Consider the following 54,079-nt stretch of genomic DNA (forward strand, 5'->3'; position numbering starts at 1 on the left):
CTCTGAGCTGTCAACACAGAGCCTGACGCGGGGCTCGAACTCATGAACTGCGAGATCATGACCTGAACCAAAGTCGCACACTCAACCGACTGAGCCACCCAGGTGCTCCAAGGAGCAGTTTTTAAATTTTCAGGAAGCTGAGAGTATACTTGAAAATTGTAGCGATTCCAGCAACTCTGCCTGATTCATCCTGCCCTGAGTACACTTGTTCACTGTAATATTAGTCCCAACTATGCTGTTGGAGCTGCGAATTGGATGATTTTATATAAAGCCTGAAAAACAAACTCCACGACTGCCAAATTCAAGTGAAAATCACAGCTGTGTCGACATGACAAGTTAGAGTTCGAAAAATATCACTTGATGCACTTTTCCAAGGCTTGTCTGTGTTAGGAGAAGCAGGAGTCTAAAAGGCTGGCCTCGCTGTTCCTAGATCTCTCTGAACAAACCATTGAACCACGCTGCACCAAATCAGTAGATGTCACCTGAAGAGAGACCAAGAAAAAGGCTGATTTGCATGGATTCAAACCGGACAAAAAAAGTCACACCCTGCAATCCAGTGCAGTTATCTGTCACAAATGTACTAATAACAATAACCATATAAATTTTCGCTATTCCAATATATACTGCTAATGATACTATGAATTCAAATTTAATTTCATTAAGAAAGTAAATCTCAGGGGCGCCTGGGCGGCTGGCTCAGTCCATTGAGTAGCTGACTCTCTGAGCTGATAACGTGGAGCCTGCTTGGGATTCTCTCTCCCTGTATCTCTGCCCCTCCGCTGCTCACTCTCTCTGTCTCTCTCAGAATAAATAAATACACTTAAAAAAAAAAAAAGAAAAGAAATCTCAGTCGTGTCAATTCTAAGATTTTTTTCTTTCTAATGACAATTATTGAAACTAATACTTTCATGTTCATCAGTGCAGTCCTGTGTTTAATATTGTGCCCCTGGTTCATTGGGCTGTGTTTTTTAAAGATTTTATTTTTAAGCAATCTTGACACCCAACGTGGGGCTCAAGCTTAAAGCCACAAGAGTCACATACTCCACTGACGAAGCCAGTCAGGTGCCCCAATTGTGCTTATCTTTTAACTTTTTTTAACGTTTATTTATTATTAAGAGACAGAGAGAGACAGAGCATGAGCATGGGAGAGACAGAGACGGGGGAGACACAGAATCTGAAGCAGGCTCGAGTCTCTGAGCTGTCAGCACAGAGCCTGATGAGGGCTCGAACCCACAAACCGCGAGATCATGACCTGAGCTGAAGTCGGACGCTTAGCCGACGGAGCCACCCAGGCGCCCCATTGTGCTTATCTTTTAATTGAAATATAATTGACATACCATGTAATGTTAGTTTCAAGTGTACAACATCTTGATTCGACAATTCTATGTGTTACTCAAGGCTCATCACAAATGTCACCGTATAACGTTATTAAAATATTATTGACTGTATTCCCTATGCCGTACTTTTCACCTCTGTGACCTATTTCTTTGATAAGTGGAAGTTTGTGCCCCTTAATCCCCCTCACCTTATTTGCCCATCACCAGTTTGTTCTCTGTAAACTCTGCGAGTCTGTTTGTTTGTGTCGTGTTTGTTTTTTATGATTACTTCTCATCTTCATAGCAGTTAGTGCTGAACAACAGCTGTGCTCATCTACACTGTAGAATGCATCAACCAACAATTCAAATTACTCCTTCAACTCTATTTGAGCTTGAGAATTACGACTTCCATACTTCAAGAAGTTCCCCTGGTAATATAGCTGCTTTATCAAGAAACACAACTGGTTAAGAGGAAAAAAACAGACAGAGAGATCCCCTTTGGAAACTACTGGAATTCAAATGGTGCCCTCCTCACCCCTGACTCACTAAATATGAGAGTAAAGAAAAGTATATATGCTTAGGGCTTTAAAAAAAAAAAAAGGTCTCATTCTCGTCTGTTTTTTCCCCTTTCTTTCATTAACACAATGTTCATTTTGCACATAAGACCTTAGATTGATTTACAAAAACACCCTGTGTAATGAATTCTCACCTACCAGGGATCTTAGATACCCATCTGGAGGAAAGAGTGCATAAGTCAGTAGGCCCCAATGGCTGGCACTCATGTGCAATCATCTGCCACTTGCCTTAAAGTGTTCACTACCAAATTCTTGTACTTTAAAATACATATTACTTCTTTTTTTTCCAATTTATGTAAACTAAAAAAGACCCCCAAACAATTCACTCATTTCTCCCACCCCAAATCTGCTTCTGGCATCCACAAATCTGTCCTCTGTATCTATGAGCTAAGTTTTTCTTTTTAAATGTTTATTTTGAGAGAGACAGCAAGTGAGCAAGGAAGGGGCAGAGAGAGAGGGAGAGAGAGAGAGAGAATCCCAAACAGGTTCCACACTGATAGCACAGAGACTGATGCAGGGCTCAAACCCACGAACAATGAGATCATGACCTGAGCCGAAACCAAGAGTCAGATGCTTAACTGACTGAGCCACACAAATATATACATACATATATATATATATATATATATATATATATATGTATATATTACTAAATATATATTTTACTATATATGTATATTACTATGTGCATGTATATTTCAATTCCACATATAAGAGAAATCATGCGGTATTTGTCTTCTGCTCTTTGACTTATTTCAGTTAGCACAGTGGAGGTCTATCCATGTTGCAAATGGCAAGATTTCCTTCTTTTTCAATGGTTGAATAATATTCCATTGTGTGTATGTGTATATACACACATACATGTATATATGCATGTATATATATACGTGTGTATACATGTATGTACAAGTGTATACATATATGTACATATGTATGTATATACATGTGTATATATGTGTATCTATTCCATTGAATATATATCACAATTTCTTCATCCATTCATCCAGCAGTGAACACTTAGGTTGTTTCCGTATCTTGTCTATTTTAAATAATGCTGCAATGAACGTGGGGCTGCATATATTTTTTCAAATTAGTGTTTTTGTTTTCCCAGAAGTGGAATTACTAGATCATATGGTCATTCTATCTTTAATTTTTTGAGGAACCTCTATACTGTTTTCCATAGTGGCTGCAATTTACATTCTTTTTTTTTTTTTTTAATGTTTACTCACCTTTGAGAGAGAGACAAAATGCGAGTGGGTCAGGGGCAGAGAGAGAGGGAGACACAGAATCTGAAGTAGGCTCCAGGCTCTGAGCTGTCAGCAAAGAGCCCAACGCGGGGCTCGAACTCACAAACCGTGAGATCATGACCTGAGCCGAAGTTGGTCGCTCAACTGACTGAGCCACCCAGGCGCCCCTGCAATTTACATTCTGACTCACAGTGCACGAAGGTGCCCTTTGCTCCACATCCTGGCCAACACTTGTTATTTCTAGGCTTTTTGATAATAGCCATTCTAACAGGTATGAAATGATATCTAATTGTGGTTTTGATTTCCATTGATGTATAATATCTTTTCATGTACCCGTTGGCCATCTGTATGCTTTCTTTGGAAAAACATCTATTCAGATCTGCCAATTTTTAAAACAGATTATGTGCTTTTGCTGTTGAGTTGTATGAATTCTTTTTATATATTTGGATATTAATCCCTTATCAGGTACATGGTTTGCAAATATTTTCTCCCATTCAGTAGGTTGCCTTTTCATTTTGTTGATGGTTTCCTTTGCTGTGCAGAGGCTTTTGAGTTTAATGTCATCACACTTGTTTATTTTTGCTTTTGCTGCTTTTCCTTTTGGTGTCATATCCTCCTGTCTTCTTATGTGATCTTCTCTAGGACCATAGGTGACTATAGTCACCCTACCTCTGCCTTACCCTTAACAGGATCAGGAGATTTCCCTCAACACCCCTACAACCCCCAAATATGTATCTGTGGCCTTCACATAGTGGCCCAGAGGATCACTTCTCATAGAGAGGTATTAATTTACCTACCTTCTTTCTTTTCTTAATAAACTGTTATGCCTCAGGTATCACCAGTTGGGGAGGGTAGCTTAGGGCACCTGGTATCTCATGGGGGGGGCATTCAGTCTCCTAGTAGCAGAGTCTAGTATGGGTCCAAGGGAGGTGATGAAAAGGTGAAGAGAGCACAGGCTTCCCCTAGAAGAATGCGGCAGGAACAATCCCATCTTGTGGCTTGCCACAGGCTTCATAGAGCAACCCAATATGCACTGTATCATACCACCTGCTACACCTGCTTGCATCACAGCCAGACTCACATGTGGTGCCTTCTTCTCCTATGGGGCTGGATAGTTTTCCCATGCCTAGAAACTCAAAAAATGATCCCTGTATCAGCCACCCCACCAGCCCCATCCCGGCTTTGGGAATGTCTGAAGTATTTCGTAAGCCGATACAATCTGGATGAATACAACAGATCCAAAAATTGCATGCTTGGAGTTATTCATAAGGCTTTCTGGTCCTCTTTTTGAAAACTATTTCCTATACATACTCATCTATAATGTATGAGATTCATTTAAAAATAATCCCGTGGTAGTAGGAAAGGGGAAGGGGCAGAGATCAAGCCTGATTGACTATCAGTTGATACTTATTCTACATAGATCATGGGAACATGCAGTTTCTCTGTGTTATTTTTCAACTTCCCCATGTTTGACATTTCCGTGAGGTTTGTGAAATGTGATCAGCCTTGGAGAGAAAACGCAAATCCAGGTCCTTTGAGATTTGTTGAAAGATGTTTGAGCGGAGAGGGGCATGGCCATACTTATGTTTTCCATGAATCACATTATAAGGGATGAAGATGAATTTGGCATTGGCAGGGGGTGGGGCTGAAAACCTGGGAAAAGGTAGACAATGATGGGACATTTGTAGAGAATCAATGGGGAAATAATTTGTATGTAAACCAAGACAAGGCTGATGGGGATTGGAAACTGGGGGTGCATTCCTGAAGCCATAGGAAGTGGAGTCTTATTAACTGGATACATTAGGGAGAAGGATGCAGTCTACTCAGATGACTTCTGAATTCTGGGTGGGTATTTGGTGACACCACCCAATATAGGAAGCCAAGGAAGAAAAGAAGGGTATTTTTGGTTTGTAGGAAAGACAAGTTCAACTTGGAACACTTTGAGTTTGAACCTTTGAGTGTACCATAGGCAGTTAGATCTGTGATCACAACCTGCTTGGTTACCGTGTCTAAGGGCTGGTCCTCACCATCACAGGGTCATGATCTCATTTTTACAAGACTCAAGAGTTGAGGTAAACTCACCAGAGATTGATTTACAAACAAGCATGCCAATCACCTTTCATGATTGAGAACTATAAATTGTCAGGATAAACCACCAACATGAATTTAGAAAGCAGAAGGTGTTCTTATGGGATGGGGATCCCAGGACAGGTATATTTTCACTGGGTAGTGGGGACATAAAGACCTCAGGAGCCCCAGGTCAGGCATAGTAGTATAACGTTACGTGAGGGTTCCAGAGAAAGAAACGTGGCTGACTTTGCAATTTTAAGCCTTCTGTAGCCTAGAGGCTGGGGATGTCCCTATGCTCCTCGGAAGACACAGATGACAGAAAACCATACAGAAGGATGAGTTGAGGCTGAAGGCAGAACAGAGCAAAGGCAGGGATGTGGCCAGGCTCTCGCCCTTCAGTTCTCCCAGAGGCACTGGCGAGAGAGATGAGAAATGGCCCCAAGAGTCTTGCTGCTGTGGCTGCTAGGACTCAGGACGTTTCCAGCAAAGCTGGGAGCCAGCAGAGGAAAGCTGGGAGCTTCGGGGATCTCACTGCGGACTGAAGCTGCAATACAGCCATCAAAGGCACGGATGGCTGTCTTTTCCAAAGCTGGAAACATGTGGATGGATGGAATCCCCTCTGTTTTATGTTTTCCTGTCTCTCCTTGTCCACGTCTGCTCCCCGCCCCCACGCGTCTGAGTGCTGGCGGAGGAGACGTAATGGACAAGGTGTAGACAAGGCAGAAGGAAGGAGTTGTTTCCGTGGGCCGGTGCGCTGTGGGTGGTGCTCCTGGCGTGCAGGATGCCACAACAGCAGCCGTGACCCGTGGGGCCCTCTCTATGTGCCAGGCACCTGCCAGCGCCGCGGCATCTGGTCCCCATGACAACCTGTGAGGAGGATGTTGCACATGCGAATTTTATCAGTCAGGATGCCAGGGCTGGTGGGGGGGGGGGGGGGGGTAGCGAGTGCTGTTCCCACGGCCCCTGCGAAGGGGCACGGCAGCTTTATCTAACGAAGAAGTTTGTGGCCTTGACACAATGCTGCCTTTTGGGGTCCCCGAGACTGAACAGCTTGGATGACTAGCTACGGAATAAGGCTAATAGCTGATAAAGACTAGTCCTCATTCACTGACCCCTTCCACGAGGCAGGCACCGGGGCTCAGTGTTTAGTCGTTGATGCGTATTATTTCACGGATTCTGCACTGAACCTCTGAATTACGAATCCTTGTGTAGATGAAGGAAGTGAAGGTCAGAGAGTGAGGGGCCGGGCCATACTCATACCCAGAAGATGTTACCTCTTCCAAACCTGCTCACAACCTGAAGAGCCAGGGTTCAGGGTTCAGACCTGGCTGCCCCCTCCCAACCCTGCTGGAGCCGCACTGCGCCTGGTGTCCACATGGGACTGACCATCTCCCAATGTCAATGACGTTCTGAAAAGACCCTGAAGACGTGGGGGTGCCCTGCTCCCCACACCGTGTTTGAGAATCACGGTTGTAGCGTGCATGCAGTCGGAAGCACTTAATCCGTTCGTGGATTCTTATTTGCTCAAGATCATGCACCTCGTGTAACTCGAATACCTATGTATCTCGTCCATATGGTGTATTCATTTACAGGAAGCTAATTCTGTCAAGGCTGGACGAAACACTCTTGGCCGCAGCCCTATTCTGGCTTGTGCTAACAGAGCAGCGCCATCTACTGGTGACTGCCTTGAACTACATCAGAAAACCCTCGGGGTGTTGCTATGGCCTTCCGCCAGAGGGACAGTCAGGGTGCATGGCAGATTTTGGTCAGGGGAAGGGAAGAGAGGTCTCGGGACACAGGAAGGGCGTGGGGTACGTGGGTGTCAGTGTGAGGCTGCAGAGCGTCTGCCTTAGCCATTGCACTGGGATTCCCAGGGTGATGTGGTCTGACTTTTCATTGAATTTGACATGGGGGAAAGCACCCCCAGCAGTGTAGCTAAGAACGGAAGTACCCCGCAGGTGGCATTTATTACGGTTTGGTCTCTTATATGTATGTCCTGACTTTGGGCTAATTTTTGTATATGATGTGAGGTAAGGGTCAAGTTTCGTTTTTACAGATGAGCTCTTCCAGTACTATTTGTGAAAAATATCTTTTCTCTATAGGATTGCCTTGACACCCCTGTCAAAACTCACTTGTCCATAGAGTTATGAGTATATTGTGAACTCGGTGTTCTGTTCATTGAGCTCTATCTTTCTGGACGATTGCTGTTCTACACTGAGCCTTGAAACTAGGTAGTGAGGGGGTGCCTGGGTGGCTCAGTCAGTTAAGCGACTCTTGATTTCGGCTCAGGTCATGATCTCACGGCTCATGAATTCAAGCCCCCGCATCGGGCTCTACTGTGACAGTGCAAAGCCTGCTTGGGATTCTCTCTCTCCCTCTCTTTCTGTTCTTCCCTGCTTGTGCTCTCTCTCTCTCAAGAGAAATGAACTTAAAAAGAAATTTTTTTAAAGAAACTAGGCGGTGAAAGTCCTGCAATTCTGTTCTTTTTCAAGATCATTTGGCTGTCCTAAGTCTTCTGCATTTCTGTATAAGTGTTGGAATCACCTTAGTAATTTCTTTAAAAAGTCCTGCTATGCCACGTCGTCTGGGCGGCTCAGTCGGTTGGGCATCTGGCTCTAGGTTTCAGCTCAGGTCATGATCTAACGGTTTGTGAGTTTGAGTCCTGAGTGGGGCTGTGTGCTGACAGTGCTCGGAATTCTCTCTCTCTCCCCCTCTCTCTCTGCCCCTCCCCTGATCTCTCTCAAAATAAATACACTTTAAAAAAAGTTCTGCTATGACTTTAGTGGAAATTCGCGAATCTATACATCACTTACATTGTGTGGACAGCAATACGGAGTCCTCAAATCTGTGAGCATGGTGTAGTTCTGCATTTATGTGTATTCTTTAATTTCTTCTGCAGTTTTCAGGGTACAGGCCTCGCATAGCTTTTGTCAAATTCATCCCTAAGTACTAATCTTTCTACAAAGATACACAAATGGCCAAAAGCACATGAAAAGATGCTCAACAGCCTTAGTCATTAGGGAATTGCAACTTAAAATGACTACTTCACACCCACTAGGAGGACCATAGTTTAAAAAAAGAAAATAAGTATTGGAGAGGATGCGGAAAAATTAGAACCATCCTATGTTACTAGCGAGAATATACAACGGTGCAGCCTCCATGTGAACCCGTCTGAGGGCTCCTCAATAAGTCAAATGTAGAGTGACCATGTGATCCAGGAATTTCACTCCTAGATATGCACCCCCCAATTTGGAATCAGGTGTTCAAACAGAACTGGTACATGAACGTTCATAACAGCCCTTTTCATAAGAGCCAAAATGTAGAAACAACACAAATGTCCATCAACATGTGAATGGATAAACAAAGTGGTGTAGACACACCATGGAATATTATTCACCCCTGAAAAGGAACAGAGGACTGACACGTGTAACAATGTGGAGGAACCTCCAGAACATGATGCTACGTTAAGAAACCAGACATAAAAGGTCACCACTTGTATGATTCCATTTTTATAAAATATCCAGAAGAGGCATATACACAGAGACATACAGCATATTTTTGGTTGTCAAGGGCTAGGGTAGGGAGGGAACGGGGACTGATAGCTTAACGGGTATGGTGTTTCCATTTTGGGGTGACGAAAATGTTCTGGAACTTGATACTGGTGACAGTTGTACAACATTGTGAACGTACTTCATGCCACTGAATTGTATATTTTAAAATGGTTACGATGGTAAATGTGACATGCGCTGTTGATATTATATGTATTTTGTCCACATGCGTTTGTAATTTTTTACATATTATTTGTATTTTGCCAGAATTAACTAATCAATGGATCATAAATGTAGGGATTTGTTTACAGTCTCTCAATCTGTTCTGCTTATTTATGCACTTATCGTTTCATCAATACCACACTGTCTTTATTACTGTGGTTTAAAATAAGTTTTGAGGGGGGCGCCTGGATGGCTCGGTCAGTTAAGCGTCCGACTTCAGCTCAGGTCATGATCTCACAGTTCCTGGGTTCGAGCCCCATGCTGGGTTCTGTGCTGACTAGTCAGAGCCCGGAGCCTGCTTTGAGTTCTGTGTCTGCCTCGCTCCCTGCATGCTCACGCTCTGTCGCTCTCTCTCTCCCTCAAAAATGAATTATCATTAAAAAAAAAATAAAATCAGTTCTGAGGAGTGATCATGATCAGAGCCAAAATCAAGAGTTGGCCACTTAACCGACCGAGTCACCCAGGCGCCCCAGGTTCTTTTCTCAATTTCATGTTTTGAGTTTTTGTTGCTAGTATATAGAAATACAATTGCTCTCTTAATATTGATCTTGTGTCCTGTGGCCTTGCCAAATGTTTATGGATCTGGTAGCTTTTTTCTCTGCATGCATTTCTTGGGATTTTCTCCATATAGGATCATCCGTGAATAAAGATAGCTTTATTTTGTCCTTTCCAATCAGAATGGTTTTATTCTGGTGGGATGGGGAGATTATTCCACTGGCCAGAACCTCCAGTTTATGTGGAGTTGAGATGGCAAAAGTGGACATCCTGCACTTTCCCATATGAGGGAAAACCTTCATTGTTTTTTAAGTTTATTTATTTATTTTGAGAGAGAGAGAGAGAGAGAGAGACCAGGGGAGGGGCACAGAGAGAGATTGGGAGAGAGAATCCCATGCAGTCTCCAAGCTGTCAGCGCGGAGCCTGACTTGGGGCTTGATCTCACCGACCTGGAGTGAGACCTGATTCTAAACCAAGAGTTGGATGCTTAACTGACCGAGCCACGCAGGCACCCCAAAACCTTCATTCACAGATACCGTCCAGAGAGGCCCGGCAACACCTCAGTCTCGGAAGGCTGCGAGCCGGGAACAGCTCCCAGGAGGGGACGGTGGGTACAACGTGCACTCCAAGGACAGGGAAGGAGGTGAGGAGCTTCTGATTGCCCGGCTCAAGCTCGCGGGTCAAACAGGGACCACATCCTCACCATGACCTCCTCCAAAGACGGCCACGGGGATGATGGGGAGCTTAGAGGGACAAAGCACCCAGCATGGCACCTGTTGCCGGGCAGGCTCTTGCCACCTGTCACCGGCCAGTTGCCTTCACTTGGTTTCCTCTCCTCATAGTGACAAGGCTGCTACAGTTGAGACCTGAGGACAAATGTTGAATAGCCAAGAACCCGCTGAATGCTCAGTGGCTCCCACTCAAGCTCAGGGAGCTTGAAGGCTCCCTACTGATGACCCATGAATACATGTGGCCAGACTGGGGCTAGGCAGCGGTCGTCAGAAGAGCTGGACTCAGGGCACCACCCTTAACCAGAGAGGAAGCTGCCTGCCTTGCTAGGTGGCAGGGAAGGGTGGTCCTCCCTCACCAGTGTGCCTGGGCCCCTGAGCCCCGGTCTGACCCTCCCATCTTGGTTGTGACAGGCTACCTGATCCCTCGTCGGAGTTCAGGACCATCAGGCACTGAACAGGACCATCTGGACAAAGCAGAGGGAAGCTCAGGGTGCTGGCAGGGACTGGGGTCCATCCCTCTTGTGGTGGCAGGTGTTGGAAGGGTCGCTCTTGTCACAGTGCTCCGGCGGGTGGAGCACACCCAGGCTGTGCTCCTCAGCGTGACCGTGACTTTGCATCCTCAGGACACCTCCGCCCTGGGGACGGTGGGCCTCCCTTCTTCACCTCGGCCACTGCGGTCCTCCCCGGGCCCCCTTCACCAGCCCTCTCTCTGCCTGACTGCCCATCCTTAGCCCTGCAGCCTCGGACCCCGTGACAGGCTTCCCTGGGGAAGCACTGAAGGGACAGCTCGGGTCTAAGATGGGGAGAAGGGGTGCTGGCTTTCAGTCCCCGTGATTCATCGTTTCCAAAGCTGGGAGGCCACCTGGACGGCAGGGAGCCAAGGGGGACTTCGCTCTGCTGTTGTAGAGGGGCCTCCAGGTGACCCAAATTCGGTGCAGAGAACCCATTTCCCCCCACCTCCCCCATCTCCCCATCAAGACTGACCGCAGGAAGTGCTTTCTGACACCAGGCTGTAAAATGAAGAAAAGACTCGGGTACTGGGTACTCGGTTATGCAAACAAAGGCTGTGAATGGGACAAACTGCCCCCAGTCAGGCCTGCGCTCCTGCCTTCTCCTCCAGGGGCACTGGCCCAGGCAAGTCGGGCCTCTGAGCATCTTCTGAGCAGGCCTGCATCCCTGCCACGGCCCCACCCCCCTTGCAGCCCTCCCAAGTGGGTCCCCTTCCCCCCGCTCCGGGCCCTCCAAGGGGGGCTTCCGGGCTATTGCCCCACACCACGAGAGGAGGCCTCTGGTCTTATTTTATTTTATTGAACTCAAGGAGTCTTGTTTGGTTTTGTTTTGAACTTAGAGTGACAAGATTTGACAATACCAGAAGCAAGAACATTTCTCAGCAGACAATGCTGACCAGTACAATCACACGCAGGAAAGTGACGCTCATCTTATTCAGCTCGTGTCTCTGATTTTGTAGAAGCTTCGCTGCCTGGAAAACAGACTGCAAATAAATAAAGTGCACTGAGAGCCCATCAGGCAGCCAGGGCCCACGGGGGGACAGGGGAGAGGTGGGGGAGGAAGCACGCTAACTACTCAAGGCCAAAATGGTCACAAAAGCAGAGGCAGGAACACATGCTGAAGATGTGCGGACCCTCCCCAGTCCCCGGGCCTCGCGCTGAGACTTCCTGCGCCCTCGGGACAGGGGACCCACGGGGGCGGGGCGTCCCTGCAGAGGAGGGGTCTCGGGCCAGGGGCCCTGAGGCTCCCCCCACACTTCTCCCTGTTGGGAAGAGGTGTCATAGGCCCCGGGCAGCTCCAGCTGAGCCACAAGGCTGGAGCCGGGGAGAAGGTCACCCCGAGGGTGAGACCTGGGCTTGAACGGGGCACATCTGTGGATCAGCCCCGAGGAGGCCCCTCGTCCTCTCCTCTCAGGCAGCCCGTGTGGCTCTCGCAGGCTGTCCCCACAGATCTGTGGATGGAGTCAGCAGGCTGGCAGGCTCCCACAAGTGGTTCCGGGTGGAAGGGGATTGGGTGCAGGAGGGGCCACAGGACCGGGGCTCCCAGGACGCTCGGTACAAGGAAGGAAGCCAGTACACCCTGTCTGCGGGGAAACTGCAGGGGATACATGGTGGCCTCGTCTGGCCTCAGTCCCCAGGGCCAGGCAGGCAGAGCCCTTCACCCAGGACCGGGCTTCCAGCTGGACGGCAGAGGAGGGCAGGTGGTGTGACCCTGGGCCACTCTGTCCCTGGGGCTGACCAGACCACTTCGGTTTTCAGTCCCAGGAACTCGGAGCACTGGGGGCCGAGAGCAGCCAGCGGCAGAGCGGCTGTGGGACCGGGGTCTTTCCTGGCTCCCCCAGGGCCGAGCCTGGCCATCCTGGTACAGGGGGAGCAGCACACCCGGGGCCTCCAGGACCATCCAAGCCCATCTAGAGGAGGTTTTCTCGCGTGATCCTGGGCTCGGGGGGCCAAGCCTGGGGACAGAGAGATGGGGTTATGTGTGGGTCCCGGCCCCATCCCCCACACCGGCTTTATCCCTTCACCCTCCTGGTTCCATCACGTTCCCAGGAGCCACGCTACCCCCCACCCCCACTCTGTCACCCAGACTGAGAGGCTTCTGCCGCTCGACTGCTGAGGAGTCCTTGGTCACGCCTGGGGTGGGGCGGCAGGGGAGGCCAGGCTGTGTAGATGAAGGCCTCGGCTCCACAAGGGGTTCTGGGACTGTCTCCCGTGTCCATCTCAGCCCCGACTGTCTTCCCTGTGACCTGCCACCCCCCCCCCCAAGGAAAGCCAGTTCCCCACACTCCCTACCCTGGGCCTCTCTCTCCCCCTAGGTGCCCCGAGGGCCTTGAGGTCCCCTCCCCCACCCCAACATGCCCTGCCAGGTTTTCTGGAAGACGGGACAGATTCAGCCCCACCACTTCTTATGTGTGTGACAAGGGCAAATCTCTTCCTGTCTCAGAGCCCGCTTTTCCAATCATGGGGTGGGGAGAACAGAACGCCCTCAAAGTGTTGCTAGGAGGTCTAGTGTGGAGGTGACAGGGTCTCGTCCTTCCCCACGCCAGAACTGGACCGCTGGGTACCCCACCCCTCCGTGCCTCTGCCTGGAAGGCCCTTCCTGTCCTCCTGGGCCAGGCCCTTTGCCCAGCAGCTCCCGGGGGCAGCTCTAGGGCCAGGGGCGCCCCTGGGCAGGGATTTGAGTCTCTTGACAAGGCCAGAGAAGGGGCGGGTCACCACCTACAAACACTGGTTCCTGAAAGACAGAAAGAGATGGAGACTTGACAGTGCCTCCTCACCCAGAACACCCCCTCCCCTTTCCCCAAGTGCTGCCTCCTCTACAAGCCCCTCGTCCACCTGCTCTCCCCACCCCAGCCTGAGAGCTGCCCTCTGCTCAAGGAGATCCCCATTGCCCCTGGGTGCACAGGGGCTGCTGGAGGCGGCATTCCGTGCCACCTGGCCGGCAGAGGTAGGGGCCGGAGGGAGCGTGGAGCGTGGCTGCGATGGCGGAAGAGCAAGGCTGTGGGGGCAGGGATAGGGCGGAGCAGCCTTCCCACTCGTCCAGGTCTCCAAACGTCCAAACGTCCGGCCCCAGGATGCCCTCAGAGGGGGAGGGGAGCGGGAACAGGCCGAGAGCGGCCCCCCAGCCCCCAACACAGGACAGGAGGCAGTTCTGCCAAGGGCTGGGCGGGAGCTGTGGAGACCCCAGGGGCCTGAGAAGGGGACCGACCAGGGGTTTGGCCAAGAACACAACCACCCTTCCTGTCTGGCCCCACAAGGGGTGAAAGATGGCAGCATCTTTTCCTTCTAGAGCCTTCCCCGGCGCCTCTCCCAGCCCATTCCCTGGGGTTCCTGTGGCAGCATAGAGGCCTCAGGGGACAGCGGGGCGGGGATGGGCCGACCCTCCGAGATGCCCAGGCCGCCGCCGCCCCTCACCCGTCTGGGAATGAGACCCAGGGAGTCCTGGGCACCTGCGGCCCCCTCTCCCCGCCCCGCCCCGCCCCGCCCCACCCCTCCCTGGGCAGCTCAGGGGCTGGCTCCCTCGGGTCCAGGGCACAGTTCCTGCCGGCCACCACGATGTCATGGCAAGCGCTCCCGCCGGCCCGAAGCCCCAGCCTCTGGCCTCCTACCTTGTTGGTCAGGGCCAGTCAAGTCCCTGCTGCAGAATTTGTCCTTTCTGCTTCCCCCACCCCGGCCAACGTGAGGCGACAGGTCGGCCGCAGTCAAATGGTGTTTTCTTTCTCGAGCCCGACGGAAAGGACCCGTCTGGTGAGTTTCTGTGCAATGGGTCACCGGTCGCGACGCGTGTGGGCGGGTCGCGGCCGGGGCCCGGCTAGGTGGCTCGGTGGCCCGCGTCCTCCCGCGGAGGTCTAGGGTCCGGGGGCCCCGGCCGCCCCGCCTCCTGCCCCCGCCGCGTGCCGGCGGCCGTCCTCCATGCCGGCGCCCCTGTCCGTCTGGGCCGCGCGCGCCGGTCCCTCTGGTCGGGGCTGCGGCGGCGTGCGCTCACTCGATCCGCACCTGCAGGCGGACGTTGAGCATCACCGAGGCCACCACGTAGAAGTAGGGGAAGTTCATGCGCAGCCGCCAGGCCAGGTCGAAGAAGGTGATCAGGGTGCGCGTGAGCCCCTTGCAGAAGGCGCCGTACGAGCCGCGGGCCGCTGCCGAGCGCGACAGCCGCAGCGCCAGGCCTGACAGGGCCGCCGCCGCCGCCGCCGCCGACAGAGCCGCGGACGCCGCCATGGGCCTGGGCCCGCGCAGGCCCCGCCGACCGACACGAGTGCGAGCGGCCGGGCAGGTGGACGCGAGGCCTGCAGCGCCCCGCCCCGCGCCGCCCTCTGTCACCTCTTCCCTTGCTGGCCCCGGGATGCCCCACCGCCGCCACCTCCGCCACCGCCCCTTCTGAGCAGCTCGCAGAGAGCTCCGCCCACAGAAAGCTCCGCCCCTCGCCGGCTGCCGCAGAGGCCGCCGCCAGTATAACCCCGCCCCCCTCTTGGCCACACCCCTCCCGGGCGCTACAGAGCGGCCGCCGCTGTCATAGACCCGCCTACGGGACCGCCCCGCCTGCAAGCCCCTCCTCCTCCTGGGCTCCCAAGGGCAGAGCCCGAGGGCGTGAGTGGTTTGGAAGGTGGTGCTGCCCAGGGATTGCTTTTGCCGAGTATCCTTGAGGGGAGAGGAGGGGAGGGCCGGAAGGTCTGGACCGCTATACTGATTCTGTATTGAAGGCCCACTGGGAAGGCTCCCCCGGTTTACCTTATCCCCTGCCCCACCATCTCCTCCGAAAACCCCGCAGGGCGACCTGTTGGATCTTTCTTTAATTCACATTTCTCTGCTAACTCAGCAGAGTTTCCCCAAGCCACAGGCGCATTTTTCCTCTCTGGTATATTTGCTGCTCATGTGTATTTCTTTATTGAATTGCCCTGTTGTCCTTGTTTTTAAATTTTTTAAAAAAATTATTTATTTTGAGATAGAGAGAGAGAGCATGAGTGGGGTAGGGGCAGAGAGAGAGAGGGAGAGAGAATTCCAAGCAGACTCTGCACTGACACAGCACAGAGATGGAAGTGGGGCTAGAACTCTTGAGCTGTGAGATCATGGCTTGAGCCTAAATCAATCAGATGCTTAGCTGACTGAACCACCCAGGCGCCCCCCTCCCCCCACATTCTCATTCTTATACCTGTAGGGAAAGAAAACTTTCCCTCTACACTCTTAGTTTCTATATGTATACACCTCCTAGGTATATGAAATAAATCGACAATAGGCAGATTAACAGCAGAAAAGGTATACACCTTTATTAATTTTTAATATTACCTGTCCAGGGACATCACAGGTAAAAAAAAATGTGAACACCCAGAAAGCAGTGTGATTTGAGAGGTTATATACCATCTTAATCGGGGAAGGGGATTGGAGATGTAGGCAATTTAGGGGAGACTAAGTGATTTTTTTAGGAAACATGAGTGAGTTCTTAGTAGAACGGACTGGAGATTGGATAGTTTGTGAAAGATTTTGGATGTGGTGTGGATTTCTAGGTTTCCCCCTTGTGGTAAGAATCAGTTTCCCTGGTTGATGAAATTTCTTAGGAGGGGTTTTATGAGAATTGAGTTCCTTTTGGAGGATTTGTCTTTAGGCCCATAAGGGGATGTTAACCTAAAAAATAAAATTGTCAGGGGCACCTGGTGGCTTAGTTGGTTAAGTGTCCAACTTCAGCTCAGTTCATGATCTCGTGGTTTGTGAGTTCAAGCCCAATGACAGGCTCTGTGCTAATAGCTCAGAGCCTGGAGCCTGCTTCAGATTCTGTGTCTCCGTCTCTGTCTCTGCCCCTCCCCTGCTCGCACACTCTCTCTCTGCCTCTTTCTCAAAAATAAGTAAACGTTTAAAAAAATTTTAATAAAAAATAAAATTATCAGTAATTCACCAGCAAAAACATGTTTATTTGGGAATAGGAGAGAATTACAACCCAGGACAATCAAGCAATGGCTTAATGGTAGGCAAGTCGAGAGAACAAGAGAGGAAGTTTCTTTTATAGAGTAAAGGGGGAGGCTGGGATGGCTGTTATAAACAAAAAGTACGTTAGAGTACATTGGGAGTTTCCAGTATAGTAGATTTTCATTGGCTTGGTTGTGACTGTCTTTCATTGGGTGGGCTTTTGTTGGGGAGGGAGGGAAGGAGAAACATCTTTCTTTTTCCTGCTGGGGTAGTAATAGCTAATGTAGTATCTATTTGAAAGATATGTCTCTTCCTCTCAGTGTCTGCAATATACAAGGAATGGTAGGTAGGACATAAGGGGTCCCCTTCTGGTCTCCCATGAGGTTTCCTTTTATTAATTTTCACAGAGATTTCAGAGAAAGCCTCTCCCTGCATTTGCTATGTTTCAAGTGCTTTTAGCTCAAAATAATATGCCTAAGTGGCATATTTTGGCATGGTGTGCCCCGAAGTCCTTCAAATCACATGGTGATTTCTAACCACTCCTCTTAATCTATTGTTTGCCCTGGATACTGTACAGGATCGTCTCAGGTTTTCAGTTGCCCTTGTTCATGGCATTTTTTTTTTAATTTTTTTTTCAACGTTTTTTATTTATTTTTGGGACAGAGAGAGACAGAGCATGAACGGGGGAGGGGCAGAGAGAGAGGGAGACACAGAATCGGAAACAGGCTCCAGGCTCCGAGCCATCAGCCCAGAGCCTGACGCGGGGCTCGAACTCACAGACCGCGAGATCGTGACCTGGCTGAAGTCGGACGCTTAACCGACTGCGCCACCCAGGCGCCCCTGTTCATGGCATTTTTTAATGGTGTGCTTAGAAGCACTTCTGTGGTTTCACCCTAATCTTTATTCCAAGGCAAATCCAACTCAAACTTGATCAGTTATTAAAGGCGATTTAATAAATTGTGGAAATAGTCATGCTTGCTTATACACATAACTTTTATTTTTATTTTCTAATTTTTAAGTTTATTTATGTAATTTGAGAGAGAGAGAAAGAGGGTGGGAGAGGGGCAGAGAGAGAGAGAAAGAGAGAGAGAGAATCCCAAATTCGGGACTGAACCTATGAACTGTGAGGTCATGACCTGAAACCAAGAGTCAGATGCTTAACCTACTGAGTCATGCAGGTGCCCCTATACACATAACTTTTCAAAAAAGCTGTCTGGGGGCGCCTAGGTGACTCACTCTGTTGATTGTTCACTCTTGATTTTGGCTCAGGTCATGATCCCACAACTGGTAAGATTGAACCCCAAGTCGGGCTCTGCACTGAGAGTGCAGAGCCTGCTTTGGATTCTCTCTCTCCCTCTCTCTCTGTCTGCTCCTCCCCCACTCATGAGTGCACATGCTCTTTCTCTCTCTCTCTCTCTCTTTCAAAATAAATAAATAAACATTAAAAAAAAAGCTGTCTGCAAGAAGTAGATTCACAATGACCCCATCCCAGTTTCACAAGGAGAGCTGGCTTGAGTATTTAGGCTCTCTCAAAATGCCTGTTCACCACCACACTTGAACATCTCTGTGGCATCTCTATAATGGCGTAAGGAACTCAGCAAATCCATATATACTGATCTGGCAATTCCTACCTACATAGTAAAGGGAAACAAGGCAAGCCTGAAGCATCAAAGAAACTGAAGGAGGTGGTAGGGAATAGGACTAATGGGTGGTTCACTTTACCACCCAAACACAAATTTTATCTCTGTTAATACATCCTTCAAAATAGGAAAGAAAGACATTCTCAGATGGAAAAAAATTAAGAGAAATTTTGATCAGCAGATATATCCTTAAAGAATGGCTCAGGGAAGTTTCCTAAATGGAAAGGAAAAGATCACCTGAGGAAGATGGCACTTTAGGAAGGAAAAAGAGTCATTGGAATGGGTAAAAAGAAGAGAAAATATAATAGACTATCTTCTTCTTGAGATTTCAAAATTATTTTGATGGTTGAAGCAAAAATTAGAATTTCATCTCATATGGAGGAAATACTTGACATTTATATTTAAAAGTGAAAAGGTTAGGGGTGCCGGGGTTGCCCAGTTGGTTAAGTGTCTGACTCTTGATTTTGGTTCAGGTCGTGATCTCACGGTTTGTGACTTTGAGCCCCGCATTGGGCTCCACGTTGACACTGTGGACCTGCTTGGGATTTTCTCTCTCCTTTCTCTTCCCCCCCCACTCTCTCAAAATAAACAAATATACTTTTAAAAAATTATAAAAGTGAAAAGGTTAAATAGACCTAAATGGAAGTACGATTTCTATACCTCCCTGGAAGTGCTTTAAATTGTCAATGTCAGTACGCTATGATTAGTTATCATGTATACAGCATACCATTTTCTCACTGTTGCTTCTTACCTTATTTTCTCCCTCTCATTCCTGGAAAAATAATGCTCTTATCCACATTTCCAAATCCATTGCAAAAGGAGGAAACCTTTCTGCCTTCTGGATCTGTTCATGGTGTCAGAGACCCCTTGGTCTTACCTGTAACCAATTTGTTCTTAGTCCCAAATGCCACTTCCAATTATACCTACAAGTTTATGGGTGTTACTTATCAAGTTATGCTATTATAGCCCAGTGTCCCCATACCTTGTCTCCATCTTTCTTCAGTCATAACTATATTAGCTCAGTTAAATCCCTCCATCTTTGCAAATTGTGTAATCTTCACCACCTTCCATGTTCTTTTCCTTATCTAAGTGTGTCCTGTCTCCCTGAGCCCAAGGGAAATACAAATCAGCTAATTTTTCTTTGCAAGATTTGTAGAAAGGACTGTTTTAGGATGGGATGGCTTCTTAGAGGATGTTATCCCAAATCTTCTGATTCCTGGCTTGAAAGTGTCAATCAGAAAATTCTGGCTAATGGATCTGTCAATAACCAGACCCCAGCCAGAGTAGTCTGAGTTCCACCTGGTTTCATTTTTGTCTGTAGTGGATGGCATTTCCCATGGACCTAACTGTTCAGGTAACTGGTGAATTGGAGGTCAGTGTTTATTGGGATGTTTGGCTGTCCCTGTCAACATCCATAACAAATCAGAAGCTTTCATTGGTCCATCCCATTAAACCTCTACAGTTGCCTTACATGGGAACTTCCAGATGTATGTGACTCTGGGTTTGCCTCCATAAGGAGAGCCTTTCTTCCTTGGGTCAGAGTAAGTGCCAATGAACACATGATCAGAAATCTCTCCATAACATTAGGAGAGGTAGCTGACTCCACAGCCAATGCAGTGGCAGCTCAGAAACAATCATTTGACTCCCTGGCTAAAATAGTTTGGTGTAATCACGCAGCCCTTGATCATCTACTTGCTGAACAAGAAAGTGCTTGCGTGATAGTCAAAACCACGTACTACACTCTGGGGAAGTAGAAACGCAATTGCACAAAATGAGAGAACAAGCACATTGGCTACAATGAATTTAACCTAACGATCCATGGTCCTTTGATCTCTTTAGCTGATTACCTTCAGGTTGCGGTTCCGAGTTTAGAACCATTGCTCAAATGGGATTTGTCATATTACTTTCAACTCTGCTTTGTATAATTATTTTTAAGCTTTCTATATGAACCTGATAAACCTTTGTAGAAACAACATGTGGAACAGGGTGATACTAGCCCAATGCTTTGAGATGATCTCCAATGCTTACAACCCTGATAAGATATACACTCTAGATGTGAATGCTGAGAGTTCTCCTTCCTACCCTTCCTTGTTACTAAATGTGATCTTAACGGTTTCCAACCTGTGTACTTTTCCTCCAATGTGAGATATGGCAACCATGAAGGGTCCTTCCTGGCACTGAGGGACAAAAGCAGTAAATGTGGAAAACCTGACTCTTGATCAGTGATGTTTTAGAGGAAAATGATCAAAAGGGGGAAAATGTGAAAATTAATAAAGGAAACCTCATTTAAAATGGAGTGGGAAAGCCCTAAAGGGAGAGCTCTCACACACTACCACTTGTCAACAACATCTGCAGACCCCAACGGGAAGAAACTTACTTTCCTACCCCAGCAGGAGGAAGGAAGATTTCCTCCTCGCTCAGCAACAACTCAGCCAGTGAGAAACTGCCCCAACTCAGCCAATGAGAGGCCATCACAACCTTGGACTCTCACTCTCCTCCAATGACTTTCCTTCGAAACCACACATCCCAAATTCCCCTCCCCTGTAACTCTTGGTTGATAGCACAGAGCTGGTAGCACGGAGCCTGCTTGGGATTCTCTCTCTCCCTCTCTCTCTGCTTCTCTGTCTCTCTCTCAAAATAAAGTTAAAAAAAGATTTTAAAAAAAGTGGCTCCTGGGACCATAGTGCATAGTGAGTGCCTTGGCACAGTTGGCTCCCTTCCAAGAAGAGCAAGACACAGCCTGTTTTGATACAAATATAGACGTGCAAGTTCAGCTTTCCCACAGTATCTGTGGTATCGTTTAACATTGAACAGAAAGCCGTTGCTTAGAGCTGAACACTCACTGATCTCTCTGTGGAGTGAGTATAGTGGTGAGGTGGTGGTGTTGGTAGGGTGGCGGTGGGGGTGGTGGTGTGTGGAGGGCGCCTAGCGACAAAGGAAGAGAAAAGAAGGCCGTGAGGAGTGGGGATTACACATCTGGGAGCAAGGTCCTCGGGGCAAGTTGCTGTGTCACCTTCCAAGACAGGCATCAGGCCCTCCCTACAGAAGCCCACAGAGACCCTCTACTCTCGGAGAGGTGCAAAAAGGGATCACACTGGAAGTGATTTCCGGCTGGCCACCACATTTCCGCTCTCACCTCTGATAGGAGGAGCCATGAAGTCCCGCCCATCAGCTCACGGCTTCTCAGTGGCTTCCACTGAGCCCGCTGTGTTCCCATTGGCTGGATGGTGAGCCCGCTAAAGCCCCTCGTGTGGCAGGCTGAACGAAGGCTCTCATAGGCATTTGTCTGGACGTCGGGTGGTGCTGAGGGGTGGCCGTGGCGTCTGAGCGGCTCTGTGGGAGGCAGAGAAGCAAGCTTGGTGTTGTGTCTGAGGGGCACAGGCTGCCCTAACAACAGGACCATGCTTCGCTTCATTTCCAAGGCTCTTGCCTTCTTCCGTCGGAGGGTGGACTCCTCGGAGGCCGAGAAGGAGCAGCATGTGAAGCTCTTGGAAGGTACTCGATTCGTCTCCTCCTTCCCAGGGGCCTGCACCTAAGGGTGCTCCCCTTTCCTGGCTCAGAAGGGCGCCGCATGCCCCTGGCAATGCCTCCCTGTGAGGACAGGCATCCTAGAGTCCCTGCATGCCCAGAACTCTCCTGTCCTAGGGGATAGTGGTGTAGACAGAGAAGGCCCCTGGGGAGCTGTGCCCGGCCCTTGCATTTCCCCAAGTGCTGTTGGAATTTACATGGTGTAAATGTGGAAATGTGCACCAGATTCCTTTTCATCTTTTCAGTAGTAGTGGATCTCCCTGACTTGAGATTGCATTTCATCTTGTTTCCCAAACACGCGTGTATCTGAAGCCAGGTGGTCAAGTCCTATGTCTGTCGCTGGTCCGCGGCCAGGGGCCACATGTAACTCGCTCCCCTCTGTGTCCTGAACTCCCGCCCCAGGGTCGGGCCCTGAGTGGATGACTCAGGGGACCCCGGTGCAGACGTCCCTTGTGTCGCGGGGCACCCGTGAAACCCGAGAGGGCGTGCCGGGGTGGCCGGCGTCCCTGCCCCGCAGTGCCGAGTTCATCCGCCGCAGTTCATCCGCCGAGCTGAGCGCTTGTGTGTGCCAAGCGCTGGGCTCGGGGCCTTAAGGGGCATTCGTGCCATTCGATCCTCGGAAAGCCCTCACGGGGGAAGTCAGAGTATTGTCCCGTTCGCTTTACAGCCGGGTCAGGGAGACGCGAGCAGGCGAGAGAGGGGGCCCCGGCTGGTCTCCCCCAGGCCCGGAGGCCCAGCAGCCACCCCCTGACGTGTGTGCCCGGGCTCGGAGGCACTTCCTTCCACGGGGTGAGTGTGTGTTTGGTCAGCGTCATCCTCCCAGCTGGGACCCGGCCTTCCTGGTGCCCGGAGGAGTCTCAGCTGAGTCGGCCACAGAAGCCTGCGGCTTAGCTTTAGCGGGAAGCTCTCACTGCCACGTGCGTTAACTGTGTTTTTGCCGAAGGGACAATGCAGAACTTCTGACATATTCTCATGAGCCTAAGTGGCAGTTGCCCTCTTGTCCCGTCCCCTTCTTGTGTTTTATCTTATATATATATATTTTATTTTTAACTAATCTCCAACCCAGGGCTCAAACTCACAACCCAGAGATCGAGATTCTTATGCTCTACCGACTGAGCCAGGCAGGTGCCCCTTCTTTGTGTTTTATGATTTCACTTGATAAATTTGACCCATTTAAAAAAAAAAAAAAAAAAGGTTTCCAGGATTTTCTTGGCTTCTGAAACCATCATCTATTTTTTCAAGTTTATTTATTTTGAGAGAGAAGAGAGAGCACAAGCAGGGGAGGGGCAGAGAGAACGAGAGAGAGAGAGATCCCAGGCAGGCTCCTCGCTGCCAGCACAGAGCCCAACTGGAAGGCACAAACCGTGAGATTATGATGTGAGCTGAAACCAAGAGTGGGGTGCTTAAAAAACTGAGCCACCCATGTGCCCCCCTGAAACCATAATCTATTATAATCAATATTTCTCCCAGCCTCACTTTAGAGGGCACCTAATGTGTTGTGGTTCATAGTGTGGGCTCTGCAGGCTTAGTCTCTAGGTTCAGATCCAAAATTATGGCTTACTAGGTGTGTTTGTTCAGAAAAAAATAAACCTGAGCGTTTGGGATGCACATTTGGACTAGATTTAAACCCCCAGATCTCTTTATGTGTTTTGTCTGGTGAGATGTTTGAATAATCTCTAGATGCTGCTGCTGCTGCTATCGCTGATAATGATAAAATTCTATAACAATAATGGCCGTTTAAAGACTCTCTAGACGCAGAAGCCATGATAACAACGAACACGTAAGCTCTAACCTATGGGAGACATTCACAGTGCTAAGCACTTGACATGTACGTGTCAATTAATAATTACAACAACCCTTCCCTCCCCCCCCCGCTTTATTGAGACATAATTTCCACATCACACTCTTAAGTTTAAGGTGTACATGATGCCTTGTTATATGTGTATATTGTGAAATGTTTGCACAATAAGGTTCATGAACACATCCATCACCTTACATAGTTATCCTTTGTGCCTGTGTGTGTGTGTGTGTGTGTGTGCATGTGGTGAGGACATTTAAGATCTCTTCTCTTGGGCAGACATTAAGATTGCCCTGGCTTTACAGATGAAAACAAATTCAGAGAGGTTAAGAAATGTGCCCAGGGTTACACAGATGGTAAAGGGAAGAACTGTGTTCACAGCCAAAGAGTCTGGTTCCAGACCCAGTGCCCTCTATGGCAAAGCTCCACTGCCAAGTGCATTGGGCTGCTGTGCCTTACAGAGAAATGGTGGAACCAACCTTTTAACATGAGCATTCTGCCTCCCAAACACTTAATCACTGTGCCCCTCTGCATCTCAAACTAAGTCCAGCTTATTTCTGTAGCTAGATCATTGTCTACCATATCTTCCCCTGGAAGGCTTTATTTCTCATGGGTACTTACTTTGGAGACTGATTAATGAAACGTTTTGTTTACCCCTCTCTTAGGTGACACCACATTAAAAACTGTACAGGGAGCTGTGACAAAGGTCTGTAAGGACCACGGCTTGATTGATGACTTGATCTACTTCAGTAGTGATGTTGTGACTGACAGTGTGTTTCTGAACATGGGACAAAAAGTCACTGCCATTGTGGAAGAAGATAAAACATATGGATGGAAAGCGATCAAAGTAAGATTAGTATGAGTTTGGGGGCCATCTTTATTCCTGGGGGGCTTTCAACCTTGCTTCTGTTTATTCAGCCTCTCTAAAGTGACCTGGCATGGCAGAGGTACAGTGGAATTTGAATTCCAATTCACTGTGTTGTGCGGTACACTTGTTCCTATCTTTGTAGTGCTTTCTATTTATAAAAGTAGAAATTGTATATCTATTCTTCAGCACTAAAACTATTTAACAATAATAATTATTAGAGTCTAGATTATTATACTGCAACTTCCTTTTCTCCCCCAAGTAAAGGATTTTTGACTTTGCTGAAATGTAATTGCTAGGTGAACAGACATGCACTTTATTTTCTTAAGTTTATTTATTTATTTTGAGAGAGAGAGAGAGAGAGAGAGAGAGAGAGAGAATTCTAAGCACTAAGCAGGCTCCATGGTCAGGGCAGAGCCCAACTTGGGGCTTGATCCCATGACTCTGGGATCATGACTTGAGCTAAAATCAAGAGTTTGACACTCAACTGATTGAGCCACCCGGGCACCCCAAGAGTCTCCATTTTTAAGGACATAGTTCGATGACATTTTTAGTAAATTGTACAGAGTCATGCAATCATCACCTCAATGTAGACATTTACCATTTTAATAGATACTGTCAAATTATGCTTCAGCTTTATTGTACCAATTGGCACTGTCAACAGCAGGCTGTGAAAATGCCTGTTTGCCAATATTGACAAGGTTGGAAATATTTCAGTCTTCGAAATCTTTTCCAATCTTTAAAAAAAGGCAGTCTCATAATTTTATTTTGCATTTCTTTAAGTGTTGGGGAGAGTACAACAATGTTTTTTTTTTTTTCTTAGAGCTATTTCTAGTAGGAGCATCAGAGCTGTTTGTACGTTATGGAAATTAGAGCTTTGTTAGAAAATTTATCTTATGAACGTTTTGCCAGTATTTCCTCCAAGACTTTTTTAAAAATTTTTTAATCTGTTGTTTATTTCTGAGAGACAGAGCACGAGTGGGGGAGGGGCAGAGAGAGAGGGAGACACAGAGTCCAAAGCAGGCTCCAGGCCCTGAGCTGTCAGCACAGAGCCCAACGAAGGGCTTGAACTCACGAACTGGGAGATCATGACCTGAGCCAAAGTCAGATGCTTAACAGACTAAGCCACCCAGGCAGCTCTGTTTGTCTTTTTAGAGCTTCCTCCTTCCCCCATTATCTTCCCAACTTTATCTCATGCTCTTTCCCTCTGGGGGCACTGATCTGGAATCTTTTAGTTTTCTTCCTTGTTCTTCTACATTGAGATGTGTTGTCTCTCCTCCCTTGTCATTTCCCTGCCCCTGTCCTCAACCCTACACACATTTGCCAGGTAAAAATCTTTCTCTTTTCTCACAGCCTATATCAAATCCCACTCTCTCCAGGAAGTTGTCCTATATTCTTCTTTTTAAGTTTTTAAAATTTATTAAAATTTTTTTAAGTTTATTGATTGATTTATTTTTGAGAGAGAGAGAGAGACAGAGTGAGCAGGGGAGGGGGAGAGAGAGAGGGAGAGAGAGAATCTGAAGCGGCTCCACACTGTCAGCATGGAGCCCAGTGTGGGGCTCAAACTCACAAACCGTGAGATCATGACCTGAGCCAAAACCAGTAGTCAGATACTTAACCTACTAAGCCACCCAGGTGCCCCTAAAATTTATTTAAATAATCTCTACATGCATGTGGGGCTCGAACTCACAATTCCAAGATCATGACTGAGCTAGACAGGCACCCTGTTGTCCTATATTCTTTCAGTTTGAAATTCCCTCCCTGCTGGGAATTCGCAGCAGCCAGCATTTGCACTTGGTTTTACCATTTGTCACAACTTGCACTGAATTAGTGATTTTTGTCTTTTACTCCCCTTTGATTGTGACTTGCTGGAGGGCAGGAACAGTGTATCTTTTACCCTCAAATCTAGTACCATCAGTGCATTAAACCTGGTTGGTACACAAATTGTGTTTTTAGACACATTTTAAAAATATATGACATGGGGCTCCTGGGTAGCTCAGTCGGTTAGGCCTTTGACTTCGGCTCAGGTCATGATCTCGCGGTTCGTGAGTTCGAGCCCCAGGTTGGGCTCTGTGCTGACAGCTCAGAGCCTGGAGTCTGCTTCAGATTCTGTTTGTCTGTTTCTCTTTCTCTCTGCCCCTCCCGCACTCGTGCTCTGCCTCTCTCAAGAATAAGTAAACATTAAAAAAATATATGACAGAACAACACAAAGAGTGAGCCCTCATTTAAACAATGAACTTAAGGGGTGCCTGGGTGGCTCAGTTGGTTAAGTGTCCAACTTTGGCTCAGGTCATGGTATCATGGTTCGTGGGTTCAAGCCCCGTGTCAGGCTCTGTGCTGACATCTTGGAGCCTGGAGCCTGCTTATGATTCTGTGTCTCCCTCTCTCTCTGTCCCTCCCCCGCTCGCGCTGTCTCACTCTGTCTCTCAAAGGTGAATAAATGTTAAAAAAATTTAAACAATGGTCTTTAATTAAATATACCGTGTCGATATTGGGTTATCAATTGAACCAATGTACCAATCAAACAAATGCAAGATTCTAGTAATAGGGCAAACTAAGAATGGAGGAGAGGAATGTATGGAAATTTCTGCTCAATTTTTGTAAACTTCTCTAAAAAATAAAGTAATGAAAGATATAAAGCTCACTCATTATTTTATCATCATCTCATGTCTATCACATGTTTGTCAGGTGAAATCTATTCACCACTGTTTGTTATAGTTGTTTAAACCACTTCTTGAATGACAATGATTAAAGTGTGTTTCTGTTTTTTAAATTTGTGTTATGTTTGCAGTAATTGTTTCTTTATTTTGCAGGTGGTTGCTCTCTGTGATAGTTGCCATGGCAATGGAATGTCCAACTCCTACGCTAGAGTTTCATTTGCCTCTATTACCTCTGCAGAGGAAGGGGCTGACTACATTGATCATACAACTTACTTCTCACTAGATGTTGTTTGTGAAGGTACAATTTACATCTTTTAAAATTTAATATTAGGTTTTATCTATTTTTTCATTTTATAGATTGGATTTGCAGATGGTTATAGGCATCATTTCCAGCGTCAAATTTCAAACACGCTACTTGGCAAGAGGATTTTCACATTAGAACTACTTCTCTAGCATCCTTGGCTCCAATCAGAGGCTCTTTAATGCTTGAGATCGACCTTTGGAGTTGAAGATAACATGCAACAAGGGACAGATACCTAATGTTCTTAAGAATTCATGCTACCATTTGTTACCATTTCATTTATTAGATGCAACAGCTAGTATTTTTGTAATTTTTCCATTCATATAGGCATAAAATTTATAATCTAACAGAAAAACATTAAGGGATGCTCTTTTTTAAAAAATATTTTAAATGCTTTAAAATAAATTTGGAGATAGCCTTGTACCTTTCCGTTGGCTTGCAAACTGGCCCCTGTACATGGAGGGCAAGGAGAGATCAAAGAAACAGGCAAACCCCTCCCAATTGGTAGGTGGCCAGTGTAATAAGCAAGGGAACTTACATACAAGGCTTGTCTTGGGTGGACACCAAGTGAATAGATCTCTGCACCCACCTTCCAGAATCTTAAAAATTTACATAGATACCTTAATTGCGTTCAGTTACATACACTGTCCAGGCGGTCTCAGCAAAACCTTGATCTCTAAATGCTATGTCCTCCAGCTGTGGGGGTGGTGGGCAGAACATAACATTCCAAAGACAGGGGAGGGGGGTGATGAAGAGCCTCCAGCCACCTGGGGTCCAGCTCATGGGTCAACTGGTGGTCATGTCCTCTTGATAACCTCCTTTAGCATTTTCCGTGTGTGTGTGTGTGTGTGTGTGTGTGTGTACTTTTGTTGAATTCTATTTGGCAATTATCAGGTATAACAATTTGTTGTTTTTTAAAAATTTTTGTAATGTTTATTCATTTTTGAGAGACAGAGAGAGAGAGCGTGAGCGGGGAAGGGGCAGAGAGAGTGGGAGACACAGCATTTGAAGCAGGCTCCAGGCTCCGAGCTGTCAGCACAGAGCCTGAAGCAGGGCCCGAACCTACGAACCGTGAGATCATGACCTGAACCGAAGTCAGGCGCTTAACTGACTGAGCGCCCCAACATTTTGCTGTTTTATGCCTAAAGCTGTAATTTGTTAATTTGTTTAAGTTATTTGAGTTTAACTCAGCACATGATAGAGTGCTTGGTATCGGCAAGACCAAGATAAGTAAGACTTTATTAAACCACGCCTACAGAGAGCTCACAGTCTAACTGGGAGAGATAGACATGTGGATACATTAAAAGAACATGATGAGGGGCGCCTGGGTGGCTCATTGGTTGAGTGTCAGACTTCAGCTCAGGTCATGATCTCACAATTCGTGGGTTCAAGCCCCTCGTCTGGCTCTGTGCTGACAGCTCGGAGCCTGGAGTCTGCTTCGGATTCTGTGTCTCCCTCTCTCTGCCCCTCCCCACTCACACTCTGTCTCTCTCTTGCTCTCAAAAATAAATAAAACATTAAAAAAAAAAAAGAACATGATGAAAACAACACTACTGAGCAGAGGAGAGAAAATGACTGCTACAGGGAGACTTGGGGAAGGCTGCCTGGGTGAGATGCTTTCCCAGCTGGGCTCCACAGCCCTGCAACCCCCTGCCAGGCTGGGTTTTGAAAGATGAATAGAAGTAAAAATTTTGTACCTGTTTAAGCCCAACCAGATGCTGTTTAGCTTGAACACAAAAGGGGAAGTTAGTTCAGCCACACTGCATCTTTCCATTTGATTTTTCTTGGATTAAAAAGCCAGGACTTGACCTTAGTTGGTAACCATGGAAGTCCCCAAAGATGGTTATCTGGTGGCAGCTAGGATTTTAAGACATGTTTAGTTAGAAATACCCAATTCTAAGAGAAAAGGCCCCTGTGATTGCTAAGCTCCAAAGTCAACTTCCTGGTTCATATAACCATGCCAACTGGAAGTCACTGCCAACAGTAGTAGCCCTTGCTAGCAGAATTCTTCTCAATATGGGAAACACTTGAACATGTTTGTAATGCCAAAGGGATTGATTGAAGGTGCAGGAGAGAGCAGGAAGGACTGATGGAACCAGGGCCCTGAGGCATAAATAGAAGCCGGGACCCAAATCACGGGTGAAGGGATTTACTGCTACAAAATAAATCAAGTGAATCAGAATAATAGACTTCTCCAGGGTAAGAAAGGGGGTAGATTAAAAAGACCTGAGCACCTAATCAGTCATGGTTAGAATTGTCAAAACAGCTGCTGTTGATGTGATTATGAAACCCAATGAAAATGGCAAAAGACAATTCCAATTTAAAAGCATAATGGGAATCTAAAAAAAGGAAAAATTGAGTGAAAGTTTTTGGTCCCACACAATGGGAAATCAGTGTGTATTCTCTTCTTGATGTTCATGCAACAGAGTAAATATTTGAACGTCTGGCTCTGTTCCAGGTCCTATTTTCCTAATATTTGCATTCTAAGGAGCTAGATCGCAGGCAATCGGCAAGTAACCTCCATCCCCCAAAAAAGAGAGAGAGTTCCAGGTTGTTCTTTACCGTCTAGGACTTGAACTAGGTGCTGTAATAGTACAACAGGAGGGTACGGTGTGGTAGGGTTTGCTATAGACAGCAATTTAGGGAAGGAAGTGATACTTGAGACCTGAAGAAGGAGCCAGCTGGGGAAAATATTTGGAGTCAGGGAATAGGGGCCTGCGATGGGAACTGAAGGGAGGAGAGGGTGGCGGGAGGGTGGCGGGAGGGTGGTGAGTATGTGTGGTATGACTCGAATGTGAAATGGTTTGAGATGAGGTTGTAAGTGCCAGTAGGATCCAAATGGGATAGAACCTGGTCCCGTGTGAAGGGCATAATTTACACTAGATTTACTCCTGTCGAGAGAACCTTTTGGGATAACCTTGATGCGGTCAGTTCTAATCAGATGGGATAGGTGACAGAAAGAGTGGTAAGCAGGTTGAGGAGTGAGTGGGAAGTGAATATCTGGAGACCGTTGTGGGACAGGAGCGTGGAAGAGAGCAGCTGAGAGTGCGTGTTCTTCTTGGCACAGCCTGAATGTGTTTATGTGTCAGTGAGAGGTCCTCTAATGGGTGCTTCGGGGCCCAAGATCCCATTTGTTTGGACTTGCCTCACAGGATGGTGGTGATCAGTCCCCATTATGCACACAAGATTTGAGGGTTTAGGTCCATGAGTGTTACTCATGGGAAATAGTTAATGTCAGTATTGGGTCCATGATTGTATTTTGTATGTGAATAAACAATAAATCTTAACCATTTTGGTGAAGGATACTAAAATGGAATTGAGCCTTCAAGACCCTCAGGGCAGGGGGGGGGGCCTACCAAGTGCATAATGTTGCGATTTCATTCCCCTTTATTTTTCAGGTTATGTGTTAATATGGTCCTATATCATCCTACATATCCTTATGTAACCAGTGCGACCTGAGTTAGAAACCTGAGGTCACAAATAAGGTTATTTCTTTATTTTTCAGAATATATTGGCTTGAGTGCCCACTTGAAAGATTAAAAAAAAATTCTGTGTAACCTTCTTATCCCTTTTTGGACTTTCCCTCATGCCTTGAGGTGTCCAACTGTACAATGTCTTACTCAGGTCAGAGGTAGCTTCCTGTTTCAATATGCCACTATAGTGACCAATAGTCACTAAAAAACCCTGTCCTTCAGCTTCTGACATTCTTATGCTTGAATTTAGGAGACTGGAGTGGGCAGGGAGATGGAATATTTATTTCCCTAGATACCTCATTTCCAGGCTGTACTTTGGCAATGACTTTATACATCTACCAAAGGCCTTGTAGGGCAACTCTCTCCTTCAGCTATAGCTATAGGGGGTGACCATATCCTCTGTTGTCCAATCTGAGTCATTAAAAATTTTTTTTTAATGTTTATTTATTTTGAGAGAGGGAGAGTGTGTGCAAACAGGGAAAGGGCAGAGAGCGAGAGAGAGAGAGAGAGAGAGAGAGAAAGAGAGAATCCCAAGCAGGCTTCATTCTGCCAGCACACAGCCTGATTCAGGACTCGAACTCATGAACCACGACACCATGACCTGAGCCAAAACCAAGAGTCACCAACTGACTCTTAACCAACTGAGCCACCCAGGGACCCCCAATCTGAGTCATTTTTTGAGACTAAAATGGGGTGTTACAATTAATTAAAATTAAATCAGCTTTTGAGTTATTTATCTATGACTAACAAATTGGTTTTAAGTTTGGACATTTAAAATAGTATTAATACATCTTTCAAAAACAAAATTAGTTCTAAAAAAGAACGTCTCAGAGTCCATCAACAGAAACATTTGAATGTTTCATCAAATTGTGATCCAGTGGCAAATTTGTAGGTTTTCTTAATTTCCTTCCATCCTGCTATGGATAGAAATATCTCCAATACAAAATAAGAGCTGCATATGAAGATTTTTGCCACACTCTGAAATGTTCTTAAATATAATCATCTGATTTCAAATTTGTACAGCAGTTGAGCTCTGATGGTTCAATTTGCTCACTCTTCCATTTTTGAGGGGAGGGAATTTTTGACCTCTCTCCCTGCAAATTTCATGTGGGTAAATGTAATTCTCCAAAACCTTCCAAACCTGAATTTTGGCACTATGTTGGTTGAATTTTTTTATTAAAGGCTTCCAACTGATTTTAAACAGACTGTAACCAAACTTAAAAGGACTCGTTTCCAAAAAAAAAAAAAAAATCACTACCATAGTAAGACAGTTGGGCTGATTTCACAGTCCTTCAGAGGCTCAAATCTGATTGATCTGTATAAGAAACAGAAGAAAGTAGTAAGAAAAAAGAGAAAAGTCACCATTCTGAGTCATTATCTTTTTTTGTTTGTTACTAAGTAAACTCTACCCCCAAGGTGGGGCTTGAACTCATGACCCCAAGATCAAGAGACATGTGCTCTGCTGACTGAGCCAGCCAGGGACCTGCTGAGTCGTTATCTTTTTGTATTCAGTATTAACTTTGTCCCAGAGGTTTGTAGTTCTGTTATTTTGAATATGTAAATACACACAGGTCTACACACGTACACACATGTCTTCTAAATTTTGATTACTACAGCTTTGGTTTCAGTTGGTTGAATATCATGGATGTTTGGATGCGGGTATGAATTATGCTTGCACCACAACCAATTCCAATTACATTTCTGTTCCATCAGTTTTTTATTTTTATTTAAAATTTTTTTTTAATGTTTACTTATTATTGAGAGACAGAGACAGAGCACAAGTGTGGGAGGGGCAGAGAGAGGAGACACAGAATCTGAAGCAGGCTCCAGGCTCCGAGCTGTCAGCACAGAGCCCGACGTGGGGCTTGAACTCACAAGCCGTAAGATCATGACCTGAGCCGAAGTCAGACACTTAACTGACTGAGCCACCCAGGCACCCCCCATCAATTTTTTAATTTTCCAAGAACAGTATGTTTACTATGATACTTTGTTCCAAATTTGTAATTATGTTAGCACTGCAAAAACAAGGGCCCCTGGGTGGTCAGTCCCTTAAGCCTCTGACTCTTGATTTCGGCTCAGATCATGATCTCAGGGTCGTGAGACTGAGCCCCATGTTGGGCTCAGCGTGGAGCTTGGTGTGTGTAGCCTACTTGGGATTCTTTCTCTCTCCCTTTCTCTCTCCCTCTCTCTGTCCCTACCTGACTTGTGCTCTCTTTCTCTCAAAATAAATTAATCTAAAAAAAACACTGCAAAAACAAAAGAGTATATTCCCAGTGTAAGGCTTTTTTTATGTTTCAAGTTTTTATTTAAATTTTAGTTAGTTAAAATATGGTGTAATATTAGTTTCAGGAGTAGAATTTAGTGATTCATCACTTACATATAACACCCAGTGCTCATCACAAGTGCCCTCCTTAATGCCCACTACCCTTCCAGCAACTCTCAGTTTGTTCTCTAAGAATCTGTTTTATGGTTTTCCTCTCTTTCTCCTCCTATGTTAATCTGTTTGGTTTCTTAAATTCCACGTATGACTGAAATCATACGCTGTCTTTCTCTGACTGACTTATTTCACTTAGCATAATACACACTAGCTTCATCCATGTTGTTGCAAATGGCAAGATTTCATTCTTTTTGATGGCTGAGGAATATTCCCTTGTACATATACCACATCTTTATGCATTCATCAGTTGGTGGGCATTTGGATTCTTTCCATTACTTGGCTATTGTTGATAATGCTACCCCAGTGTAGGACTTTTATACTGAATTTGTAACAGCATTTGTACTAATATTAGCTATTTTGCCTCTGCCAGAGAGAACTTTCACAACTTTTGCCGAAGCTCTTCAGGCAAAGATCAAGTTAGGCTTAGTACTTGTCTCAGAGGGGAGAACACACACCATGGTGGAACCATGGCATGTCTCAGTTACAGGGTATCGGGAAGAAGCTGTTATAGGCTTTGAGATTTAGTTGGGTGATCTGGGGGAGGGTGTAAGGAAGCGAGGGTTAACCCTAAATTGGATGCTGTCAGTGATTGGTTATTTTGTGGGTGGCACAGTAGCCTTGCTTTTTTTCATGCTTAGACAAAATTATGAAATGGCTTTGTTCTATTTCATTTTGTCATAGTCTCAGGGTGACTTTATCTGAGGTTGTATCCTATGAGATTGTTTACGTCTAACAGGAAAGCAAAATGGCCTGGCTGTGTCAGACCACACTTAATAGTTATGATATTGAATTCTAATTATCATAGTATAATATTATAATATTATTACAGTTATAATACTGAGGTCTAGCTGTGACTAGTTTTGGACATTAGAGGCTGATCATTTTCTCTCTTACTTTGATTCCATGATTTGGATGGAAGGAATCAAACCATTAGTGGAATTCACTTAACTCTTCTTTAAAGCATCTGGCATCATTTGATCATTTGTGAAGTTCTTTTCCTAATGGACCTAAGATCTTAACAGCTATTGTTAAACTCTTGCAATGTACCTAAGAAAAATTGTAATACAACATTGTTGAAATTATGTTAGAGCAGTTATTTGATAAAAGAAAAGTCATGCATCATAGAATTATATGTCAATGTACCTTTTGTAACTTCTCATGTTAACTTGTGGTCTTTGGGCACTGTTTCTTAAAATATCTACTAAGTTGTAAGGTAAAAGCTTCAGGGGATCTAGTCCTCTGGTTTTCTTATGGATAGTGATATCACTATGGCCCCTATGGTGGAGAGTAAATGTTGACAGACCAAATGTTGTTTTGGTCTACTCGGGCTGCTGTAACAAAACACCATAGGCTCAGTGACTTAAACAATAGAAATTTATTTTCCCACAGTTCTGAAAGCTGGACATCCAAGACTGAGGTTTCAGCCAATTTGGTTTCTGGTGAGAACTCTTTTTGACTTACAGTTTCTGGCTTACAGCTTCCAGTTCACCAAGTCTTTTTTTTTTTTTTTTTTAATTTTTAACATTTATTCATTGTTGTGAGACAGAGAGAGACAGAGCACGAGTGGGGGAGGGGCAGAGAGAGGGACACACAGAATCTGAAGCAGGCTCCAGGCTCTGAGCTGTCAGCCCAGAGCCTGATGTGGGGCTTGAACTCACGAGCTGTGAGATCATGACCTGAGCTGAAGGCAGACGCTTAACCGACTGAGCCACCCAGGTGCTCCTCAGTTCACCAAGTCTTCATGTGACCTTTCCTTGGTGTGTGTGAGGGAGAGAGAGAGAGAGAGAGCACAAGCTCTCAGTGTCTCTCCTTACAAGGACACAAATCCTGTTGGGTTAAGGCCCCTTGCTTATGAGCTTATTTATTTATTTATTTATTTATTTTTATTTATCTCTACAACCAACACAGGGCTTGAACTCACAACCCCAAGATCAAGAGTCACATGCTTTACTGACTGAGCCAGCCAGATGCCCCTCCTTATGAGCTCATTTAATATTAGTTACTTCCTTAGAGGCCCATCTCCAAATACAGCCTCACTGGAGGTCAGGGATTCGACATAAGAATTTTAGGGGGCACAGACATTCAGTCCATAGCACAGATGAATTACATAGTTCATGTATTCATCAACTTTCCTGGAAAATTAATTCATTACTCATTTTTCCCTAAGCACACATTCATTCTTTTGCTCATTGCTGCCAAAAAGGTTTATTGAAAACTAAAAAAAGGGGTTACCAAACTATTAAACAGATAAGTACTTATAGATTTGTACTATAACAGGAACATTCAGTGTATGACAAGATATCTGAGCTGAGTTTTCCTGTGAATGTTTCATGTAAACATAACCTAGGGTGTCTCACATTTCCCAGTGGTCCTCCCAACTTGATAGCTTGGAAGAATCTTGCCATTTTTAGGCTGTGACACGTATTTGGGCTGATTATGTGCCAGGCACTGTTCTGTGAGTTTTATATGTACTGACGGTTGTCCCTTTACTCTCTGTGGTAAGTACTACAATTATGCTTCTCATTTTATAGATGAAGAAGTCAAGGTACAAACAGGTTAAGTAACTTGACCAAGGTTGCAAGCTGAGTAAGTGGCAGCGTCAAGGTTTGAACCGAGGCAGCCGGATTCATACTTGTGCCCTGACTTATGTACTTCCCTGCCTATCCAGAAAGACTTGTGAATGTGACCAATGTTTGAAGAAATCCCATGGTGCTCTCAAAGAGATTGCCCTGTGATGCCCACTTGATGCTTTTCTCCAAAAGACTTTGTTAAACCAGGGAGAAAATCAGCGCACAAAGGGTTATAAACATCCTTTCTGACAGAAATACTTACAGATTACTTGTTTTAAAAGGTTCAAAGTGTGCTTTCAATGTAATAGAAACTATCTTAGGGTATTACAACGTCAAAGTAATGGTGAAGCATAATATTACCAAGAATATTCCAACTCGACTTCTCTCCATGGCTGTTTTAGGTTTTGAGCCTTACCAAGGAGACCGAGTAGAAGTTGAGTTTTCCACCCAATCAGACACGTTGGGCAGAAGAGCCCTGTCGGTGAAGCCTCTGAGACATAAGCATGTGCATGAGGTAGTTCGTTTGCATGTAGCTCTTGTCGTCTGTTTCTGCTTCTCCTCCCACTAGTGATTATTGCTGCTGCTCGTGATCCCGTGGGGTGTGTTGGGAAAACCATTCTTTGCCATAGAGGGTTCTATTTTTTCATGGAATGGACCGTGCTTCTGAAGGGAAAGAATTCATGAATTCTATGGAACACACATGTAATTAAAATCTAAATTAGGTAGTTTACTTGGGAGGTATTGAAGTGCTCTGAGAGCAACCATAATAGAAAACAAATCATGTTGAGGGAATTGTTGGGGAAGAATGAATGGAGAGGTTGTGGGACCAGAGCTTGCAGTAAATGCTGGGTGTGATTTAGGTAGTGGAGATGGGAAATGCGTGGGAAAGTCAGTTTGCAGAAAAGGACAGATGGCATTTGGGATGTGACCCAGGAAGTAGGGCAGTGACATTTGTTGGCCACCACATCTCTTTCTCACTCTACCCCTTTCACTCTCTCAACCATTAGGAGAAAGTTTAATGGACATTGAGTGTTATATTTAGAGCAGCATTTCTAATCCTAGACCAGGGCCCCACCTGCAGGGAACCTGACTTAGCTGCTGTGAGGTGGGGTCTGGCAGCATGGGTAGTCTTACAGAGTGCTCCGGATGTGACAAATATGGTGGCCAGGCTGGGAGTCACTGATTTAGAGTGACCTACAGATTAAGGCCAGAGAGAGGAGCTGCGGACCTTGTTACAGCGTACAAAGCTTTTACATGAACGTTTCTGTTATCTGTAATTACAGGTCTACATTACTAGCCTACATGGAAGAAATGGGGTGATAGATGACAGCATCTTTTTCACCTTGGAATCTCTGAAGCTTCCCGTTGGATACACACCTCAAATATCTGATGTTGTTAATGCTGTCATGGTGGAGAGCAGTCAGTCCTGCTATATGTGGAGAGCAATCTCCATGACTCCAGTGAAAAGGTGGTAATGAGAAAACAGCATTTGTAGTCCCTGTGAAGCTTTTCTTCTCTTGTCAGTAAAGAGCCTGGTTTGAAAGTGTTTTGTGATAAATAGTTCAGTAAACCTCAGGAATTAATTCAAATGCAACCTTTCAAGTCCTGTGTGGGTTGGCTCAGTGGAGTGTACCTTCTGGATAGTGGTCAGCAGTTTTCGTTATTGATTAAAGACATTTTCATCGTAACTCTTTGTGATAATCTTGTTTGTGATTTTCTCCTTTTAGTGGGTCTGTTTATTTTTTAAGTTAACCTACATCCTCTGGAGTTTTTTCACCTTTAGAACAGTTTCTCATCTAAGAAACTTTGTTTTTTTTTTTTTAAATTTTTTTTTAACGTTTATTTATTTTTGAGACAGAGAGAGACAGAGCATGAACAGGGGAGGGGCAGAGAGAGAGGGAGACACAGAATCTGAAACAGGCTCCAGGCTCTGAGCTGTCAGCACAGAGCCCGACGCGGGGCTCGAACTCACGGACCGCGAGATCATGACCTGAGCCGAAGTCGGCCGCCTAACCGACTGAGCCACCCAGGCGCCCCAGAAACTTTGTTTTTAAGACACAGTGTGCATCATGGTTTAAAAAAAATATTCTGAGTCTACATTACAGATCCTTGAGATCACCCAACCATGTTGTAGTTAGTTCCCCCACGTTGTGGTCAATAAGTGGAGTCAATATCTTCTAGATTTTAGGTATTCACTCGTTGATTCACTTTAGAAATAGTGATTGCCTTCTACATGCCAGGTGCACGTAGGGGTTACGGCCTTGAACACAAAGGCCGCCCTGATGGAACTTGCCTTCTGTTAATGCCCATCTGGCTCCCAGAGTCATGGGGTCACAGGACAGAAAGGAGCAATTGGGGGCAGTATCGGCTCCAGGTCCCCACGAAAGTCGTCCTGCTACAGCAGCACCACACCCTGTGGGAACTACAGAGAAGCCCGCAATTGGACCGGAGAGACACAGGGGCTGTGGATTCCCCCACTTCCCCACTGTAGTCTCCCGCTGGGTTGATGTGAGGGATAGTGTTCTTGACACCGACAGTGGCTTACCACGGTCCTCGATCGTCTTTCTCACCCCCGTCAGGGCATCACCTTGGTCTCCCTGGATGGATGACGTCATGACAATAGGACCGGGGAGCAGGAAGTATCCATCTGAGTTGTGTTGGAAACAAGGTTTTAATAAGTCACATGAAAACACAGGGACCTGCCACCCCAAGTTTCTGGGGCTCCAGTGTTCTGCGGTAGAGCTTCCCGACCAGTGTGCTGGGAGTGAGTAGCAGATGTGCTGATGCACAGATTCCCCTCCGCTCATTCAGGCATCTTTACAAATGGAGGAAAGAAACTAAAGACAGTCCTCTTGAGCAGCACCAGCCAGCTACAGCCCGTGTGCCAAATCTGACCCGTGCCTGTTTTAAACAGCTTTGTTGAGAGGTGATTCACATAACATACCATTAACCCATTTAAAGTGTTCAAGTCAGTGGTTTCTAGTACATCTGCAGTGGTATGCAGCCATCACCACCACCTTAATTTTCGTACCTTTCCACTCCCTCTTGAAAACACAGCATATCAGGAATAAAAATTGGATTGTACATTTCACCTTCATGATAGAGTCGCATACACATTTTAAAGTCAGCTCCTCAAGCAGTTCTGAAGCCCTATAAACATTAAGACCCACCTGCATTCAGTTGGCCACACATATGGCATCAGATGCCCCTTGCGATCTGAATTTCAAATTGCCATTCCCACCTAGGTGTGCTGCTTAAGTTTTTAAAATGTGTGACCGTTCGCCTACTGCAATCCGTCTTGAGCTCAAACTCAGGTGTCATAAGACCATTGTTCACCATCCATCTCTGGAACTACACCTTGGACTAGCTATATTCCACGTCCTGGTGAGCAGGACCGGCAAATGTCATCCAAAGGGGACACGAACTGCTCTTACATCATGCCTTGTGCTTTCCTTGTGCTTTACTCTTGTTGATGCTGTTCACTTTTTTCTAGAATTTCATCTCCATATTCTTTTTTTAATGTTTATGTATTTTGAGAGAGGGAGAAAGAAAGAGAGAGAGAGAGAGCACGAGCAGAGGAGGGGGAGAGAGAGAGAGAGAGAGAGAGAGAGAGAGAGAATCCCAAGCAGGCTCACACTCAATGCAGAGCCAAAGGTGGGGTTCGATCTCACAACTGTGAGATCATGACCTGAGCTGAAATCAAGAGTTGGATGCTAAACTGAGTGAGCCACCCAGGCTCCCCTTATCTCTATGTTCTTTAAAATTCCACTGTTGCTTGTAAAAATCCCATCTGTTTCAGGCCAAAGGCAAACCTAAATGTGAAATAGAGGCTTACTCAGAATATCAGTTAAGGAAGTAAGTGTTCATTAGTTCCAAGTTCCATACATTATATTACCTTCCTATAGTATCTAAGAGCACTATTTGCACGACATCAGCCAGAAAATATGATGAAGACTCAAAAATGCTGGCTATTTGCTATGAGAATGGTACCAGGACTCTGCTCTCAGGATGTGCAGAGAGCAAAGGTCATGAATTTTGACTGCCCTCTATCCTCACAACATTGGGCTAGCAACCTATATCCACTAGCTCATTCAATCCTCAAAAGCATGGTCAGAGTTTGGGAGCCCTTCCCCTGAAATTTTTTTAAATTAAGATTTTATTTTTAAATAATCTCTACACCCAATATGGGGCTCAAGCTCGCAAGCCCAACATCGAGAGTCGCATGCTCTGCCAACTGAGCTGGCAAGGTGCCCCATTTGACTGATGTATTTTATTTTATTAATTTTTTTTATGTTAGAGGGAAAGAGTGCATGAGTGCAGGAGAGGAGCAGAGGGAGAGAGAAAGAGAGAGAGAGAGAGAGAGAGAGAGAGAGAGAGAGAGAATCTTAAGCAGGCTCCACGCTCAGTGCAGAGCGTGACACGGAGCTCGATCCCACGACCTTGGGATCATGACCTGAGCCAAAATCAAGAGTTGGCCACTCAACTGACTGAGCCACTCAGGCACCTGTTGACTGAAGTATTTTAAAACAAATTCAAGACATATTATTTTACCCACGGTCACCGTATTATGTGTCATTAAACCATAAGGATATACCAATCACAATTAAATAATAATTCCCAGGCCAATGAATAGAAATCATCTAATTTCATCTAATTCCAACTTCATGTTCAAATTTCTCTCAATTGTTTTGTTCAAAGGAAGATCCAAATAATACCCACATATTTAATTTGTTTTTTATATCTCTGACATATCTTTTATTCAGTAGTCCCCTCCTGACACCCCTTTTTATTGATTTGTTTTAAGAGTAAGTTTTTCTCTTTTTTCTTGAAGAATCTTCCACATTCTGGGTCTGGCCAGTTACTTCGTTGTGCTATCATTTTATTTGTGCCTCTCTTTCATGTATATCTTAAAACCTAGGAGTTACAGGTAGATGATACTTCTTTTTTGCTCTCTTCTAATATAAAAGGGGAGAAAGAAGAACCTCTGAGAATCCTCTCACCTCACAGACAGTGAGAAAGACATATTATATCTTTTGATCCAAACTTTCCTTACCTCTTCTATAATACGGATTCTCTGATTACTTTGCTGTTTTATGTCTCTACCAAGGTATAGGGGCCTTTCCCGATATAGGGACCCTCAATTTCCTGCATATGTACCTATGCTGAAGAGCGTGTAGGCTGTGATATAATACATTCCATATCCTGCACTGAGACAATGTGCATGGAGTCATCTGGCACAATCCAATCCAATACATCTGTGCCAAGTTCATAAATGTTAGTTGATGCCAAAGCTAAGTAAATTCCTCCCTCATTCACAATAATTGTATCTCTAGTTATTTAAATAATCATTTTCTGGATTGCGGTAAACTAAATCCTCTAAAATCCACCACATTATACAAACTAAGTTATTTTCTGTATTAGGTGTGGAATGAGAATACCTCTTCTTACTCATTGGCACAGGCAACTTCAACTTCAAGAGAATTTTGTGATTGTCTAGTACCCAAAACTTGATCAGAAAAAAAACAACAAATAAATAACCAAACAACAACAAAGATAGTCAAAAGGCTGAAGGCCCAGCACACAACTTAGGAGAATGAAGTTAATGTCTTAAGTTGGTTCACATATAACAGTTGTAGGAAACATGAACACTCCGTGTAATTACCACAAGTTTGTCATTACACATGCTGACCAGCTATATTCTAAAATATATAGTGAACACCATGCTGTGAGGTATACAACATTAAATGCATCTTAGAGTGGATTATCATCTTGACCTGAAGAATATAAATAGAGTAGATTTTTTTCCTCTTTCTTGAGTAGAGTCAAAATTTGCTGCTTGGATGGGAATGCAAGCTGGTGCAGCCACTCTGGAAAACAGTATGGAGGTTCCTCAAAAAACTAAAAATAGAACTCCCCTACGACCCAGCAATTGCACTACTAGGCATTTATCCAAGGGATACAGGTGTGGTGTTTCGAAGGGACACATGCACCCCCATGTTTATAGCAGCACTATCAACAATAGCCAAAATATGGAAAGAGCCCAAATGTCCATCGATGGATGAATGGATACAGAAGATGTGGTATATATATACAATGGAGTATTACTCGGCAATCAAAAAGAAGGAAATCTTGCCATTTGCCACTACATGGATGGAGCTGGAGGGGATTATGCTAAGTGAAATTAAAGAAAGACAAAAATCATATGACTTCACTCATAGGAGGACTTTAAGAGACAAAACAGATGAGCATAAGGGAAGGGAAACAAAAATAATATAAAAACAGGGAGGGGGACAAAACAGAAGAGACTCATAAATATGGAGAACAAACTGAGGGTTGCTGGAGGGGTTGTGGGAGGGGGGATGGGCTAAATGCGTAAGGGGCACTAAGGAATCTACTCCTGAAATCATTGTTGCACTAGATGCTAACTAATTTGGATGTAAATTTTAAAAAATAAAAACTAAAATTAAAAAAAGAGAAAAAAGAAAATAAAAAAATTTGCTGCTTGGAGAGAACTAAGGATTACTATTATAGACTTTGTATTATATATATATAATTTATATATATATATATATATATATATATATATATTACAGACTTTGTAGACAAAACCCAGTGAACCCTGATGTGAGGAATGCAATCAGCAAACCACAAGCACTTCAGGCATCAGCATATAATTTTGTGATTAACCGACCTTGTGGTATCTCTTTTATTCTATTTTCTTTTGTTTAACTTTTTGTGCTCCCCAAGCATATTTCTAAGCTCCTTGAAAGCAGAGACTACTCCAGTTGAGTGAATGAAGGAAGACATGGACTGTCTGAGAATACATTAACTTAAAAAAAACCTTTTAATGTCTATTTATTATTGAGAGACAGAGAGGGACAGAGCATGAGCAGGGGAGGGGCAGAGAGCCAGGGAGACAGAATCCAAAGCAGGCTCCAGGCTCTGAGCTGTCGGCACAGAGCCCAAAGCGGGGCTCGAACTCACGAATTGCGAGATCATGAGCTGAGCCAAAGTCAGATGCTTAACCGACTGAGCCACCCAGGAGCCTGTCATTAACTTTTTTTTTTTTTTTTATAAGTAGGCCCTATGCCCCACGTGGGGCTCGAACTTGCCACCCTGAGATCAAGAGTCACATACTCCATGACTGAGCCAGCCAGGCACCCCTCATTTGTTAACTTTTTATTTTTATTTACTTTTAAAAGTTCATTTATTTATTTATTTTGAGAGAGAGCGCTAGTGTGCGTGTGCGAGCAGGGGGCGGGGGACAGGCAGAAAGAGAGGGAGAGAGAGAATCCCAAGCAGGTTCACACAGGGCTCAAGCCCATGAACTGTGAGATCATGACCAGGGCCCAAATCAAGAGCCAGGTGCCCAACTGACTGAACCAGCCAGGTGTCCCTCATTTGTTAATTTTTTAAAGCAATATTGTTACATGCTCATCTAATGCTGGTGAAACAGATGAAAAGGCACAGTTCTTGTCCTAACTGGGCTCACTTCTTTGAATCCCTCATCAACCCATTCCTGGGAGCTGAGGAGGAGCCCCCAGAGCTTCATGTGCTCTGAGCCCAAAGTAAGAGCCCCCAAGATTGACTCTATCCAGAGGAGGTCCACTCTGCCCCAAGACGGTGAGGAGGACACCCAAGAACTCTGTATGCTCCTGGCAAGTACTCCCACCTTTGCCTTACATGCCAACACTTCCAGCCTCACCACCATGATCTATTTCGAGACCTTCAGATCAATCACCACAGAAAAACCCGGAGAACCCTTGGACCTCATCAGCCCCTCATCAGTCCATTCATAGGACTCTTCGTATCCTCTTTTCCAAATCCATCTTCTAAACAACTCAATTCCTGTGACCTTCCACTGTGTTCTCTTCCACTGTTTCATAGAAAGACTAAGAAAGAAATTCCAAAGATGTTTATTAAGGACAACATGAAAGAAAGGACCTTGAAATACAGGTAGGAACGTCAGGGTCAGACATAGAGGCAAAGTGTATTCCACACAATGGGACTACAATGGCTGGGTATTGGGGAAATGAATGTATACATCAAAGTGTATGATTTGTATTTTAACATTAAGGATGGACTCAAATAACAGTTTTAATAATCTTCAAAGTGTATGAAAAGTGAATTGATATATGGGTTATTATACCCACCTCAGAAATAATATCAGTGAATGAAACAGTGTAAAGCAACACAAAGCCTATAAATCCTAGCAAGAGAGCATTTATGAGCATTTGGAGTGCAGTTAGAAGATCGCTCGCAGTACATGGGGTGCCTGGGTGGCTCAGTCAGTTGGGCGTCCAAATTCGGCTCAGGTCATGATCTCATGGTTCGTGGGTTCGAGCCCCGAGTCGGGCTCTGTGCTGACAGCTCGGAGTCTGGAGCCTGCTTCGGATTCTGTGTCTCCCTCTCTCTCTCCCGGTCCCCTGCTTGTGCTCTCTCTCTCTCTCTCAAAGGTAAATAAACATTAAAAAAAAAAAAGATCACAGTACAGCTTGCACGTGCCCCTTCAGCAATCACACGAGACAGCCTACAAATGCTGTATATGTGGGGGAGCACACTTTGTCACGACTCCTTCAAATCACGTGTTTGAACAAGGTAAGGATATATTTACATGCTTAGTGCAACTTGCAAGTCTTCATTTTTTTATGTATTCTGCTTTGTCAAAACCAAATTATGACTATAAACTCTTTACGTCTTCTAAGGCATCACATTTAGTTTAGGAAGAGGGTCTTCAATTAAAATATCAGTTGCATCTGTCCCCAAATGTCATAGGTGACTTTTTTGTTGTTTACAATTGGCTTTATTTTATTAATTACAACGGCATCGACATAATGTAAAAAAAAAAAAAAAAGGACCATATATTTCTGCAAAGCCATGTTGAGTTTTTATTCTACATACAATACTTGGTGCATGTATGGATTTGCCTGCACAGATGAATTTTTTTGAGGTTTCCATATATTGCTTTACACTCTTGCTTTCAGCTTTTATTACAGACAAATTTCATTGTCAGCCGGGTGGTAATAAGCTTTCGAAAAACAAATGCATCTTTGTTAGGGATTCAAATGGCAGAACGCACGTGCTGATACCGCTTTCATTTGACAGAAACAGTTCTCTGCAGCTTTAGCCTCACACAAAGACAGGTTTAGTCACGACAGTGTGAACACAACATCCGCTAAGCTCTAGGCAAACCATAGGAACTCAACATATTTTACATTTAGATTGGGCATTATTTTTCTGTTTATACATGTCTGCACTCTCTATGAGGCCTTGCACATACCTTGTGATGATTATTTATGGGATGAATAAGGATATTATAATAAATAGGAGATAGAAAAAAAAGCTAAAACCAAGTAAAACCTCTGTTTCCAATCCCTGATAATTGGGAGGGGAAGCCATTCAGAGAGTAGTACAGTAGGGAAATCACTCACAAAGGAAAACCCTGCATGAATGATATCAAATCCATGTTTACATTTAAATGACTATATTATTACCTCATCCTGAAGGACAATGTGAAAATTAATTAAAGAAAATCTCATTTAGAATGGAGTCTGGGGGTGAGCAGGGAGAGGTCTCATGACCTATTATTAATCAATTACAGACTCAACAGGAAGAGAAGGGCCTTGCACATAGCTTCTGCTTTACTATCCCTACACCCCTGCAACAGCCCAACCAATGAGAGGCAGTCACAGCTCAACCAATGAGAAGCCACTATACTTCCAACTCCCGGTTTACTCCAATGGACTTCTTATTTACAACCGCCCTCCCAACTGCCCCCTTTCCTCTATAAAACAGCCCTTCCTCTGCTTTGTTCTCTGGACTTGCCTATGGTTTTGCCCTAGCTTGCTTGTTCCAGACTGCAATTCTGTGCTATTCTCCAATAAACCCATTTTTGCCACTAAGATAACTGGCAGTTTTATTTTTAAGGTTAATAATGATTATCATAGTACAAAAGATAAGTTAAAGAGCAAAAGTATCATTCAGTTTAGAATCAACACACCCTGGGAGATAACTATTTGTAACTTTTGCATGAGAACAGGGTAACCATATAAGGTGCAAGCAGAGAACTTGATTCTCCCCTCCTACATTTCACCTCCAAATTTGCTTAAACCTTCTCTGTGGGTCCGAACTGGGTCTCCACTCCTTGGATAATGATGATGATGATGATGATGATGACGATGATGGTGGTGGTGGTGGTTACTCTTATTATTTTGATTACTTTTAGATAGTAAAAAGTTCTGTGGTCACTATAATCATACAGATAAGATAATTTCAGTAATTAAAATGTCCCGTTTCTTTTAACAGATTATTATTTGTAGGGATTATTGTATAATCCCAAACAATTTTTGGGGCCAAAGTCAGACTTCCCCAAAATGTGCCACTTTGGCACTTGATTATTTAAAACAAAAGTTGCTTAAGAGACAGCCTATGCAAGAAGGACACTCAGAATCTCCTCTGTCTCCCCAAAAACAGGAAATAAATTTCTTATGTGAAAGGTGCCCTTCCCATACCAGGAGGTAAAGAGACATACTTATCACCAGAGGGGGGAAATTCAGAGCCCAGAAGACTGTAGAAACAACTCTTGTTACCTTTTATTGATGTACTACCCCAACCCAAATTCTGTTTAGAATTTCTTACTAACTGAAACTCCCAAAGTTAAGTTTTCTTTGTCCTGTCAATCCTTCACAGACTTACTGTCTCTTTGTCTAAAAGGAAAACTGCCTTAGTCATTTTTGAGGGTCTCAATTTCAATATTGGGCCTTCGTGTGCATGTAATAAAACTTTGGGGCTTTTTCTTTGTTAATTTGTATCATACAAATTTCATTCATGTTTGTGAAAGTAGGCTTCATGCCCAGCGCAGAGCTCAATGTGAGGCCTGAACTCAGAACCCTGGGATCAAGGCCCGAGCTGAGATCAAGAGTCCGACGCCCAACCGAATGACCCACCCAGGTGTCCCTCATATAAATTTAATTCTCAATCCAGCTGGAAGACCTGGAGGGTAGAGGGGAATTTTGCTTTCCTTCACTATACACAAAATTAAGTCATGTCTCTGTACCAGTTTGGATCTACTTAAGTTGGAAATTCTCTAGCAGCAAAGTGGAGATGTGGTTGGCTTCTAATCTATTTTCCTGCCTCGCAATCTTTTTCTTTACACCTGTGCTTGCTGAATGGGGTCACACATCTCCAGGGTCAAAGTGGATGGGGGAAGGGTGAGTGTTGTGGATGGGAGAGTCTTATTTGAAGAGTTAGTGTCATGACTTGGCCTTGATGCTGTCTGGTCTGGAGGGATGTTGAGAGTTGCCGTTCATGGATTTCCTTGAGATTCTTCCTCTAGAGACATCTGATGGCCCCTCCTTCAACAGGGAACCTGGGCCAACACCTCTCCTCTGTTCCTCCCATAAGACACCCCCACTCCCTGTATCTGACAGTGCACCTTCAGCCTGTTTTTACTAAGCTTTTCCTGATCCTGGCAGTTGTCTTGGGTGGGGTTGTTATGCCCAGAATTCGTGATCCCCAAAGACCGCCAGGGAGCCGAGTCCGATGTAAAAGCAAAAGAGCCTTTATTCGAGCTAGCTCGAGCTCAATCCCCCCTACCTGCACCGGTGCGGCGGTGAGATACCTGAGAGAGAGCGAGTTTCAAAAGGACAAAGGTTTTATTGGGGCCTAGGGGCAGTTGGTGAGGTAATGGCTGTGGCCTCAGCCGATTGGCTGGGGAAGGGTCCGAGTCCTGTTAGGCAGGTGGGGAGGGGGGGGGTGTTACTCAAGGGGAGGAGGCGTGGTCAAGGTGAAGGACATAGAACAAGATGGAGTTGGCCGGCGCAGGCCCGCCCTTTCAGGGTCCTTTCCCAGATGACCCAATAAGGCTCCCACTCACATTCAGCCCAGGTTGGGAAACATCTCTCTTTTCCCCCTGCAGTCCCAACGGCGGGACAATTTTTCCTTCTTGTGGCCCTCTACTCTGCTGCTGACCCCTTTCCCCAGTTTCTTGGCTAGAGGCCTTGTGCAGGCCTGAGTCCATATATAAACTGGTGGAATATTTATGTGAAAAGAGAGTTGATCCTTTTATGAAAACTAGATTGAAAGTCTTTGGAGAGTCTGTTTACTACGCTGGAATTACAAAATTTTTAAATAAATAATAAAAAAAGAAAGCCTTTGGAAAGTCATCATCTAAAATTGTTGAATTGTGTGTGACAAAGAAAATGGCAAAAGATTGAAAGAAAATCAAGGAGGCCTTTGTGTTTGAGTTGTTTCCCGGGGGCTATAAGGTCTGCCTCCCTTTAAAGAGACCCACTCTGGAAACGGTGAGGTTGTATTATGAACGCTGGTTATGCAGGCAAACAATGAGGAAACACAACTGCAGGCTCGCAAACAAAGCAGTGGCCTTGGCTGCCCAGCAAAAAGTTGGTGAATAAATGAATATTTATATGTTTCAGGTTAAAATAAAATGCTTAATGGGGCACCTGGGTGGCTCAGTTGGTTAAGCCTCTGACTCTTGTTTTCAGCTCAGGTCATGATCTTGCGGCTCCTGAGTCCCAGCCCCCGCGTGGGGCTCTGTGCTGATCGCTCAGAGCCTGGAGCCTGCTTCGGATTCTGTGTCTCCGTCTTTCTCTGCCCCTCCCCTGCTTGTGCTCTCGCTCGCCCGCGCTCTCTCTCTCTCTCTCTCTCAAAAATAAATAAACACTAAAAAGTTAAAATAAAATGCTTAATGTAGGCAGGTATCATTATTTATATGATTTTGCATTTGAATCTGCATTTTCAATTATCGATCATCTACCCATCAATTCTGACTTTGTAAGTACAAAGTGCTTTCACTTTGCATAGAATACCCTTGCCTCAGGCTGTAGAATCAGGAAAGAGTTCTGTGAAGCAGCAAGAAAAAGACATAGCCTTCTCTTCAATTTCGGGGTCTCCCTTAAGCCATCCTCTTGTATCTGCTTTTCTTTTCATGCTCCGAATTTTGAAGTACAGTTGACCCTTGCACAACACGGGTTTGAACTATGTGGGTCAACCTATATGCAGATTTTTTTTTCTCCAATAAATACAGTACTGTAAATGTATTTTCTCTTCCTTGTGGTTTCCTTTTTTTTTTTTTTTTTTAAAAAGATTTTTTTTTTTTTTGAGACAGAGAGAGAAAGAGAGAGCACATGAGCAGGGGAGAGGGGCAGAGAGAGGGAGAGCGAGAATCCCAAGCAGGCTCCACTCTCAGCGTGGAGCCTGATGCAAGGCTTGACGTGGGGCTAGATCTCATGAATTGTGAGATCATGACCTGGGCGGAAATCTAGAGCCGGATGCTTAACCAACGGACCCACCCGGGCGCCCTCTTGTGATTTCCTTAATAACATTTTCTTTCCTCTAGGTCACTTTATTGTAAGAATACAGTATATAATACAGATAATATACAAAATACGTGTTGACTGTTTATGTTATCAGTAAGGCTTCCAGTCAACAGTAGGCTGTTTGTAGTTAAGTCTTGGGGGAGTCAAGACTTATACACAGGATTTCCACTTCACAGAGGGGTGGGCACCGCTAACCTCCAGGTTGTTCAAGGGTCAACTGTATATTGGTTTACGTATGTCTTCACATTTGCCCTTCACATTCTCTTAAAAAGTCAAGAGAGGCTAGTTGCTAGGAAGATAATTAAATTACACCAAAAATTATAAAACTTAGCAGCTCTTCTCAATATTCTTTCATCTAATTATTTTCTGGACCACTTGACAGAGTTGGCCACTCGTTCCTCAGTTCGTTTGCCCCCTGGGTCGACTTTTCTTCCAGTTTCTCTGACTACTTATTTTTCCTCTTCTTGAGTGTTGTCTACTCATGTGCCCAACCCAGGATTCTTAGCTTTCGCCTCCTCCCTTCCTGTTGCTCACACTTATTGATTCAAGTCCATTGTTTTAATTTTCACTTCTAGGGTCATGCCACTGGCTTTTGTGTACTTGAAACTCAGAGCGCTGTACTTGGACTTTGGCAGGAGTTCAATAAAGGCTTATGGAATAAACTTCCAAATTTACTTTGTTAGCCCTGATTTTCTTCCAAGCTCCAAATCTACATATGAGGGAGCTACTACAGGGTGGTGGCCAATTGGGTGGGCCATATGGTAAGATTGTTTAGGTTTAAACCTTGTTTCAGTTAGACGCAAGGATGTGGCTTAGAGAAAGTTACTTAGGTTTTCTAAGGCTCATTTTCTTGATCTAGAAGAGAGATACGGTAACAAAACCTGCCTCACAAAGATGACGTGAGTTTGGGGCAATGTAATGCATGTCAAGTGCTTAGCAAAGTGCCTGACACATAGTAAACCCTCTATAAATAGTAGCTTTGTTTAAGTGCTTGGTAAATACTGCCTCCCTGACGTCTGTCCAAAACTTAATCCACTACCTTAAACTCAAAAGTTGTTTCTCTTTTTCTGCGCCCTACTTCAGTTAACAAAATTTCTACTGTTTCAGCCAGTGAGGCCAAGAATTGATTTGAGTCATTATCTACTTCCTTCTTGATCGTCACATCTAATGAATTGCTAAGCCTTGTCAAAAAAAAAAAATCCAAAAATTAAATCTTCCAACTGAGCCGTGCTTTTCTTTCTTTTCACACAGTCATCAACCTAATTTGGGTCCTCATCGTCCTTCACCTGGACCACTCCAATAGGCTCCAGACTGGGGTATTTGGGAAACTTGGATTGATTCATAGAGTGCTAGCCCATAACAGTTTCCCTTTGCCTCTAATATGTCCTTTGTTAACCTTAAGAACAAAACTGCCAGTTATTTTACCAGCAAGGAAATGGGCTTATTTGGGAATAGGAGAGGATCGCAATTTGGAACAAGTAAGCTACAGCACAACCGTAGGCAAGTCTAGGGAACTAAGGCCAGGAGGGCTCTTTTATTAGAGGGAAGGCACAGCTGGAAGGCTGTTGTAAACAAGAAGTCCATTGGAGTAAACTGGGAGCTCCAAGTATAGTGGCTCCTCATTGGCTGAGCTGTGACTATCTCTAATTGCCTGGGCTGTTGCCAGGGTGGGAGGAAGCCTTCCTTGCTCCTGCTGGGATAGTAAAGCCCATCCATATGCAAGGTCCTTCTCTTCCTGTTGGGTCTGTAAACGCTGATGAGTGGTTGGGAGTCAGAGGCTGCCCCTGCCAACCTCCCGACTCCATTTTAGTGAGGTTTCCCTTTATTAATTTTCACACCGTCCAATCGTTGCCAATAATGTTCCTATATAATATTTCTAAATGGCTCAAACTTTCAATGAATCCTTACTGCCTAGAGAATCAAGTCCAGGTTTCCAAACACTGAATGATCTGACCTCAACCCACCTTTTTAGTCTCTTGTCTCACTGCGTGGGCTTCTTAGGTGCAAGCAAATAACTGTGAGACAGTCACAGCTCAGCCAATGAGAAGTCACTATACTTCCAACTCCCAGTTTACTCCAATGGACTTCTTGTTTACAACCGCCCTCCCAACTGCCCCCTTTCCTCTGCAAAGGAGTCTTCCTCTAACTTGTTCTCTGGACTTGCCTATGGTTTTGCTGTAGCCTGTTTGTCCCAGATTGCAATTCTCTGCTAATCCCAAATGAACCCATTTTGCTGGTAAAATAACTGGCACTTTTATTTTGTAAGGTTACCAGGACAAGACCAAGAATCTGTCTGGATATGTTTAAAGGCTCTCTCTTTCACACATGTATTTGAGTAGAAGGGTGTAGGCCGCTGGGTGACCTGACTTACTTGCACGTCTGTTGATGTTCTGCTAAGCAATTACCATGTCTGTGAGACTTCCTGTTGAAACAATAGATGTATGGCAGAGAGGAAAGGTGCTTTTCCTGCTTCTTTTTTTTTTTCTTTTTCTTTTAACTTGTTTTATTTTTTATTTTTTAAAATTTACATCCAAATTAGTTAGCATCTAGTGCAACAATGATTTCAGGAGTAGATTCCTTAGTGCCCCTTACGCATTTAGCCCATCCCCCCTCCCACAACCCCTCCAGCAACCCTCAGTTTGTTCTCCATATTTATGAGTCTCTTCTGTTGTGTCCCCCTCCCCTTTTTTATATTATTTTTGTTTCCCTTCCCTTATGTTCATCTGTTCTGTCTCTTAAAGTCCTCCTATGAGTGAAGTCATATGATTTTTATCTTTCTCTGACTGACTAATTTCACTTAGCACAATACCCTCCAGTTCCATCCACGTAGTTGCAAATGGCAAGATTTCATTCTTTTTGATTGCCGAGTAATACTCCATTGTATATACATACCATATCTTCTTTATCCATTCATCCATCGATGGACATTTGGGCTCTTTCCATACTTTGGCTATTGTTGATAGTGCTGCTATAAACATGGGGGTGCATGTGTCCCTTCGAAACAGCACACCTGTATCCCGTGGATGAATGCCTAGTCGTGCAATTGCTGGGTCGTAGGGGAGTTCTATTTTTACTTTTTTGAGGAACCTCCATTCTGTTTTCCAGAGTGACTGCACCAGCTTGGATTCCCATCCTACTCTCCTTTTAATATAATTGTTCATCCAGTCCTAAATCATTTTCCTTGATTTAGGTCATGATGGACTATACTTTGCCTTTAAGACAAATTTGCGAGACGGGTTTGTGGGTATCTGCATTTCCCCTGCCAGTGCACATTTGAGAAGATTTTCTATTGCCTACAACGTAGGCAAACAACCCTGTTATGTAAGCCCAGGGGACATTATTCACATAGAATGGTGATGCCTCCAGAGGCACAAGGTAATACATATTTCCACCCTCCTAATTCTGAAAAACTCACGGATATGCTTTCTGTTAGGGGTTGAATTGTGCCTCCAACAATTCATGTTGAAATCCTAACCCCCAGACCCTCAGAATGTGAGTTTATTGGAAATAGGGTTGTTGCAGATGTAATTAGTTAAGATGAAGTCATTCTGGACTTGGGTGGGCCTCTAATTCCATATGACCTGGTGTCCTTGTCAAAATGGGATGTGTGCACACAGGTATGTATACAGGGAAACCGACATGTGAAGGTGAAGGCAGAGATCACGGCGATGAAGAAGTAAGTGTGATGCTTAATGTTATGTATCAACTTGACTGGGTCACAGGGTACCCAGATGTGTGGCCAAACATTATTCTTGGTGTGTCTGTGAGAGTGCTATGAATGAGATTAACATTTGAATTGATAGACTGAGTAAAACAAATTATCCCCTAATGTGAGTGGGCCTCGTCCAATCCGTAGAAGATCTGAAGATAAAAAAACAGCTGGCCCTCCTATGAATATGAGGTATTTCCTCCTGCCTGCCTGAGCTATGAATTGGATCTTTTCTGGCCTTCCAAATTGGACTGAAACATTGGCTTGTCTGGGGTGTCAAGCCCGCTGCCTTTCAGACTACAACCTACACCTGTGCCGTGAGCTCTCTGCTGACTGGACTTCTCAGCCTCCATAAGAACACAAGCCAATTCTGTTTCTGTTGCTTTTTGGTTTACTGTTTTAATTTATGCTTTTTTCTAATTAGGCTCCATGCCCAATGTGGGGCTCAAACTCAGGACCCTGAGATCAAGAGTTGCACGCTCTACCGACTGAGCCAGCCAAGCATCCCGTAAATACTGTTTATTAAGGCTCCCCACGACCTAATTCTTTCTGATAAATCTGACTCTATCAACCTACCTACCTGTCTGTCTGTCCATCCTATTCGGTCCGTCTCTTCAGAGAACCCTGATAATACTGTAAGAAATGCCAAATCTTGCCAGCAAGCTAGGCAAGGGCCTGGAACACATTCTCCCTCCCAGCCCTCAGAAGGAACAACACTGCCCACTCATGACCTCTGACTTCTCGTCTCCGGAACTGTGACTCCGTACGTTTCTGTTATTTCCTCCACCGAGATTGTGGCAAACTAATGAACCTTCTGACGCTACAAGTCGCAGAAGAGAATTTAAAAAGCAGCCTGCTCTTTCCCCCTTGTAAAACTGAGTTCCCCAGTTCCCAATTGTTGCAAGGATAACAAACACCCAGAGGTTAACGCATTGTTCTTTTCTTCCACGTTTATGGCCTTTTTTAAAGCGGCTGTTGTTTCTTAGGTGTTTTTTCTTTTCTATTCTATTTACTTGTACCAGTTCGTTCTGATTCCTGGTGTTTCTAATGTGGCTTCATTTCAGCAATGGCTTTATTTCTTACTGTTTTTTTAAGAAGTACTTTTTATTTTATTTATTTATTTTTTATTTTAGAGAGAGAGAGCATTGCA

At 45.0% G+C, this 54,079-nt stretch overlaps 2 protein-coding genes across 3 annotated transcripts; one reads left to right on the forward strand and one right to left on the reverse strand.

The window, feature by feature from the left end:
• The first annotated feature begins 13,687 nt into the window (after positions 1-13,687).
• CT55 (cancer/testis antigen 55) lies at positions 13,688-37,573 on the forward strand. 2 transcript variants are annotated; one of them, XM_049644307.1, is made up of 5 exons: positions 13,688-14,460; positions 24,243-24,424; positions 27,256-27,400; positions 36,285-36,397; positions 37,167-37,573. In XM_049644307.1, exons 1-5 carry the CDS (start codon positions 14,274-14,276, stop codon positions 37,356-37,358), a joined length of 819 nt encoding a protein of 272 aa, XP_049500264.1. In that variant the 5' UTR covers positions 13,688-14,273; the 3' UTR covers positions 37,359-37,573. The 2 variants fall into 2 exon arrangements, with proteins under 2 accessions (XP_049500264.1, XP_049500265.1); XM_049644308.1 differs by lacking the exon at positions 13,688-14,460 and adding an exon at positions 21,512-21,746.
• Positions 14,439-15,029, reverse strand: LOC125931990 (small integral membrane protein 10-like protein 2A). Its single transcript, XM_049644309.1, has one exon. It carries the CDS (start codon positions 14,929-14,931, stop codon positions 14,695-14,697), a length of 237 nt encoding a protein of 78 aa, XP_049500266.1. The 5' UTR covers positions 14,932-15,029; the 3' UTR covers positions 14,439-14,694.
• Positions 37,574-54,079: the final 16,506 nt, after the last annotated feature.

The sequence above is a fragment of the Panthera uncia genome, chromosome X, assembly GCF_023721935.1.
Source record: "Panthera uncia isolate 11264 chromosome X, Puncia_PCG_1.0, whole genome shotgun sequence".
NCBI lineage: Eukaryota > Metazoa > Chordata > Mammalia > Carnivora > Felidae > Panthera > Panthera uncia.

Coding starts and splice junctions, on each gene's coding strand:
- CT55 (XM_049644307.1), top strand. CDS start 14,274: ATGGCAAGCGCTCCCGCCGGCCCGAAGCCCCAGCCTCTGGCCTCCTAC. Junction 14,461..24,242: donor CGACGGAAAGGACCCGTCTG/GTGAGTTTCTGT, acceptor CCCCTCTCTTAG/GTGACACCACATTAAAAACT. Junction 36,398..37,166: donor GACATAAGCATGTGCATGAG/GTAGTTCGTTTG, acceptor CTGTAATTACAG/GTCTACATTACTAGCCTACA.
- LOC125931990 (XM_049644309.1), bottom strand. CDS start 14,931: ATGGCGGCGTCCGCGGCTCTGTCGGCGGCGGCGGCGGCGGCGGCCCTG.